At 33.2% G+C, this 69,218-nt stretch overlaps 3 protein-coding genes and 1 non-coding gene across 6 annotated transcripts; 2 read left to right on the top strand and 2 right to left on the bottom strand.

The window, feature by feature from the left end:
* Positions 1-14,133: 14,133 nt before the first annotated feature.
* Positions 14,134-15,714, bottom strand: LOC131178427 (uncharacterized). Its single transcript, XM_058143382.1, has 3 exons — positions 15,350-15,714; positions 14,522-14,638; positions 14,134-14,374 (listed from the first exon to the last, which is right to left on the bottom strand). The coding sequence occupies exons 1-3, from the start codon at positions 15,712-15,714 to the stop codon at positions 14,134-14,136; spliced, it is 723 nt and encodes a 240-aa protein (XP_057999365.1).
* A 3,832-nt stretch (positions 15,715-19,546) lies between these two features.
* LOC131178816 (small nucleolar RNA R71) lies at positions 19,547-19,653 on the top strand. The gene has a single exon (XR_009147825.1). It is a non-coding gene; the product is annotated as a small nucleolar RNA R71 (small nucleolar RNA).
* Positions 19,654-30,535: 10,882 nt separating this feature from the next.
* On the bottom strand, positions 30,536-32,441 carry LOC110633745 (protein LURP-one-related 10). Its single transcript, XM_021782473.2, has 3 exons — positions 31,945-32,441; positions 31,031-31,258; positions 30,536-30,884 (listed from the first exon to the last, which is right to left on the bottom strand). Exons 1-3 carry the CDS (start codon positions 32,233-32,235, stop codon positions 30,738-30,740), a joined length of 666 nt encoding a protein of 221 aa, XP_021638165.2. The 5' UTR covers positions 32,236-32,441; the 3' UTR covers positions 30,536-30,737.
* Positions 32,442-47,813: 15,372 nt separating this feature from the next.
* LOC110633742 (pentatricopeptide repeat-containing protein At2g38420, mitochondrial) lies at positions 47,814-61,494 on the top strand. 3 transcript variants are annotated; one of them, XM_021782470.2, is made up of 2 exons: positions 47,814-49,766; positions 61,004-61,207. In XM_021782470.2, exon 1 carries the CDS (start codon positions 47,939-47,941, stop codon positions 49,457-49,459), a length of 1,521 nt encoding a protein of 506 aa, XP_021638162.2. In that variant the 5' UTR covers positions 47,814-47,938; the 3' UTR covers positions 49,460-49,766; positions 61,004-61,207. The 3 variants fall into 3 exon arrangements, 2 of the variants coding, with proteins under 2 accessions (XP_021638162.2, XP_058000177.1); XM_058144194.1 differs by lacking the exon at positions 61,004-61,207 and adding an exon at positions 49,938-49,953; XR_002490884.2 differs by lacking the exon at positions 47,814-49,766 and adding an exon at positions 60,191-60,331 and having other exon boundaries at positions 61,004-61,494.
* Positions 61,495-69,218: the final 7,724 nt, after the last annotated feature.

Here is a 69,218-nt window from a genome sequence, read left to right as displayed (position 1 = left end):
TAAATTATGCTAATGTAATTGGTAGTTTTATGTATGCTATGCATTGTACTAGATCAGATATTGCTTTTGCTGTTTGTAAACTTTCAAGATGTACTCATAATCCTAGTGCTAATCATTGGAGAACTATTGGAAGAGTTCTCGATTATCTTAAAAGGACAAAGTCTTTTGCCTTGTTTTACAATAAGTTTTCTTCAGTACTTGAGGGTTATAGTAATGCCAGTTGGATAACTAGTATTAATGATAATAAGTCTACAACTGCTTGGATATTCACTTTAGGTGGATGAGCTATCTCATGGGCTTCTAAGAAATAAATATGCATCACCCATTCCATAGTGGAATCTGTGTTTATTGCTTTAGCAATAGCAGGCAAAGAGGCAGAATGGTTGAGAAATTTATTGTTAGATATAAAGTTGTGGCCACAACCAATGCCAGCAATCTCTTTACACTGTGATAGTGAAGCTACTATGTCTAGAGCATTTAGCAAGATTTACAATGGCAAGTCTAGACATATTGCTTTAAGACATGAGTATGTTAGACAATTAATTTCTGATGGTATTATCACAGCTATATATATCAAATCAAAAAATAATATTGCTGACCCATTAACCAAAGGGCTCCCAACGAATATGATTAGTAGCACTACATGTGCGATGGGTTTAAAATTTTTCTAACTTGTCACTAGTAATGGGAATCTTACCTTTATTATAGAAGTTTAAATTCACCTATGTAAACATAAGAAGTGGTATCGCTTCTACCAAAGTTTAGATAATAATACTCAGTAAGTGTTTATAAATTTAGGAGGTAGCACAAGGCCATAATATGGTGCTAAAGCTCATGGTGAATGTATTAGAGAAGTTGATAAGATTTATGTGTATAATATTTCCGATCTTGTCAATATAGGAATTATGGTTTAATATTTAAATATAATCAATAATTTCGATAAGATTTTAAAATATTTATACTAATAGTAGGTTTAAGTCGAAAGGCACCTTTTGTATGCATAAATCTTAATTCATGTTGATTGTGTTTATTACTAAGTGAAGGATTGTTATAAATAGTTAGTGATATAAAAGTTGTTTCATATCAAAATAGTTATATTTGTTCATCAAAAGGCATTAAAAGAAGCTGTTCATTACCAACAATTGTATCTTTTATAAGAGGTATATATAAACTGATATAATTGTTCTATTTTAAGAGGTATAAGTGAACAGATATAATTTTTCAAAGAGATATGAAGTGAATCATTGTATCTATTATAAAAGTTGCAAGTAAACAGATATAATTATTTTAATAGATATAAGGTGAACTGTTACATTTGTTTAAAAGAGGTGTAAATACTTTATAAATAGCAATAGTTTTTTTGAACAAAAATAATTATTATCTCCTTCTCTTCTATCTCTTCTCGTCACTTTTATTAACAATCAACATTATTACACTCAACCCAGAGGTGGAGAGAAAGTAAACTCACACCTTGAGTTGGAGAAGAGTCTTCCCTTGCTTGGAGAGGGGCAGAGAAAGGCTTGGAGCGGTAGCAAATAAAATGGAGCCTAAGACCCCAAGGAAGAGAAAAACCTCTTTTCCGATATATTGCCTTTTCAGTGAATTTTATATTTTCTTGAAATAATTTTTTAATAATATTTTTGCATATTTCGAATCTAATAAATATTTAAATCGCGTTAATACTTTGTCTACAGGGAAGAGCATGGTTGAATTCAATTAGTAATATTTCAAAACTTTTAAAATCGTTTATTGAAATATTTCAATAAGTTGGTTTTTCTTTTAACGAAAAAAGATATAATTTATTGAAGAATAATATCAATATCAATATTTCAGTTAGTTTTCTATATTTGTTAATTGTAGTTTAAACTGTGAATTTCTATGTTATAATTATTAGCATGATTATAGAAGATTTATTTAGCATAATTATAGCAATTAGCATGATTATAGGAAAATCTATCTTTGCATGATTATAAGAGATTTGTTTAGCATAATTACAGCAATTATTATTCTTATCAAAATTAGCTCATATTCTCATATATAAATAGATGTAGTATCTCTGTAAATAAGATATATACATATACACAATCCTTTCCATCATTACTTGTATTCTTTCTGCTAACATGGTATTAGAGTCGTAAGGCTTTTATTCCTAGTTTCTGAGGTCTATCTTCTTTCTCTACAACCTATTCTGATTCATTCTTTCATTCCTGTTATTATACCACTTTTTCTCCTCATCTTTTTATCAATCTATACTCTGCTACAGATCAGGAAACCAATGGAGAAATCTGATATTTCAAAACCTATTGTAATGGTTCTAATTGGTTCCAACTATAATCTTTGGGTTCAAGGAATGAAAAGTTTTTTGATAGGTTGCAAGTTTTGGAGTATTGTTACCAGAGATATCACTACGCCGACAAGAGAGAACGATGAAACTGAAGCAAAATTTGCTGACCATCTTGAGGATTAGGATAGTAAAAATCATTAGATCATCATCTGGTTTCGCAATACCTTTGTCCCTTTCATTCACATCCAATTTGCTGATTATGACTCTACAAAAGAAATCTGAGATTTTTTGGCTAATCGATATCAGACCACTAAACTTGCTCACTATTATCAGTTGTGGACTACTCTTCATAATCTGAAACAAGAAGCAGGTCAATCTGTGAATGATTTTCTTGCCCAGGTCCAACCCATTTGGAATAAAATATCTCAGGCCAAAATCAGTGAAGATCATCTTCATCTCATTCAAGTTCTAATGGCTCTTAGATCAGAATATGAGGCCGTTTGAGCGTCCCTGCTACATTGAAATCCACTCCCATCATTGGATACTGCTGTTCAAGAGATTATTTTTTAAGAGACTAGTCTCAGCTTGGATAAAACTTTTCAATTTGAAACAGCTCTTGCAACTACTCGATCTTCACATCGGAAATCTGGCAATCAACTCTGTAAGAATTATAATCAAATTGATCATGCTTTTACTTATTATCCTACTATAGAATGAAAATATTGTCATGGTTACGGTCATATTCTTGAACATTATCTCACACGCCCTCCAAGACTAAAAGGAGGGCATTCTAAATTCAAGAATGTCTCAAAGCTTGGATCTTTCTCTATCACTGTTGTTGTTGCTACTGAGGGTTCTACTGCCATCACCATGAGTGATCTTGAGGCACTATTCAAACAAGTTATCTTTTTTAATTCCCCTGCTGCCATGTCTGCTGCTCTGGGTAATTCTTATTAGCTTTTTTACTCTGCATGTTGTAATCATATGATCGTTAATATTAAATTATTGTCTTCTGCAAAACCTATATCTTCCTTACCACCAATCCATACTGCAAATGGTACTAAAATGAACATCACACATACTGGTCATGTGTCTACCTCAAATCTTCATCTCCTTGAAGCCTATTATATCCCTAATTTGGCACTCAATCTTATTTCTGTTGGTCAGTTGTGTAAAAAATGACTAAATGTTATTTTTTCTCCCCATGGTGTCCAACTACAGGATCCACAAACGGGACAGATTCTTGGGATCGGTCGTAGAGTGGGTCGATTATTTGAGCTTGCATCTTTACATCTTCCTCAGAAACTTGTGTCTATAGCTACAATCCCCAATTCCTCCATTCACAAATGGCATCTTCGTCTTGGTCATGCCTCTGCTAGTAAAATTCAACCTTTAATTTCTCATGGATTATTAGGATCTGTTAAGTTTGAGTAATTCAATTGTTTAAATTGTCAGCTTACAAAACAACCTGCATTGTCTTTTTCTCATAATAATACTACTTCAAATACTCCTTTTGGCTTAATTTATTCTGACATTTAGGGTCCTTCTCCTATTTCTTTAATAAATAATTTTCGTTATTTTGTGATATTTATTGACGATTATTCTCGATTTACTTGGATATATTTTTTGAAACATCGATATGAGTTATCAAAAATTTACATCACATTTGCAAAAATGATTAAAACTCAGTTCTCTTGCGATATTAAAATTCTCCGAACAGACAATGCCATGGAATATCAAGATTCTTCTTTACTTCAGTTTCTTAGTCAACAAGGCACCGTTGTTCAACGTTCTTGTAGTCACACCTCTTAACAAATGGGCAAGCCGAATGCAAGCATCGCCATTTTCTTGATTCTGTCCGTACTCTTCTTCTTTCTGCCTCATGTCCAGAAAAATTTTAGGGAGAAGCAGCTCTTCATGCTATTTATATTATTAACCGTCTTCCTACCTTGGTTCTTCATAATTTATCTCGTTTTGAAAAGTTGTTTGGACAACCTCCTGACTATTCCATTCTTAAACCTTTTAGATGTGTTTCTTTTGTTCTTTTACAACCTCATGAACATACCAAATTAGAACCCCGTGCTCGTCTATGTTATTTTCTTGGTTATGGCATTGAACACAAAGGGTATCGTTGTTGAGATCCTGTTTCTAATAAGTTATGCATTTCTCGTCATATTACCTTTTAGGACAATACTATGTTCTCTTCTCTTTTCAAATTTCATCACTCTGTCAATACTGACTCTCTATTTTTCACTGACTCCTCTAAAGAGTTGTTTCTAAGTCCTGATCCAGGTGATTTTGATGTGCTCAATACTAGTCCAACTCCACCTGCCCCTGTTGAACCTGCACCAGTTGTTGATCCAGTACCTGCACCAGTTGTTGATCCAGTACCTATCCTCCTAACACTACTCTTTGTCATTCTACCCGTGTAAGAGAAACTCTTCATTAGCTTTGTGATTTTCACTGTTACTCTACTATTACAACCCTTCATGAGCCTCGTTCTTATCGTGAGGCAAGTACTGATGCTCTTTGGTAGTAAGCTATGACTAAAGAACTTTAGGCTTTAGAGAAAACTCATATTTGGGATTTAGTTGATCTTCCACCAAACTCCCCTATTGGTTGCAAATGGATTTACAAAATCAAGACCCGTTCTGATGGAACTATTGAAAGCTACAAAGCTCACTTAGTAGCTAAAGGGTACACTTAAGAGTATGGTATCGACTATGAAGAAACTTTTACTCCAGTGGCCTGATTAACATCTATTCATAATCTATTAGCTATTACTGCAGTTCATAAATGGAAACTTTTCCAGATGGATGTTAAAAATGCTTTTCTTCTTGGTGATTTAACATAAGAGGTTTATATGCATCATCCTCCTGGTTATCATTCTCCTCATAAGGTTTGCAAACTTCGGCGAGCCTTATATGGATTAAAACAAGCTCCCAGGGCCTGGTTTGCCAAATTTAGTTCCACTCTTGCTCAACTTGGTTTTCTCTCTAGTCCACATGATTCTGCATTATTCACTCACCGAACTGACAGTGGTATTGTTCTTCTGTTGCTTTATGTTGATGATATGATAATAACAAGAGATGATTCATCTGGTATTTCAGAGTTATAATATTATCTCAATCAGCATTTTGAAATTAAAGACCTGGGTTCTCTCAGTTATTTTTTAGGTCTTGAAGTTTCTCAAAATTCTGATGGCTATTATCTTTCTCAAGCCAAGTATGCATCGGACTTACTTTCTCGAGCAGGCATCACTGATAGCAAAACAATATCAACCCCGATGGAGCTTAATTGCAAACTTACACCTCTTGATGGCAGTCCTCTTGATGATCCTACTTTATATCAACAGCTTGTCGGGAGTCTTGTTTATCTCACAATTACTCGACTTGATATTTCATATGCTGTTCATCTGGTCAGCCAATTTATGTCTGCTCCTCGCTCAACTAATTTCTCTGCAGTACTTTGAATCCTTCATTATATCAAAGATATTCTTTTTCATGGTTTGCACTTTTCTACTACCTCCTCCCTAGTATTATCTGGCTACTTTGATGCTAACTGGGCTGGTGATCTGGCAGACCGTCGCTCTACAACTGGTTATTGTTTCTTCTTGGTTGATTCTCTTATTTCTTGACGTAGCAAAAAGCAAACTGCTGTTGCACGTTCTAGCATAGAATCTGAATATCGTGCTCTTGTTGATGCTACATCTGAATTACTTTGGTTACGATGGTTATTAAATGATTTGGGTGTCACTCATTCTTCTGCCACGATGCTTTATCGCTATAATAGAAATGCCATACAAATTTCTCATAATGATGTATTTCATAAGCATACCAAACACATTGAAATTGATTGTCATTTTGTACGTCATCATGTTGCTCATGGCACCATATGTTTGATTCCTGTCTCCTCTATCAGCAAAACCGCTGATATATTCACCAAAACGCATCCTCTCCCTCACTTTTAGGATCTCTTAAGCAAACTCAAGTTGGCACCCGTGCTACCACCTTGAGTTTGAGGGGGAGTGTTAGCATGATTATAGAAGATTTATTTAGCATAATTACAACAATTAACTTGATTATAGAAAAATTTGTCTTTGCATGATTATAAGAGATTTGTTTAGCATAATTACAGTAATTATTATTCTTGTCAAAATTAGTTCATATTCTTATGTATAAATAGATGTAGTATCTCTATAAATAAGATATATACATATACACAATCCTTTTTATCATTTCTTATATTCTTTCTGCTTACAATACTTTTGAAAATTAAGAAGTCATTTGTTAGCTAATATAGTTAATTTCAATCCAAAAGAATGCCAAAAAATAAAGTGCAAAAAATTGCTTCAAGATAGAACTATCAAAAATTGCAAAAGGAGCTGCACAATTTGGACAATTTGCATCCAGAAAAAAGAGAAAATTTCCATAAATTTGCCGAAATTTGCACAAGCAGTTTATAGCTTGTGCAACCATTGAAGTGAAATCAGAAGAACAACTCTAATTTCCTGAAAAATACGCAAAGAACAACTCCAATTTGCAGAAAATACACAAAGACCAGCACAGCTGTGCAGTTATGGGCTTCTCAATCTCTTACAATCCTTGCAGAATCGATGGCCAACTAAGGACAACACCTTCACTTCCGAGACACCAGCCAGCAGGGGAGACTCTAGGAACATGCATGGACCATCCACAAGCAAATTGAATCGCTTGTCTCACCATTTAGCACAGATCTGCAATCCAACAAATCAACACATTTGCCGAAATTTGCACAAGCAGTTTATAGCTTGTGCAACCATTGAAGTGAAATCAGAAGAACAACTCTAATTTCCTGAAAAATACACAAAGAACAACTCCAATTTGCAGAAAATACACAAAGACCAGCACAGCTGTGCAGTTATGGGCTTCTCAATCTCTTACAATCCTTGCAGAATCGATGGCCAACTAAGGACAACACCTTCACTTCCGAGACACCAGCCAGCAGGGGAGACTCTAGGAACATGCATGGAGCATCCACAAGCAGATTGAATCGCTTGTCTCACCATTTAGCACAGATCTGCAATCCAACAAATCAACACAAACTAGACATCACCCAGCAGAGAGGGGAGAGGGAAGATCAACCTTCGGTTGACGAGGGAGAGACCGAAACTGAGAAAGAACAAAAGAGGAAAGAAACAAAATACTCCCTCACTGAAGAGAAACATGCTCTCACTACGTAGAAAACTAACCAAAGAAATTAAAAGATAACAACTAAAACTAATGCAAAAATAAAGAAGCAGGGGAAGGAGTCGGCGGAGTCAAGCAGCCAGACCTCTCCCCACAAGACTAAAAAAACAGGAGAGGCGAGAAGTATTTTTATTGGGACGAGAGGTTTTTCAGTATGTTGATTCAATTCTAAGGACTTAAAACGAGAATATGTATATTTAAGAGTAACGATGTGGACACTTAATTAGATTTAACTAAAAAACATAAACAAAGTATATAATTTATAAAAATATTGAGAAAAAAAATTCTTAGCTATTACAATTAAATTATAAAAAGTTGCTTATCAAAATTTTTAAATAAACAATAGATATTCTATTCATAAGTCCAGTGATAAATTACTGTTGAATTAGTTAAGAGGCCCATGACAAAATAAATAAATTATTACAAAATTATGACTTTTTTTAATAAGAATTCATTTTTTAAATTAATTTATAATTGTTTAAAAAATAATTTTTTTAATTCAAAATTGATTCTTCTAAACATAATTTGCTTCGTTATTTTTATCATTATTTATTTTATTTTTATGAAGTTATAGATGGTACCAATAGCTTCGCCCATTTTGACGGCCCCTCTCGAAGTTTCATTCTTCGCAGTTGTCAAAGTCAAGCAGAGAAAGATTACTGTATCAGATGGCCAGTTCATTTGCAGTCTGTTGAATTAAGCTGGCATTCTCATGTATTGATCATATAATTGGAGCACACAATCCCAAATTAAGTTGTTAAGATGATTTATTGCCTTTGTTAACCATAATGTCCCGAGTAATACATCAACAATCGATAATTTTCTTATAATTAATGGTCACGTTATATTATTATCAAATTTTGCCTAATCTATTTTTCTTTTAAAAAAACCTTTTTTTTTCCAAAATAATGAATACAACTACAACATAATCACATGATCAAATTAATTTTAGAGAGTTGGCCGAAGTTAAAGCATATTTATAGGTGCAAAAATAAAGTATACTCTTTCTGTAATAGATAATTTAGAAAAAAAATTTTATTTTATTTTATTTATCATTTTAAAAAATTAAGAAAATATATATATATATATTTTTTAACTTTATACTTATTTATTATTATTGTCAATACATTTATCTTTTCTTAACACTTTTCTACATTTATCTTTTATGAAAAAATTATTATATAAAAAATATATCAAATTATTAAAAAAATTTACATTTTATTAAAGTTTAAAGATCTAGTATTTTTAAAAAATAATGCAATAAAATGTTATTTTTATTAATAATAATATTATATATTTTTATTATTATTAAAATTAAATAATTTAATTCATTATTAATAGTTTAATATATTTTTTATTATATTAATAATTAAAAAGTTATATTTATATATTTTTAAAATAATATTATTTTCTCATTAACCTAATCAATTTTTTGTAATTTATAAAAATTAAATATTAATTTACATATATTATTTTTTAAATAAGGTAATTTTATTACATTTTAAATAAAATAATCATAGAAACTGCTATTAAATATTTATAAAAAGAATTAAATATATATTTTAATTAATTAAATCATAAGTTAATTAAAATTTTATTATTATAATAGGTAAACATCTATTCAAATTAAATTAAATAATAAAAAAAGTTTAGTTGAAAATTAATTTAATAATAATAATTTATCTTATTTAGAATGTAATTAAAAATTAAATTAAAAATAAAAATTATAAATTATCCATACATGGCATGAACAATATGTCAGAGTGTGTGTGTATATATATATATATATATATCAGAATGGTATTTTCGAGAGTTTGATACGTAGTATTCTCTTTTATAATATTATCACATAACTAATACATAGGATATACTTATATATATATTGCTAAAGATGTGAATTCATTAAAGAGTAAAACGAGTATATGCTATGTATTAGTTATATATATATATATATTATATTGTTGTTCAATAATTATGAGTATTAAATTGTAAATTTGAAAGTGTTAATAGTAATAATAAAATTGAATCTGTGTATGGTCGTAAACTGAAAAATAAAGTTGAAATAAAAATAAGGCATTTGAATTTTTAAAAAACTGCAACATGGCATATTAAAGGAATTAAATTAATATAATTTAAAAAAATAATAAAAATATTATTATTCAACTTATTTTAAAATTTAAAATTAAATGGTGTATATTTTTATATCATTTTTTAAATATAAAATTATATCAATTTTATGAAAAATATAAAATATTATATTATTATATTCTTATAAAAAATTTTAAAAAAATAATTAATAGCCATTTAGGAAAAGAAGTTTTAATTTGAATTTGATATGCATATAAATAAAAATTTAAATTGCATAGTTAATCAAAAATTATATAAAGATGCTGAACTATTTAACTTAATATAATTTAAAGAAAAATAAAAAAATCTGTTAACTAAGTTATTTTAAAATTTAAAATTAAATAGCATACAAACTTATATCATTTATTAAATATAAATTATATCGTTGCTAGTAAAAATATGAGATATTATATTATTACATTCTTATAAATTTTTTTTTTTTAAAATAACTAATACTCTTTAAAAATTAATGAAAATCTAATTTGAGTTTGATAAGCATGTAATTATTTGCAATTTTAATATAAATTTATATTATATTTAACATAATTAATTAAAATATGACACATAAAAATAAGTCACTTGACTTTTTAAAAATTATTGAAAGGCATTTAAAAATTTTAACTTAATATAATTTAAAAAATAAAAATAAAATGTTAATCAATATATTTCAAAATTTAAAATTAAATGGTATACATATTTTTATTATTTATCAAATAAAAAATTATATAAATTGTTAGCTGATGTGGCCCAACCGCAAGTGCACGGGTCGTACAAGTAATATAGAAAAAATATCGTTTCCCACGAGGAGTTGTGTTAATGATTGAATTTTTGATATAAAAAATTAACTAATTTAAACTATTTTTGAAATTAAAGCAATAAATTGATGGATATTGAAGTATGAATTATATATGTGTAAAATTAATGATCTATTCAACAATGTGACGATTTAACTAAATTTGCATCAAATTAAAATAAGCAAATTGAAATATAGTAAGATTTAAAATGGCAAGTAATTAAATTCAATTGAAAATTAACAATGATAAAAAAAGGCGATTCTGGAATTCGGGAGTTCATATTCAAGCTATTTTGGGATTTTTTTAAATTGGTTATCCAATCTAGTGGAACCTATGGGTTTTAAGGAGATTAATTCTTAAATCCTTTGAATACCCTTTCGAGTGGGACAAAGAGTGCCTTAATCAATCTAATCCTACTTTCGTGGAGTTAAAATTAATCAAGACCCATTAAGTTCCTTAATTAATCTGAAAATCCTCTTAATCCTTAGTCTATTTCTAGATCTAAGTTAATTAAGTCCAATTTCTTGATTATCTATCACAAGGTTTTCTCCTTTCGGTGCCTCAACCATGGATTAAGAACAATACTTAATGGGATCCTACACTAAGCATGTCATTGAGCACACAAGAAATGAATAAAACTCATTAAGACCACAAAATATGGACTACCCAATCAAAATCCACAAAATATTTCAAATATTACATCCCTTACTCCAGAATCAAATGAAAACTACTCACTATCCATAATATTTATAAGATATTCTGAGTTAATATGGAAATAAAGCTTTAATCTAAGCTAAGAAACAAGAAACCTAATACTAGAAAGGTAGGAAAAATGCAACAAGGGAAAGAAAACTCCAAATCTGATTGGAAATGGTGTGGGAGACGTTTTTGACTCTTCAGTTGCTGCCCTCTCCTTTTCCTTTTTCTTTCCCTCTTTTCTCCTCTTTCTAAAATGGGATAAGGGTCTATTTATAACTTTTTTCTGACAAGGAACCCTAAAATGGTATGTTTGAGGTGTGATTTTCTGAGAGAATCTTCTGCCAGCTCATTATGAAGTCTTTGTGGGACTGCATGAGTGGACTGCATAAGTTACGCAGTCCCTTATACAGTTTTCGGCTGGTTTCTGGCTCTCTTATGCGAATCTGCATGAGCAAGGTGCAAGACTGCATAAGTTATGCACAATTCTGTGAGGTTGCATAAGGGAGGCATGAATCTGCATAAGTTATGTGGCAACTTATGCAGATTTCGGCAAGTAGTGGGGACAGCTTCTTCTCCTTATGCAGAACTACATAACTTATGCGGCAAGTTATGCGCAATTTGGCCAATGCATATTTCAACTTTGAAACTTATTTTTGACATCTTTGGCTGTAGAAATTACTCCTCAATGGCAAAATTTCTTTTTACTCCTTCAAAAACACCATTTTTCCTACAAAACAAAGTAAAATTACAAATTAATCAAAAAATTAGTAATTATGAAAAACTATCTAAATAACTAATGAAATTAGCTAAAAGTGACTAATAATCAAATAAAATGGTTATGAAATTAAACCTAAATGACTATGCAAAATGTATGCATCAAATACGCCCAAACTCAAGCTTTTGCTTGTCCTCAAGCAAACTTTAAAATGTGATGCAATTTTTAGGGGTGCCTTATCCAAAGAGCTATGAAAATCACCCATTAAAGTAACTTAACACACCTTTAGCCATACCAACAATCCATATACCCATCCTTCAAAATGCAAAGAATCTAATGCTTATCCAAGCTTTCACCGCTTAGCCATCAAGTCAATTATCATTCAAAATTCCCAAACCAACCAATCAAAAGAGAGAGTCATGCTCAAAAGGAATACTAGGACAATCAATAGTCAAAGTGTCTCTATATAGAATGATGAAATTAAATGAATGAATGGATAATTTTCCAATCCCATAGGCAAATTCCCTACTCCTATCTCCACTAATGTAGCAAGTACTATCAAGAGATTAAAGGTCTTTTAGGGATGTAATGGGGCCATGGGGTTCCAAATGAGGCTAAGAAGAAAAATGGGTAAAAAGGATTCAAAGCATGAGAATATTTTCAATCTTGACAACATAAGGTACACTTCCTATTTTATTATTTTTTTCTCTTTTTTTTTTTTATATATATGGACGAGAGAAATACACAATGAGAATTGTCAAGTGCTAGCATAATTTACAAAACACATAAAAATGGAGGGACATTTTGATACTTTAAACTTGTATCTTGCATTTTCTTTTGATGATTGTCCCTAAAAATGCCACCCCCAAACTCATTTCCTTTAATTACTTTGGGTAGATTTCTTTCAATTTGAATGACAATAATGAAAAGCACATATACTAGCACTTCTACAAGATGATAAGCATTTCTTCTCCTTTTTATTGTATATATTTTTTTTCTTTTTTTTTTATGTACCTAATATTATAAATAATTATTCTCATGAAAAGGGTTGGAGTGTTTAGTTCATTGGCTGGGTAGCAATAAGGGTTTCAAGAAAAATTAGGAATAAAAAGGCTCAAAGGGGTTTGCAAGGGTCAATTATAATTAGGAAAAAGGGCTAAAGGTTTAAAATGAGAAGATTTAAATCAAAGAATGCCTAATCATCTCTCTTTTCAAGTACAAGCTGGTATTTCGCCTTGAAAGGTTTAAAAAATTTGTTCTAGGATTGGTGAGACATCATTTGACTACCTTATATCCAATAACTCTCTCTAAACACTCCAATCTCTAAAGGACTAGTTGGTTGGCTTTTTAGCTAAGAAGATATAGGCAAGGGATAAACACTTCAAAACTTTGCACTTCTTGGGAAACTTTCAATCCACAAACCCAACTAAAGGTAAGTCAAATTACTCTCATAGGCAACTTTTCAATACTCAAGGGATTTGGCAAAAGATTTTAATGCATGATGCATGATTCCTAAAAATGAGCAATGCATCAACTAAATGGAGGAAATCTATTTGTATGCAATGTGTACAATTTCTAAGTGATGTATAATGTGTGTGTAAATGTATTATGTATATGTATGTATGGATGTATATGTAAAATATTTACAATATATGTAAATGGAATGGGATGAGATGTTTCTATACTCAAAATGTGAAAAAAATATAGCAAAAATCAAAATGCACACCCCCAAACTCAAAATTAGACATTGTCCTCAATGTCTCAAGCAGTGCATTATCAAAACTCAAAGCAAAGAGGAATAACCAGGAATAGTTAAATTTAAGAGCAAAAGGAAAGAGTTACCTGGTATAGAGCAGATGAGAATTCAAGAGATGATGGTGATGCATAAGAAATGGCACAGGTTATGCAGAATAAAATGTTGTACAGAACAGGTGCATAAGGAGGGTGCATATGCTGTGCAGTTCTGCATGAGTTGCATAAGGAACTGCACAGGCTATGCAGAACATTTGCATAAGGAGTTTTACAGCCTATGCAGTATATTCAAAAGCTGCTGCATAATGGTATAGCAAGGAAAAATGTGCAAACACCAGCAGAGGCATGGAAATATATACAGTGTATGGACAAGTATGCACAAAAGGGCAGTAAAGGCAATGAGAATCAATGAAAAACTAATGGAATAGCCATCCAATAGAACTTCAAGAAAACATAATTCAAGGCAAACTAAAATTGTTTCAACACATCCAAAAAGAAAAACTCCTAGAAGTTTGAACAAAAGCAAAATAAAGACTAATATAATTCTATGGTTTTGCCCTTGTCCAAAGATGCTGCTAAAGGACTGGATGGAGTTGGTTGCTGCCGAAGGGGTGGTTCTGGAGGAGGTGATGGAGGTGGAGGTGGCATTCCCAGAAAAGCCATGAGTTGCTTCATCATCTCTTTTAACTCTTGCTGTTTATCTCTGGTTTCCATAACAAAATCAAAGAGTTGATCATGACAATCCTTGAGGGTAGCAAGACCAGTTTCAAGCTTCCTATCCATAGAGTATACATCATCACTAAGCCTCTCAAGATAGGTGAATAAGGCTTTAGTGTTGAAGGGAAGAGGTGCTGTGGATGAAGAGGGTTCAGCTGCAGAAGGTGTAGGCTGTGCAGAATCTGCTCGGATATCCTATGCAGACTGAGTGGGTGGTGTAGGTTCAGTAGAATGCTGTTGGACTGGTGGTATAGATTGTGCCTCTGGTTGTGCAGTGGGTCCTGTATTTGCTGCTGGTTGTGCAGTGTCAGAAGGTGGCAAACTGAATCCAGTTTTGTATAGGTGAGTAGCATCAAAATATAGAGTGTCTGAAAGTGCTGGTAGAGGATGCTCTTCCGGATTAAAACCAAAATGCTTAGCTATAACAGTTATGAGTCCACCCATGATTATATCACCTATAGATTTGGTAGCAATATGTAACACATGCTCACAAAAGAAATAACTAGGAGAAACTTTGACTTTGTGAAAAGTACACCATAGCATGAACAATTTAGATTTTCCAACAACACCAGAACTAGTCCCTCTGCCCAAGATAGTACTAGCAATAAATCTATAGATAAATCTAAGTGCAGGGTCTAGTATTTGAGAGGTCTTGGATCTGCCAGCATAAAAACTCTGAGATTGGTTTGTGATACTCCTCCAAAACTGAACAGCATTCCAAACACCTTTATTTGCTACCTCTATGCCTATATATGGCACCCTAAATAGTCCATCAATTGCAAACCCAAAAATACTTTGAAATTGGTCTAATAATAGCTCTCTATTTTGCCCCAAACACCTAAACTTCATAGTTGGCTTGTAATCTATCTCATGTAATTTCAGAGTAGCAGAAAATGAGGAAATAAATTCCAAAACTAGAGCTGGATAAACTAGTTCTTGTTTATGCACAAATTCCATCCAACCTAAACCATCAAGGTATGCAACCACATTATCAAATAAACCAATTAATTGGAGGGCATCTGCAGAAATGTACCTAGTGGGTTGCACTTTCCTATCCTTGAGTCTCTTAAAAGTTGCCTTGTGAGTTGCATCAGGGAGGGGCCAAGGTAGTTTAGATACCTGTGTTGCTGCTGAAGTTTGCTTTTTGTTAGAAGAGGGTGATTTGGCTTGTGGGGTAAAGATAGAAACGCCAACCCCATGGCATGTGGAGGCTGAAGTTTTGGGGTTTTTTGGTGGAGGCTCTAAAAGTGGAGTGGTAGGTGGGCCTTTGCATTTTGTGAGAGGAGGTGCAGAAGCCATGGGTCGGGTGGATTTCGACCGGATTTTCCTCCTATAGGTGGCTGTGGGAGGTGGTGGAGGGGTTTGTTGTGGAGACGAATCGGGGTTGGGGGGCCGCATTGCCAAGGGCGAGACTTGGAGAGGGGAGGTTTGAGGGGAATGAAGAGGCTATTCCATGGCGTTGTCGATGGTGAGAATGGAGGAGGTGATGGAGAAAGTAAAAGAGGCAGAGTGGAGTTAGGGCATAGGGCGGTGAAAAGGGGAGTGGGAAAGAGGAGTGATGCCAAGAAAAATGGTCATGGGGGAAAGGCGTGAACAGGAATGACGGGAAGTAGAGGTGGGAAAGTGGGTGCCGAAAAATTTTTTTTGATTTGAACAGGACATGTGTAAAACTGCATAAGGGGAGAATGGGTGTGCATAAGTTATGCACTCTCTTATGCAGGTTTCGGTGGAAGATAAAGAGTGTGAAAAATTAGTTATGCAAAAGTGCATAACTTATGCGCTGACTTATGCAAGTTTTGGCTAATAATGGAAGTGTAGGAATTGTAGTCATGCAGAAGTGCATAAGCCGTGCACTCTCCATATGCAAGTCTCGGCAAATTTTGGAATTTCAGAAAATGTGGTCATGCAAAAGTGCATAACTTATGCGCTCCCTTATGCAAGTCTCGGCAGAAAGTGGAATTCCAGAAAAGTTGGTCATGCGGAAGTGCATAACTTATGCAAGTTTCGGCAGATTTTTGATTTCCAGAAAGTGTGGTTATGCGGAAGTGCATAACTTATGCACTCCCTTATGCAGATTTCGACAGAAAGAGATAATGCAGGATTTGAAGTCATGCAAAAGTGCATAAGTCATGCACACACTTATGCAAGTTTCGGCAGAAATGAAATTTGACAAAAATGTGGCTATGCAGAATTGCATAAGCTATGCACATCCTTATGCAGATTGCAGCAAGGATGAAAAATGACAAAAATTGTGGTTATGCAGAACTGCATAAGTTATGCAATGGCTTATGCAGGTTTTAGCAAAGATGAGAAATGGCAAAATTTGTGGTCTAAAAGCTACATAAGCTATGCAGTTACCTATGCAATTCAACAAGATTGAGATTACAATTGAAAATGATTTGCAAGTTTGAAAAATACACTAGAATGAAGAAATATAATTCTATGAAGCATAAATCATGAGAAATTATCACCAAAAACACATCAATGTATACAAAATCTAACACAATTACATCATACAAGCTTGTAGAAGTGAGTTCTGCATAAGAGGCATTTGTGAATTATGCCATTTCAACTCAAATTCTGCAAATTAGCATTTAGCGCATTAAAGACTCAATAAAATCTGCATAAAGTTGCATTGATCCACAAATGAGAATGGACTCTCCAAGTTATGCCAAGAAAATGTAGTATATCCACCTTGAATCTCACAACCCAAATAAGCTCAAAACTACAAAAATGACCCACTTACTATCATATTAACATTAAAAACATAGATATATGAAAATAATACACCCAACCTCAGCCAATAAGAAATAGTTGACAACATATGCTGTAGAATTAGCTCACAAAAACTTTTTTTGCACAAGCCAAAAGAATCTGCAACGAAGGCAACTAAAACAAATCAGTTTTGGGGAAATAGACAATTAAAATATCAAGTAAGAATAACTTTCCAACAGTGCAATAGCCTCTTGTCCTTCAAAATGCATCTACAAAAGGAAGAATTCAACAATGTCAAAATTGAATTTGAGGGATATTTAAAACAAAAATAATGCAAATAGAATAAACTTAATAAAAACAGAATAAAGAAACTTGGGGTGCCTCCCAAGAGCTCTAATTTATGGTCCTTAGCTTGACCCTTGTCATGCTTCATGGTGGCTGGAATTGGAATTTATTGCCTCTATTTCCAATAGGTGCTTCAATGAATCTATACTTCATTTTCTTTCCATCACATAAGAAGATCCTTGTTACTTTGTCTAAAAATCCAACCATTTCTTTTTTGATGACCTTTGGTGCATCTTTTTCTTTGAGAGATGGTTGCTTGACCTCATTTTTCTCCACTTGCTCAAGTTGAAAGATTGGTGCCATATGACAAGGTAGATTACTCTTCAAATATTGAGCAAATACAGCCTCTTTTGGATTTTTATCATTGATAGTCCCTTCATGGACAAGACAACTTTCAAGAGAAGCCTTTGGATAGCTCTTTCTAAAGTGCTCTTTTGCTAACTCATCAACTATATCAATTCTCAAACAAGAGTCTACATTTTCATGTTGCTTCTTCTTGTCATTGCCAATATTGAAGACTAACTAATCCTCTCTGACTCTAAGAGTAAGCTTTTCACCTTTCACGTCAATCAAAGCACCAGCTGTAGCCAGGAAAGGTCTCCCCAAAATGATTGGCATATGAGAATCCTCTTCCATGTCCAAAATGACAAAGTCAACTGGAATGTAAAATTTTCCAACCTTTAGTGGTATATTTTCTAAGATCCCTTTTGGATATTTAATTGATCTTTCTGCCAATTGAAGAGAAATGTGAGTTGGCTTAAGATCTCCCATGTTAAGCTTCTCATAAATGGAGAGGGGCATAAGGCTTACACTTGCCCCTAAATCACATAAAGCTTTTGTAGAACATGATTCCCCAATGTGGCATGGAATTGAAAAACTCCCTAGATCCTTGAGCTTTGGAGGAAGTTTCCTTTGGAGGATAGCACTGCATTCTTCTGTCAAAGCTACAGTTTCATGGTCTTCAAGTTTCCTCTTGTTTAAGAGAATTTCTTTTAAGAATTTTGCATAAGAGGGCACTTGTGAAAGAGCATCAATAAAAGGCACATTTATGTATAGCTTCTTCAAAACCTCTAAGAACTTCCCAAATTGCTTATCAAGCTTGGCTTTTTGAAATCTTTGCGGAAAGGGAAGTTGTGGCTTGTAAGGCTCTGGAGGTATATATTTCTCTTCCTTCTCTTCAATTTCCTTTTTACATTTTTCTGCACTTTTTTTCTCACTTTCTTGTTTTGCACCCTCATAAGTTTCTTTCTCATTTTCTCTCTTCTCACTATTTTCACTTTTCTCATTTTTTTCACTCTTCTCATTATTTACAACTTTCCCACTTCTTAAAGTAATAGCTTGACACTGCTCTCTTGGGTTCTCTGGTTGACTTGGAAGTTTTCCAAAAGACTTGGTATTTAAGGAAGATGCTTGTTGTGCAATCTGATTTTCCAACATTCTGTTATGTGTTTGCATCTGTTCTAGCCTTGCTTTCATCTCTCTCATCTCCTCATCATGCTTAGTTTGGTTAGCAAGAATCTGTTGTAATAAAGCTTCTGTGGTGGAACTTTGTTCTTGCTGTTTTGGTGGAGGTGCAGGATTCATGTTTCTCTGCTGAAAATTAGGCAATGGTTGCCTATTTTGCTGATATGGAATTCCTTGTTGCTGTTGTGGTTGAAGATTCTGATTTGGAACTTGATTTTGCTGATTTCCCCATGAAAAGTTGGGATGATTCCTCCAAGTTGGATTATAAGTTTGAGAGTAAGGATTCCCCATTTGTTTGTTTCCATAATTACCAACATATGCAGCTTGCTCTCCATAGTCTACTCCACAGCTGGTAGTTCCTTCTGCATAAGCAACTTGTTGTGAACTTCCAGATGATGATGATGAACTAACCAACATACTTAAATCTTCCATCTTCTTAGCCAAAAGATTTGTAAGTGCATCAAACTTTGCATTAATCATGTTGAATGGATCAAGGTCATACATTCCAGCAGCTTGCCTCTTTTGAGTTGGAGCTGGTCCTCTTGGACTACTCCAAAGATGAGTATTCTTTGCAATTTTCTCCAATAGCTCATAAGCTTCATCTTCATGCTTCATAATAAATTCTCCTCCTGTTTGAGCATCAATAATCCCTCTGATCGCAGGAGTAACATTGGTGTAAAAATTCTGATTTATCATCCATTTCGGAATGGCATGATGTGGGCATTGTCTCTCTAATTCCTTCCATCTCATCCATGATTCATAGAGAGTTTCATCTTCTCTTGGTCTAAAAGCTGTCATTTGATTCCTCAATTCTTGAGTTTTTCCAGGTGGAAAATATTATGCAAGAAATGCATCAGTGAGTTGCTCCCAATTTGTAATGGAGTTGTGAGGTAAAGAATCAAGCCAATCCAATGCTCTATCTTTCAAAGAGAATGAGAATAGCTTCAATCTTGCTGCATCATCAGATACTCCAGGTTGTTTTTGCATATCACAAATCATAGCAAACTTCTTTAGATGTGTGTGTGGATTTTCAGAAGGATGTCCCCCAAATTGGGAATTTTGAATCATTTGAAGAACTCCAAAATTCATCTTGTAACTATTTGCTTCAATTCTTGGTCTTGCTATACTTTCTCTCAAATCATCAAAATGAGGAAAAGCATGATCCATCATACTTCCCCTAGGCACATTAGCATTTACAACCTCTTCACCTTGGGCTACATTTTCATTATTTCGACCATTTCCAGCGTTACCGCCATCAATTCTAATTCTTTCATCAGCCATGTCTGCTTCAATTTCAGTTTCTCTCAAGGCTTCTTTCCTTTTTCTGGTTTCTTTCTTGTTGGCTTTACAAAATTTCTCAATTTCAGGATCAAACAATAAGGATGTGTCACTTGTGCTTCTAGCTCTTTTCATAAAAGATTAAGAGTACCTAAAAAGAACAAACAAATACAAAATGAAAAGATAACAAAGATAAAACTATAAACAACTAAAATAATCAAGAATTCAATCTTAAACAAACAACTCCCCGGCAACAGCGCCAAAAACTTGATGTGGCCCAATCGCAAGTGCACGGGTCGTACAAGTAATATAGAAAAGATATCGTTCCCACGAGGAGTTGTGTTAATGATTGAATTTTTGATATAAAAAGTTGACTAATTTAAACTATTTTTAAAATTAAAGCAATAAATTGATGGATATTGAAGTATGAATTCTATATGTGTAAAATTAATGATCTATTTAACAATGTAATGATTTAACTAAATTTGCATCAAATTAAAATAAGCAAATTGAAATATAGCAAGATTTAAAATGGCAAGTAATTAAATTCAATTGAAAATTAACAATGATAAACAAATGCGATTCCGGAGTTCGGGAGTTCATATTCAAGCTATTTTGGGATTTTTTTAAATTAGTTATCCAATCTAGTGGAACCTATGGGTTTTAAGGAGATTAATTCTTAAATCCTTTGAATACCCTTTCGAGTGGGACAAAGAGTGCCTTAATCAATCTAATCCTACTTTCGTGGAGTTAAAATTAATCAAGACCCACTAAGTTCCTTAATTAATATGTAAATCCTCTTAATCCTTAGTCTATTTCTAGATCTAAGTTAATTAAGTCCAATTTCTTGATTATCTATCACAAGGTTTTCTCCTTTCGGTGCCTCAACCATGGATTAAGAACAATACTTAATGGGATCCTACACTAAGCATGTCATTGAGCACACAAGAAATGAATAAAACTCATTAAGACCACAAAATATGGATTACCCAATCAAAATCCACAAAATATCTCAAATATTACATCCCTTACTCCAGAATCAAATGAAAACTACTCACTATCCATAATATTTACAAGATATTCTGAGTTAATATGGAAATAAAGCTTTAATCTAAGCTAAGAAACAAGAAACCCAATACTAGAAAGGTAGGAAAAATGCAATAGGGGAAAGAAAACTCCAAATCTGATTGGAAATGGTGTGGGAGATGTTTTTGACTCTTCAGCTGTTGCCCTCTCATTTTCCTTTTTCTTCCCCTCTTTTCTCCTCTTTCTAAAATGGGATAAGGGTTTATTTATAACTTTTTTCTGACAAGAAGCCCTAAAATGGTGTGTTTGAGGTGTGATTTTCTGAGGGAATCTTCTGCCAGCTCATTATGAAGTCTTTGTGGGACTGCATGAGTGGACTGCATAAGTTATGCAGTCCCTTATGCAGTTTTTAGCTGGTTTCTGGCTCTCTTATGCGAAACTGCATGAGCAAGGTGCAAGACTGCATAAGTTATGCACAATTCTGTGAGGTTGCATAAGGGAGGCACGAATCTGCATAAGTTATGTGGCAACTTATGCAGATTTCGGCAAGTAGTGGGGACAGTTTCTTCTCCTTATGCAGAACTGCATAACTTATGCGGCAAGTTATGCGTGTCACACCTTATCCCTCCGTAAGGCATAACATGCTCCCGTAGAATACTTAATGAACTACCGAACTTCACCTACCGATAACTCATTAAGTACCCTACAAGGGATTTTAAAACAATTTTCTTACATTTTGGAAGTGGTGAGCATTTTGGTAAGAATTAAAAACCATTTATTCAAAGTTTAAATACTAGTAAAAAATTTTGTCCATTCAAATTTTGTCGCAAATTTTATAAAAATTTTGACAGAGTTCCCTCTGTATTTTGAGAAACTAGTTCTTCAAATACCTGTAAAAAGCACTTCCAAAAATATTTCACAACTCCCAACCACCAATAATTCTCAAATCAACTCAATCAAGGCACTTCAAATAATTTCACAATACAAATCAAGATTTCTCATCTCAAAGTATTTAATATCTTCATTTACAAAACATAAAGTAGAAAATTCATGTTTACAAATATTAAATTCTGAAACAAACCCAAAATAATATTATTACAATTTATTTACAATGCTCAATTTACATTGATACTTATAACATTACTGATATTTACATCAAAATAACCATAAGGGTATAAAACAATACCGTACAAAAAGGGATCAAAAGATCTTGTCAATTCCATGACTCTCTCTGCTGCTTTCTCCTTGCTTTGATCTGCGACAGTAAATTAAACTATCGCTGAGTATAAACATACTCAGTGGTGCACAATAAAGATTTAAAATGTGATACATAAATCATTTATTGATGAAACATAATTTGAATACTTCACAATCACATTTCACAAATATCAAGCTCATAACAACTCATTTTGTCAAATAATATATTAAACAACAGTTTAGTCAAACAATTGCGTAAACACAGTGTTGCCAAAGTCGTACACAACTTAAGCCATGACACAAAATTTCCGATCAATGCCGTGTTGTACACCACGACAAAGCAATCTCAACCCCATTAATCGAAACCAATGAGGGAGGTGGCTAGCTAGCTAATGAGTACTCATCCGATCTACAACCTCAACTGGCAAGCCAGAGAGGGAGGAAAATAAACGATCTCAACCCCATAAATGGAGGAGGCATGATAAGTAACTGTCATGCTAAGTGTGAATCAAAAATTCGTTTCAAACATTTCATTCAAATATTGCATACAAAAATCAAATCAATTTTCCAAAGTTACAATGTGATCACAAGGTGGCAACACAAAAATTCATGAATTCATAATGAGTAATAAATCAATTTTTTCAAGGATAAAATGCTTAAATAGGGTTTATTGTGCACAAACCTCAAGCGAGTCGTCCCTTAACCTCGACTCGTTTCCTCGGGTTCCTTCCCGATATTCTTTTCAACTGAAACACAAAATTTTACAATGTTTCAGTACTAGAACTTAACATAAATCCCAAAATAAATTTTAACTTCGCATTTACCTATTTCTAACGTGTTAAATTCGACGTTCTCAAAATTTTGTGTTTCGGGTTACTATTCACTGCACTATTTAAGTCAAATAATTGACTTTCTAAGGATTAATAGGTATGGGAACTCCAACTTCACCCACATACCACATTTTGTTCATGAAACTTGTTGGTTTTGGTCACTTTTTCAAAGCATAGGTCATTTTGGCAAAATTGCCAATTTTCGGTTTTGTGCTCCGAAGTTGCACTATTCCATTGGTCGATCTACTGTTGGAATTTGACAAAACTTCCTTCATAGAAAATGTTCCTTATTGTCTTAAGTGTATTCTCATTTTTGGATCACCTCAATCGGAGTTTTGTAGCTCAAGTTATGGCCAAAATAAGTTTACGGTTCACATGTACTGTTCATGCTGCAATTTTGGGTTTTAGCAGATTTTGATCTAACTTTGGTCAGTAATTTGATCAAGTTAAGTTCATAATTTGGTCTCACTTTCTTCATATGAAATGTTCTACTATGTCTCAGGTTTCCATCGGTTCAAGAATCGCCTAAATCCGAGTTTTCTAGAGAGAGTTATAGCCATCCAAACATTGCTGCTCAACTGATAATTCTGCAGAGTTTCAGTACAGTAATTTTAACTTTGCTCAATGATTTGAATGAGTTAATGGCCTAATTTGGGTTGGTGTTCTTCATGAAAGTTTTAGGTCTATATCATATCTAATTTCTGGTAAAATTTCAGGTCAATTTGACCTACCTAGCTCGAGTTATGACCAAATGAACAGTTACTGTTCATTTGGTCAGTTTTGGTGCAGGGCAGCCTGCAATCAATTCACTTTGGTCAATTGTTTCACCAAGTTTTGGTCAGTTTTTGGTCATGGTTCCTTAATGAAAATTGTGCTCTTTTATGTCTATTTTCATCTCCAATTGGTGGCATATCAATTGGACTTGTAAAATTTGAGTTTTGGTCCTTCAAAGTGGGTTTGGTCATGCTGCCAGCAACATGACCTTTAAACCTACGAATTTGGTTTAATTTCCTACCATTCCCACACAACTTATTTGGTCATAATTGACCATTATTTCATTTTACAATAGGTTAAACATGCCATTTATGCATTTCTCCTAAATTTTGCCTCAAAACCCTAACATTCAAACCCTAGCTCTTCCATCTCATGCATTAAATCACAACTAGTGCACTTAACCTTAACCATTCACTAATCAAAGCTTTTAAACTTATTCTAATGCATCAAATTCATGTAAATCATACTCCTCTCAAGCTGCCCAAATTTCAGTTTGTCCTTCACAATTTTTTTTTTATTTCATTTCTTTAGTTTCTAGTTAATTAGACTAATAACACAACTAATTCAACAAAAAAAATCAAATTTAATCTACTAACCTTAGTGCAGAATTTCTTTCCTTCAAACTTCTTCCTTTCTTCTTTTTTTTTTTTTTTTTTTTTTTGTTGTCAAGTCCTCTATCAAGGCTTGAAATCAAGGTTTAATATTGGAGGTTTAACTTTCTATGGTGGAGTTAGGGATTTAATCAAGCTCAAAATGAGCTTTAATGAAGGTTTTGGGTGAGGGAGAGGGAGAATGAAAGTGAGCTACGGGAAGAAGAGCTTTCTAAACTTTTTTTTTCTTTTATTTTCTTTTATAAATTTTAGTTATGGAAGACCACAAGAAAAATCCCAATTAATTAATTCAATTTATGAATTTAGTTATGACATCATGCATGATGTCATAACTTTTGACTTTTCCAAACTCTTTCCTTTTCTCTTTTTTTTTTATTTTTTTATTAGTTCTTTAATTCTATTGTCAATTCCGAAATTTTCTTTTCTCCGATTTTATTTGACAGTTAGGTCAGGAGTCAGCTCTCGGGGTCAATTGACCAAATTGCCCCTCGCCGGTTCATCCCGGTTTGCAAATAATCCAATATTTCTTCCGGCTCCCTGACCTAATTATTTGACCGACTTAACAGTTCTTTTTCATGATTTTCTCTTTTCCACTGTGTTCATAAGGGTCCTAAGGACCGCAGCGTCACTTTTTACGGTTCGAAATTTGAGTTTAAAATGACTTCGCAGTCGTTCCCGAGGAGGTCACTCATCGCTGTGACTCTCAGCTCGTTTAACCTCTTATGTTCTGTTTTTCTTATTTATAGTTAACTAATTAAACATTACTAATTTTTTGTGTTTATGGCTTCTCAAATTGTCTTAAATGTGGCCCTAATCCCATTAATTGTCCGGACCGACACCGGTCTCCGGAACAGTGAAATATACCAGGCTATACAACGGGGGTGTTACAATGCGTAATTTGGCCAATGCATATTTCAACTTTGAAACTTGTTTTTGATATCTTTGGCTGTAGAAATCACTCCTCAATGGCAAAATTTCTTTTTACTCCTTCAAAAACATCATTTTTCCTACAAAATAAAATAAAATTACAAATTAATCCAAAAATTGGCAATTATAAAAAACTATCTAAATAACTAATGAAATTAGCTAAAAGTGACTAATAATCAAATAAAATGGCTATGAAATTAAACCTAAATTACTATGCAAAATGTATGCATCATTAGCAAAAATATGAGATAATATATTTTGCATTCTTGTAAAAACTTTTTAGTGAAAATAATTAATAATCATTTAAGAACAAAAATTTTAATTTGAGTTTGTTAAGCATATAATTATTCTAAAATTTAACGTAAATTTAAATTGTATTTAATATAATTAATTAATAATCATTTAGGACGTCAAAGCATAATTAGATTTTGATGACTCTATAATTATTTTAAATTTAATATAAATTTAAAATAAATAATTAAAATTTTTAACATTAATAAAAATTTAGTATGATTTTAATATTATAAGATATAAAAATAAATATTAGACTATATTATTAAAATAAAATAAAAAATAATTCGTGTGGGTAAAACAACTCGTTTATAATATATATACAAAAGGATTTAAAAGTATTATTGTGTTTTAAAATATAAAATTAGGATAATCCTTTTATTATATTTTAATCGCTTTTTTACATGAAATCATTTTTATTCTTTAACCATAACATTTTATACTTTTTACATATTTTTAAGTATAAAAAAATAATTTATTATTTGATAACTCAAAAATTAAAAGTTATTGAAAATAAAAAAGTTAAGGATATAAATATATATATATATATATATATATATATATATATATATATATATATATATATATATATTTATATTCAATTGAGGTAATTTAAAAAAAATTAAGAAAAGTAAAAAACAAAATTTTTTATTCGCAGCATTGTTTTTTTCTAAAAAAAAAAAAATAAAACTTTATGTAGTTTTTTTTAAAAAAAATAAAGTTTTCGATTTTCTGAAATTTAGTAAGATTTGAAAAATAAATTTAAAATGTTTTAACTATTTTTATTATAACAAAAGTCTTGTAATAGCCTTTTTATCACTAAAATTAAATTATAAATTTTTATAATTAAAATTAAATAATTATTTAAAAAAATTTTACAATAATAAATATTAATCTTATTATTATAAAATAAATAAATAAACAATATATATAAAAAAATTTAATAAAATAAGTTTTTAAATAAATTTTATAATAATTTATTTATAAAAAATATATTTTTTTAATTAAAAAAATTGTTTTCCATTATTATAAGTGAACGCGTTTTCTATGTTAACTTTTTTTTTTTTTTAATTTTTTCCGTGTGGTTTTTGTTTTATTGATTAATGTGGTCTCCATCTAGCTGTGAAGTGTTGGTTTCTGGTTTGTTAGATGAATGTGTAACATGCAAAACTTATTTTTGTAAAGTTTGATTGATAGTGCGGCACATTTCACCAGTATAATACGTGATTCATGCTCTTTATTTTCTTTTTAAGTAGCCATTTTCTACATTTTCAAGCCATGTACAGACACAATTTAGTTGTTCATCTCATGCAAAAATTAATAAATTTTGTTATATATGTTTTAAAATCTAGTCTTCAGAAGAGGAGTCTTATCCTCTCTAAATTATTTATATTAGTTGAATTTGTTAAATAACATAATTTAATCAGTTTATTCTGTATATTATTAATCATAAATAAAGTATTATTGTTTTTATGCATTATTTTTATCAAAAAATAAGGAAAATACAAGTGTTTAGGATGGCTTAATTTACTTAACTAATAAAGCTTTGTTGTTGTGAGACGTGAAACATGTGAAAATGGTTTTATCAAAATCAAAATGGGCATTGTGTTTGAAGGGAACCCCTCCAATTAGAGGAATCTGTTCTGTACTCTTCTGCCAAACAGAATTGATTTTGGATTAGAGATCCTGATTTTTTCTTTTTAAATTTAAAAATTATTAAGATAATTTAGGAATATAGTTATCGGTTAATTAGATATTATAATTTTTATTAGAAATAATGATGTGGTGTTACCATTAAGTTTAATAACTAATAGGATATAATTAAATCAGATGTCAAACGTTAGGATAAAATTATTTAAAAAAAATAAGGTAAAATTGTAAAAATTATCAAAGAGTGAGAGGTTTTTTTTTTGTGATTTTTCCTAAATTATTAAAATAACATTATATAATTTTTTTTTTAATTTTTAGTTAAGTAAATGTCATGATATGTGAAAAATTAAATTTTCATATTATAAAATAATAAATAAAATTATCACTAAAAAAATAGCAATGAAAAATGACTATATTTTATTGGTAATTAGAATTACGCCAAAATTCATTCATAAATTCTAGCATAAGTGATTTTTACCGATGAAAAAAAATTTGTTGTCAAATTTGCCGAAGAACTATTTTACAGATAAATTATATTTTTTAAGGTAATTTTATGGGAGTTCGTTGTCTTAAAAATTATCGCTATTTACCAATGACATTTTTTATTGATAATTATCGAAAATAAAAAATTATCGCATGCTTTTATTATTATCAATAATTACCGATGACAACTCTTATTGGTAATTTTTTTATATATTTTTAATTTAATTTTTTATTTTTAATTCAATTTAATTTATTATTTTAAATTTATTTTTATTGATTTCTTAAATTAAATTTAAATTTAAATTTCATTTAATTTAATTTTTTCTTTTAAATTTTTTATTATTTTTTAAACTAATTGTTAATTATTAATAATTTTAATTTAATTTAAAATTAATTTTAAATTTTAACATTCAAGTAAATTTTAAAAGTTAACTAGCCCAAAGTAAGCCCCATACAGTGGATATGTCACAATTATTTTAAGTTGGAGAGTGGTTTCTCTTTGTTGGGAACCAACTCCTTTTTAATGTATCAAAAAATGATGTAAAAATTTCACTTTTTTTATAATTTATTGATGAATTACTGACAAAATAAGTTACCAAAGACAGATAATTTATTTTGAAATTTTATTTTTTATTTTCTTATTAATATTATTAACGAAACCAAAGTTCATTTGTAATTACCGATCATATTTGTAGTAGGTAAAATTTTTTAATCCTCTTAAAATTCTTTTCTATTTTATAATATTACTGATCAAATATAAATTCATTGATAATTATCGATGAAATATTTTCATAGATAATTTTTTTAAAAATTTTATTTTTTATTTTCTTCTTAAAATTACCAATGAAATATGAGTTCATTAGTAATTATCGACAATATTTATGGTAGATAAATTTTTTTTTAATCCTTAAAAATATTTTTAATATTACCGACCAAATGTAAATTAATTCGTTAGTAACTATTGACGAAATATTTTTATAGGTAATTTATTTAAAATTTTATTTTTTATTTTTAATATTACCATTTACATATGAACTCTTTGATAATTAACGAGGAACAATTTTTATAGATAAAATTTTTTTAAAAGTTTTTGCTATTTTCTTCTTAATATTATCGATCAAATACTAATCCATTGATAATTACTAATGAAATATATTCATAAGTAATTTATTTTAATTTTTTTATTTTCTTTTTAGTACTACAGATCAAATACGAGTTTGCTAATAATTATCAATGAAAAATTTTCATAAGTAAAATTTTCTTTTTAATATTACTAATCAAATATGAGTTGGTCAGTAATTATTAATAAATATTTTTTCGATAAAAATTTTATTGGTAATTTCATCGATATAAATTTATTTAAATTTTAATTTTTAACTTCTCCTTTTAGTCGATAAATTATTTATAATTATCAATATTTTTTTTATAATTTTCATAGTTATTATTAAAATTTCTTATTGTTTATAGAACATGTAGTGTGAAGATTATATAAGAAAAATACTAAACTAAGAAAAAAGTTTATTTTAATTTAAAATAAGATAATTAAAAACTTAACGCCTTTAGGTGACACATAGGCCTAGCGAAGCACATCCACTTATCTCATGACCAATATATATCCATACACCCTCCAAAGAAAAATTACTTATTTTACACTTCTTGCTATGTCATTTTGAATTAAAAAAAAAAAAAAAACCCATCACCTTCAAATTCTATTTGAAAATTAGATCGGTAAAATTATTTATCTTTATTTAAATATAATTAAATTTTAATTATTATTTTATAATAAATAAAGATGAAATTTATTTAATATTACAAAATAATTATAGTGTTGATGCAATGTAGTATGATTAATTATAAGATAAAAATTATAATTCAAAATAAAATCATGAATAAGCTGATGGAAAAATTAAAAGCTTTTATATTTTAAAAATAATATTTGAAATTCAACATAATCCTAATGTTTAAAAAATTTTCCATATAAAATATATTTATTCTAACTATATTTGTTGGGTTTATATTTATTAATTTACAGGTTCTTAAAAATAAAAAAATAGATTGATTGAATGTTCACCAATATTAGCTAAAATAAGCAGTTCACCCCAAATTTAAATTTATATTAATTACTCTCATTTAATTAAGTTTATATATATATATATACACGTATTTATATAATCAATGATTGCACCGGGATAAGGCTGTTTGACATGTAACCTACAAGAGTGCTTTTTAATACGCCAAAAACAAAAATAAAGCACATGCGTTCAAGCCCCCAGCTTCACTCAAAACCCTAGCCAATTCATTTGCCACAAGGCATGGGACAGGGACTTGATTCTTCTGTATTTTGGTCCAAGAATTCCTTTCTTTTTGTATTTAATATACAGGAATGATAAAAATAAAATAAAATAAAATAAAGATTTTAGTAAAAATTGTAATAAATTAAATTATTGTTCTTATATTAATTTTTTAATTTAAGAAATTAATTCAACTATTTTTCAAATATGAAAATTAATCAAACATAATTCACTTCATTATGTTTTTTTAATTTTTAAACTTTTTTAAACACATCCTGCTGAATATGTATGAGAAGAACATAGAAAAAATTAAAAAAAGAAAAGAAAAGAAAAAAGAACAATCATAAATTCTCCCCAGCAGTTCATTTCAGCATCAAATATATGTTTTCATGAGGAAAGAAACACAAAACTTGGTCACTCCACTCCAACTCCATCTAAATACATACATGTATTCCATAGAGAACGCAACAAAGAAAATGCAATCCACTCTCTTTAATTATTAGTTTTTTAAAATTTCTATTATTAACATTAATTGCTATCTAATTATCACCATGGCGATCCTCATTGATCTCATCAAGAATCACCACAAGTGCCACTATGAAGGCATAATCCACATTGGGATACACAGTCACTCCAAATTTGTCCGCATCCAACACAACAGTTGAAAGTGAACGTTTCTTATGCATCTGCATTACGTACCATTAACATATATATGTCACCTTAACTGAGTATATATCATAATTTGGTAAAATAATGATAATGTGATTTATAAGTTCTTCATATGAATGGAAAAAAATAAAATAAAATTAGAATTGGTTTAGAGCTTAATTACTTGTGCGATGATCGCATTGGATTGCCCAAGATATATGGTGCAAGACCTCTCAGACCAGCTTCCCTTGACCTTGAAATCAGGGACAGTTTCTGCTGTGTTAGTAGCTAAGAATACATCTAATTCTGTTTTGATTTGGATGATAGACGATTTCTTCACGCTGAAAATTAAATTTTTGGGGTTTGCGCTGTCTCCTCTGAAAACAAGCCATCTCCTATGGGCAGTGAATATCTGAAAGGAATCAATACTCCATGGTTAGAGGGAGACTTTTTGAATTCGATCCAATTCGCTTAAATTCGATCAATTTTCTCTAATTTCGTCTCAGTTTTAATTTATGCGGGATTAAAATTGGAAATACCTTTTTCCTACATCGAATCTCCGTAATTCACTGAACATTAATATATTATTTTTTTATTAAAAAATAATTTATATATATATATTTAAATATTATAATTTTAATAAAAAAATATAAATTATTATTATGTCTAAAATTTATATTTTTAATTATATTTTATTTGTTAATAAATAAATTTATATTATATATTAATAAATTAAAATAAAAAAAAATAAAAAAAACTCTCCTCGGAAAATCCGCCCCTCCCCTACGACGAAGTTCCGCTCTAACCCTTAATTCCTATGGCCTATGGGTAGGAATGGAAGTCCCGCTTCAATCCCAAACTTATGAAACAAGGACGAAAGAGCGATCCCTCCTTCAACCTGATCTATTGTCATTCCTAAAGATATCGAAGTCTTAAAAAACTACTTATTCACTCTAGTTGATTTCGAGCCAAGATTTCGATTCCAGCCCTTTTTATTTTTAAAAACCAAACGGCCCCTAAAAAATATTAAAATCTAAAACGGTATCAAAAGTAGAAATCAGATAGAGAGGAGAAAAAAAAAATTGATAGAAAACGTACCTTCTGTAGGAAAGTGGCAATGACATTGCCAGAGGGGTCAAGCAAATAACGCCGATCATGGATGCTTAAGAGTTTACTTTTCACCCTTAAAATCAGGTTGCCCATAGTGTCGGTGACGCCTAAATTACATTCTCCAAGAGCCAAAAGCTTGGTGGACACTTGCAGGTCCATCGGATACTGTGCCAAGAACTGTGGTCCGATCACCACCACTGGAGACTGCAATGGAGACTGCAACGGAGACTGTTGACAAGTTTTAAATATCGGAATCGGGTTACTTGGAAAACGGGCCATAATAAATCGCAGAAAAGAAAAATAACAAGCTGAAATTAGAAAGAGAAACAGAAAGCTAAAGCTAGCGATGGAGAGAATTCGATTTGCGACTTGGATGATATGGATTCTATTGGCTATATATAGGATTCAGTTGACAAATAAACAAAACATCGCACGGCATGAAGCAGGACCAACAAGTGGCCACGTGTTAAGAATTTGGCGGTGGCTGATTAAAGATTTGGTGGCGTGGAAGATAGCATTAAAAATAATTACATACTTTTTATCCATGATACATAATTGTTACATTTATTATCTTCTTACAACATAATAATAAAATAAAAATATTTAACAAATAATTTTTTTAAATTTAATAAATTCTGAGTATTAATTTTCTTACTTTTAATTTTTAATTTATGAAAATAAATTTAAAATAAAAAATTTTTTATTTAACAAAATAATTTTTAAATAATTCAAATAATTAATTAAAACGTACTTAAAAATAATATAATTCATCAACAATGATAACTTTTAGGCAGTACAATTACTTTAAAGTCAAAAGTAAGTTTTAAATAGTTGCTTTAAAGTGGTTGGTTAAAATATATTTTTAATTTTTTACATAAAAAGTAATTTTTAATTTTAAAAGTAATTTTTAATTTATATAAATTAATTTAAAAATAAATAATTATTTGTTTAAAAAATTATTTTAAAAAACTTTTAAGCAATTCTAGTAATTAGTTAAGATGTATTTCAAAGTAATTTAATTTATTGATATGATTATAATTAATATATAAAAAATAAAAATATTATTGATAATTTTAAAATTATATAATCTTTTATTTCATTAAGGAATATTTATTATTTTTTATTTATTTTAAATAATTTATTTAATTTATAAATAAAATTAAATATTAATTCATTTATAATTTAAATTTGACAGACTTTTAAAACAAATCAAATATGTGTAAATCAACCACCAATATTAATAAAATAAAATCAACTTTATTAATCTCAATGACCAGTGAAGATTGATCCAAGGCCGGATTCAATGTGAAGCAAAAGGATTTAATGGTATTATTGTGTTTAAAACAAAAACTTAGGATATTTCATTTATTATATTTTAATCGTTTTTTTAAATGAAATCATTTTTATTCTCTCATCATAACATTTTATTTTTTTTACACATTTTTAGGTATGAAAAAATAATTTATTTTGAAAACTCAAAATTAAAAGACAAGCTTATGAATTAACGAAAATTCTTTATAAATTTATATTATTTATAAAAAAAATTAATATAATTTAAAATTTTAATTTCATTATAAGTTATGGAAAAATATTTGTACATATTTTAATCTATTTACAAGTGGCAATTTGTGTTACGTCTTGTCTTGTTTTGACTTGACACGACACGATTATACTTGATCCGAACATGAAATAATTATTAGTTGTGTTATAAACTCTTAATCCAAACATGATCTATTTATTAAATAGGTCAGTCGATACAATTCATATAATCTATTTAATAAATAGATTATTTAAACAGATAAGAAAGACACGACCCGTGTAACTTATTTAATGACCTATTTATCAAATAAGTCATCTAAACAAATTATATAATATAACCCATATAATCTATTTAATGACCCGTATTACTTGTTTACTTAAAAAATTTGAGATGGCTGTAAGGGAGGGGATAGAATTTGAACTTAGGTCTATCTAGTAAATATGATCTTCTTTATATATAAATTAAATTAAAGTTATATTAAAATAAATAAATAAATAATAATATCACTAATTTATTTTATCCGTTTATTCGTAGAAATTATTTTTTAATCAATACTAAAATTTTATTAAATTTAATCCTTTATTTTTATTCTTCAAATAAATAAAATTTTTATTTTTAAATATTAACAATCTTCAAAAGAAATTTATAGTCATTATGTAGTTTTATTTTCTTAACCTCATATAATTTATTTATGTATAAAATGAAATCAATTATAATATTTGACTTTAATTTTTTTTCACTATATAATTTGTTTAATATAGATGATATTATTCAAGAATTCAAACTTTCTCTTAATATCAAATGTTTCATAAAAATAACAAAAAAAATATAAATTATAATATACTAAGAGTAAAATTATATTTTTAATTATAAATAAAAATATCAAAATAAATTTAAATGGATCAAAATAAAACAGGTTAACCTGTTAACGTGATTGAATAAACGGATTACTCCATATCTTATTGAATTAAGCAGGTCATTTCGATTAAATTCTTATTTTTAGTATGTTATCATTTTGTGGTCCAAACTTATTTATACTAAACTTAAATCTGTTTAACTATGCATCGAGTCATGTCGTGTAATCGGATCATGTCAAAAATTCTCAACTCTAAATTTATTATACATATCTTAATCGATAAGTAATTTAATTAATGAAAAATATATAATTATAATTAAATATATATTATTATAAATAAAATTATATACAGGTTGCCTCTTTTTCTCCCTTTTCGTTTTCCTTGCACTTGGTTGCACCTGCGGGACTTTTGGCCACCCCTTCGGAATTTGATCCTTGCGCAGCTTTTTATTATGAAAAAAATGATTTAGCCTTTATATTTTAATAAAATTAATTATTTAAATTTTATATTTAAAAAATATAATATTAATTTTTTTTATTTTACTTCTATTTAGTCTATTCATTAAATTTTCTATTATTCATATTATTCAAACTATTATTTAGTCCTTTTATTTAAAAAAAATTAATTAATTGATTCTTATTTTTTAAAGAATACTATTATTTAATCTCTCTATTTTAGTGAAATTAATTAGTTGGACCATATATTTTGATAAAATATCATATTTTGAAAAATATATTATTGAATAAAATAGAAATTTTATTATGCGTAGACTAAATCTAAATTTATATTTTTTTTTAATTTTTATCATTTTTATATTTTCTTTATAGAAAAATAATTTTCATTGATTACTTAAAAATTTAAGGAAACTGATTGACTTTTATATAAATAACTTGTATCGTTTTTATCAACAAATAAAAATAAGAAGAGAATGAATGATAGAAAAATGCGGGCATTGAGGAGAATAAAAAATATGAAGAGAAAGAAATAAGAGAACGTAAGCGAAAAATAAGGGGAAATGATTATAATAATTTAGGTATAAAAAATACTTATTGTAACAATAAAAAAAAAAAACCAAGAAAATTTTCGCAGCACAACCCTCCCCCCCCCCCCCCCGCCCTAATTTCTCTCCTCTCCTCTCCTCTCCTCTCCTCCCCTCTCTTCTTCTTCTTTCCTTCTCCAGTGACTAGCTAACGACCTCCCAAGCGGCTCCCCACCCGGCCGGTGACCTCCCAAGCGGCAGCAGCAGCCCGGAATCCGACAAACAGTGGAGAGAGAGAGAGAGAGAAAAAAAAAGGTCCCAAACTTTGAATGCTCGTATCCGGCGATCCCGACGTTCGATTGGAGTGATTCCAACGGCTATGGACTACTAAGAGCCCTTTCAGATGAAACCAGCCTTGCCGAATTTGGTGGCCGTTTTCGATGCCCGCAAGGAGAGAGAAAATCGATTTTTTTTTTTTACTTTTCAACGAGATTTCCGACAATTCGACTGATGGATCGATGATCCAAGACCACCTATGGACTTAGGAGGAGGAGAGAAACATTTTGGTGTAACCATTTCCTCGCAGATGTCGTTGACGACCGGTGGCCGGCCACCGTGCGCGATGGTTCCGATGAGCTTTGGAGATGATTCAACTTTCAGAGGCTTCCTCATAAATTTTTGAAAATTTTGAGACACAGATAAGCTTCGGGTAAGATTATTTTCATTATTTCTCTGTCTGTGGAGCATAAATGCAATGTTCCTTAAACAGGAAAAATTTGAGAAAAATTTTAAGAAAAATATATGATAAAAGTAAAATTATTTGGAGATATTCTATGGTGTTTGTTGAATTTTTGAGTGATTGTAGAATATTTTTGAAAAATATAGATGGATTTTAGTTAGATTTTTAGCATAAGCATATAAGATTATTTGAAATTATGATATTTAAATTTTATATGATTGGTTGAAACTTAAGGATGGAGGTTTAAATATGTGAATATTGAATTGGGTTGAATTGAGAATATGTTAGCTGTTGGAAACTTATGGAATTGAGTAATATTCTTGAATAAAATATTCATGAGTGATTAGAAAATTACCATTACTTTTGCGATAGCTTTATAACTTTATTAAGGACCACGGGGCTAGATTTTAGAATTTTTAGAGCTTCTTTGAGTGGATTTTTGCAAAATGTCAATTATATGAACTAAAACGTAATTTTTAAGATTTTGAGTATTGTTTAGTTTGGAGGGCCCAGGAGGGGCCATATAATGATGATGAGATATGGGTTGAGTTTAGAAGTGCTATTTGAATCATTTTTGGCAGGTTGGGTAGGTCCTAGGTATAGAAAAAACTCTACCGAATTTTTGGCATGAATTAGGTTGTCTGTTGCATCTTTAAAGTTTTATTTTGACTTTGTACTAATAAATTTATAATTTAATTATCAGGTGATTGATGTCAGCTATTTTCCTCCATCCAGCAACCACAATAGTCTTCGGTGTATTGTGAATAAAATATTAATTTTAATTATAATTTCGATATTATTATATATTTCAGCATGCCCATGCATCACTTATAAATATGTATTTATGTAGTTAAACACTAGGCACATTTTATGTTGCATTCATAATTGTTAAAGTGCCATGAATGTTGTCATGGTAATTTGGAGCAGTGTACGTGAGTTGGCGTGCGTGTGGTATAGTGTTGGCTATGGACAGGACGGGTAGACACTGCTTGAGATCTTCGCTGGGACCCGGTCCTTCGAGGTAGACACGGCTTGAGTTCTTCACTGGGACCCCGATTTGGTTTATTAAGCGAAAGTTCGGCTTGAGTTTTTTGCTGGCACAGGTTGGATTAAGAGGGCTGTATAGGAGATCAGCTCTCATATATGTATTGTTTGACCTTATCGAGTGTGTGAGTGCTCCAAATTACCTTTTTGATGTGATTTATATGAAATTTGTGACGATGTTGCATTTCACTCCACAGGATACATTAGCTTTAGATAGCTATAGAGATTATGATTAAAATTGATATTTTACTCTCTGAGTCGAACGCTCACTCTTGTTCACCTATTTTTCTAGGCTACAGGAGGAGACCTTTTTCAGAATAACCTATTCTTTTCCTCGCAGGTTATGGAGAAAATTACTTAACGGTATTATTATTGTCTAAATTATAATTTAGAACTTTGCATGTACTAGTAGTAGTATTAATCCTGTCAGGGACTATATGAATTTAAGTTTTTGTATTAATAAATGAAATTTTTTTATGAGTTTTAAATAGTTTGTAAATGATGTAATAGGGTTGAGCTGGGCTCCCTTAATTTTAGTTTCTGATAATTACTGGGTTAAGTTGGCTCGAAATAAAATTATAACACTTTAATTTAAATTATTTTATATGCATATTGGGCCTAAATTATGGGCCTAGTCATGGGATGAGGAATAGTTAGGCTTACTACAGGCCTCAGGGGCTTTAGGCTGGCCCAGGTCCTAGTGCCGATCCGGCCCATAGGTTGGGTCGTGACAAAGTTGGTATTAAAGCTTAGGCTCCAGATTCATGGGAAGTACATGTCTAAAGCTTTAGGAAAGAGTCTAATTAGGAGTTCACATGCGGAGTATAGGATTCTGTTTTGTCTTTTCTGTAATTCTTTATTTCTAGATTCTGCATTATACCTTGGGAAATATAAAAGTGCTTCAATTAGTGTCTTGATTTTTGTAGAGTACATAGAAATGTAAAATAGAGTTAGCAGACATGTTGAGGTCTGTCATGAGGATACGTACTCCAAGAAATGCTATGTTTCTGTCTGTATGGCTTTAAATGGTGTGCCCATTTCGTGCAAGGAACGAGTACATAAAGGTGAGTCTTGAAAGTACAGTTGCCCTAGATAAGGATGAGGATACCACTGCTGGCAGTCATCAGTGGATGACCCAATCAGAATAAGTTTATGATAATAGAAGATTCAAGAGAGATAGGAAATTGGGAGGCCTAGTCTGTCAGGATGTATCGTAGTAACTATACAATGTTCTCGATGTCTGCTCTGTAAGCTGCAGATTACAGTACCGACATGGGATTATTGTGTAGAGCTGCATATTTCCCTGTAGTGCTTATGATGAGGATGTTTGCAGGCAGTCTCTGTTTTGGTACAGTTATGCCAGAATAGGGTTCTATTACTGCAAAAGAGTTTGAAAATCCTAGGTAGAGATTTAAAACCTTATAGCTAGAATATTAAAGGGTCACAGTTGCAAGGTAGCTAGAGTCAGTGACTCAGTTACCCTAACATGAGCTACAGTTACATCAGGAATTGCTGAAAGACTAGCGGTTTCAGTATAGTCATAAATTAAAGGTAAAACCTATAGGGTGAGGCCATTTGGTCTTTGATATGGGGTCTTAGAGAGTTTTGGCATTGTAATGGGCCTTTTGCCCAAAGTTTAGTGAAAAATAGTATCTTCCTTGTGTAGCAGCGGGGCGCAGGGTACTATTTTTCTCCCCTAAGGGAGATAGGATGCTATGGATGATGTTCATAGCCTGTGAAACGACGCTTTAAGGGGTTTGCAGTATGATAAGAGAGTATATAGCCAGACATGGTTGTGGGAAGGTGGAAGATGTAGTACCTTTTTTGCAGTCAATTATGATGTAAAGTGGTCTTATTCTTTCAAGAGGGATAGGGGTTTATTACTAATAATGGTGACCAACAAAATAGTGCCCCAGATGGGACTGTAGAGTGTGGTAGAGAGTAGTCGGCTCTGGTATTCTGGAGATTGATACAAGTTCCATTATAGGAATCATATATAATCAGATCATGATGGATGTAAATCCTTTGAATTGGATGACGGATTTGGGTGCCCGGTATCTTAAGTTTTGACCAATTGAGTAAACATGGAAAAAAAAATAAAATAAATAATAATAATAATAATAATAATAATAAATAAATAAATAAATAAATAAATAAATAAATAAAATTACTGCAGACTCAGTTCTCGAGGTAGTAAGGGTATTATGTAATCTAAAGGATAAGAATAGAGATTATACAATAAAAGTATAACTGCAATTTCCTGAGTTCCTTTCTAACTTCATATTGTTCAAAAAAATAGTATAATCTAATTATAACAGTATTAAGAGTAATAAATTAGCGAAGATAAATCACAGAAAGCCAATGGATAGAGAAAGTACAGAATGAAAGTTTAGACAATTTATTGCAGATGCAATATAATCTAAATGCTAGTGGAAGTACTAGCTAGAGTGGTCAAAGAACCAAAACTGAGTAGCACAGATATGTGACAATGAGGTAGAGACTCTGAAAGATATAGTTAGCAAGTATAGCTGTCATGTTAGGAAGAAGAATGGAACCAGGGATAGAATAGTCAAGTTCTATTTTGGATAAGACAAAGGAAATAAATGAAAGGACAACCTGAATGGCGCATAATAAAAGGAACAAAGTTAAGATATAGGGTAGGCTAAGTATTATTCTTGGCAAGGTAAATGACAAGGATAGAGAACCCAAAATGGGACCACATTAGTGAGAATAGTGATGGAGGTATGGAATTCAGTAATGTGATGCTCATAGCATGATGTAGTTGAGGTAGTGCCAGGGGCTAAAATATAGAGCTTGGAGTTGCATGATTGGATCATACTCTATCTATTCCCTATTCCTAAAGTGAAGTGGATAGCAATGGGGCAAGATTCTTTTAACTTGTTTACAGTATCAAGAAGATTAGGTAGAGAAAAAGAAGTTAGTAAGTAATAAGTTGAATAAAAGTCAATCTAAGGGATCAAATAGGTATGATGAGAGGAAAAGAATGATAGATAATGACACAGAGGCTTTAGGTTAGACTTTTGAGATAGTGAGAAGGTAGTTAGAGGTTCATTATGAATGTCAGGCAAACATTTTTAGTGTGACCAACAGAATCACTTTGCAGTGAAGCAATAACGATTGAACAACAGTAGAGGTAGAACGAAAAGTGATAAGTATGGGTGGTTATAAATCACTAGAAAGTTCAATGATCAAATTAATGATCATAGATAAGAGTGGAATTAGTGCTGGAAGAATCTATTAGTGAGAGAAATCTTTCAGGATTCAATAAAAGTTAAGGGCACAATATAAACATTGATAGATATGAATCATAGGTCAAGTATAAGTAAAGTTAATAAATTATAAAATATTATTTCAGGAAGGACAATGGTACGATAAAGGGTTCATGCAGATGATACGTTATAGGTAGAGCACAACTGTGCTAGGAGATGATGAAATTTGAAGAGAAAGACCAAGAAACATAGGTTAAACATTATTATATGGACAATCGGGCGTAGTTGAATATAAGAGGATATATTTTTCTTTCTTTTCAAGTTTAGCTTGTGCTTTTAGTTCTAGAAGGTTATATAAGGAATAGAGACTGAGTCAAGGAGACCTAGTTATTTGAGAGTTTGGTAGGCACCAATTCATATATAATTTCTTGATATGAGAATGACAGTAAGTGCATACCTAGTATTAAGTATGAAAGGACAATCAGAGTAATGACAGGAGTTAAATTGAGTTAGCTACTAAGGCTTGCAATTGTTTTAAACTATGTGCTGGAGGGAATACTAATTGTGGATGAGTTTCAATAGATAAAATTGTTGCTAATGGGAAAAGTTGAGGCTAAAGTTTGGAAAGCTATAGGCAGTATATGTGATTATATTAAGGAGAATGAACACATGAAGTATTTTGTTTAGAATTAAGGCATGGCACACATTTCCCACAGCTGTGTTAGTTCAGATGGAACTTATAGTTTCAGGGGCTCCTATCCATCCAGGATGAGCAATTTCCTACTGAGGTTGGTGGGAAATGATAATGTTCTGATAGTTAAGTTGGAAAAAGGGGATACAAAAAGAATTTTCTATGGGTAATTATAAGTATTACATAAGGTGAAGAATGTGCTAGTAGGAGTAAATCGTAAGGTTAAAATTCCTGAAGTAATGGAACTAGTAATCAAGATAGGACTAAGGAACGAAAGGAAGGCAAAAATTGATGATGGGATGGACATCCTTGAAGGAAAAAGTATAAGAATGAGACAGGACAAAGGTTAAAGAATAAGTACAGTAGGTTAAAAGGATATCAACAATAAAAAAAAAAAAAGTAGATAAGATCCAAAGGACAAGAAAAGAGCTTAATAGATTTAGTTACAGTGGTGAGAATAAGAAGGAATAAGCCTGCTAGTGACACACCAAGAGATGTTTGAAATAAGTTATTATGAGATGATAGATTAAAGGAGTAATGGAGCCTCGACCTAAGTGCCAATGTGTCAGAAGTAGGCCACATACTAAGAAGTTTTAGGAAGAAGTCTAGATATTTCCATTTCAGAGAAGGAGTGGGAAACGATAAAGTTGCATTAACTGGGTTGTCAGGGAATACAAATACATTTGTCCTATAAGAGAAGAGACCCAATTCACTTTCCAATGTTGATAAATGATACACTTGGCCCTTGGAGGGGACTCTACCTGACTGGTTACATAAGATGGACAGAGGTTAGTCTAAGTACCTTAGTAATGACACAAATAGATTGGAAATTTAAAGTATTATGAAAGTGAGAAGATGCATTGGTACTAACCGTTAAGGTCAAAGAATAAGTAAAGGTTTCGAACGAGATGTATATGATAGGTGCTACAGGAAAGCATTTCATAGGATACTATAGGGTAAGGAACATAAGTTATGTTTTGGGGAAACATAGAATATTGAAACAAAGGAATGAGGACTGAAGTCACCAAGAGACACGTTAGGGCGTAATAAAAGTGAGGTAAGCGCCAAAGTTGATTAAAGTTATCAGATATCAAGTCGAGAGTAGTGGAGTTATAATGAATACTTGAGATGTCAGAAAAATAGTCAATAAATAGCCAAGAGATAAGAGCATCTCTAGGAAGAGATGATGACAGTTAGGACACTATAGTAGAATAAGAGAGCAGTAGAATGTCATATAAAATATACGAGGAGTTTGAAGAATAAATGTTTTACCAATCTCTGCACAGCTGGAGGAGTAATGATTGCACTTGTTCTAATAATCTTCTTTTCCTTATCTCTTGTTTATTCAAAAATTCGAGGAAGAATTTTTCTTAAGGGGGGATGACTGTAATAAAAAAAAAAAAACCCAGAAAATTTTCGCAGCACAACCCCCCCCCCCCCCCCAAAAAAAAAATTATCTCCTCTCCTCTCCTCTCCTCCCCTCTCTTCTTCTTCTTTCCTTCTTCGGTGACCGGCCGACGACCTCCCAAGCGGCTCCCCACTCGGCTGATGACCTCTCAAGTGGAGGCAGCAGCCCGGAATTCGGCCAACAGTGGAGAGAGAGAGAGAGAGAGAGAAAAAAAAAGGTCCCAAACTTTGAATGCTCATATTCAGCGATCCCAATGTCTGATTGGAGTGATTCCAGCGGCTATGGACTCCTAAGAGCGAGCCCTTTCAGATGAGACCAGCCTCGCCAGATTTGGTGGCCATTTCCAGCGCCGACGAGGAGAGAGAAAATCAATTTTTTTTTTTTTTCATGAGATTTCCGACAATCCGACTGATGGATCGACGATCCAAGACCACCTATAGACTCAGGAGGAGGAGAAGAACATTTTGGTGTAACCAGTTCCCACAGATGTCACCGGCGACCTGTGGCCGGCCACCGTGCGCGGTGGTTCCGGCGGTGGCTCCGGTGAGCTTTGGAGATGATTCAACTTTCAGAGGCTTCCTTATAAATTTTTGGAATTTTTGAGACACAGATAAGTTTCGGGTAAGATTATTTTCATTATTTCTCTGTCTGTGGAGCATAAATGCAGTGTTCTTTAAACAGGGAAAATTTGAGAAAAATTCTAAGAAAAATCTATGATGAAAGTAAAATTATTTGGAGATATTCTATGGTATTTGTTGAATTTTTGAGCGATTATAGAATATTTTTGAAAAATATAGATGAATTTTAGTTAGATTTTTAGCATATGGGCATATAAGATTATTTGAAATTATGATATTTAAATTTTATATGATTGGTTAAAACTTGAGGATGGAGGTTTAAATATGTGATATTGAATTGGATTGAATTAAGAATATGTTAGCTATTGGAAACTTATGGAATTGAGTAATATTCTTAAATAAAATATTCATGAGTAATTAGAAAATTACCATTACTTTTGCGATAGCTTTATAACTTTATTAAGGACCGCGAGGTGAGATTTGAGAATTTTTAGAGCTTCTTTGAGTGGATTTTGCAAAATGTCAATTATAGGAACTAAAACGTAATTTTTAAGATTTTAAGTATTGTTTGGTTTGGAGGGCCTAGGAGCAGCCATATAATGATGATGAGATATGGATTGAGTTTAGAAGTGCTATTTGAACCATTTTTGGCAGGTTGGGTAGGTCCTAAGTATAGGGAAAACTCTGCCGGATTTTTGGCATGAATTAGGTTGTCTGTTGCCTCTTTAGAGTTTTATTTTGATTTAGTACTAATAAATTTATAATTTAATTCTTAGTTGATCGATGTCAACTATTTTCCTCCATCCAGCAGCCACAATAGTCTTCGGTGTACTGTGAGTAAAATATTAATTTTAATTGTAATTTCGATATTATTATATGTTCTAGCATGCCCATGCATCACTTATAAATATGTATTTATGTAGTTAAACACTAGGCACGTTTTATGTTATATTCATAATTGTTAAAGTGCCATGGATGTTGTTGTGGTAATTTGGAGCAATGTGCGTGAGTTGGCATGCGTGCGGTATGGTGTTGGCTATGGACAGGACGGGTAGACACGGCTTGAGATCTTCGCTAGGACCCGGTCCTTCGAGGTATACACGGCTTGAGTTCTTCCATTGGACCCCGATTTGGTTTATTAAGCGAAAGCCTGGCTTGAGTTATTCGCTGGCACAGGTTGGATTAAGAGGGCTGTGCAGGGGATCAGCTCCTATATATGTATTGTTTGACCTTATCGGGTGTGTGAGTGCTCCAAATTGCCTTTTTGATGTGATTTATATGAAATTTGTGACGATGTTGCATTTCACTCCACATAGTGCATTAGCTTTAGATAGCTATAGAGATTATAATTAAAATTGATATTTTACTCTCTGAGTTGAACACTCACTCCTGTTCACCTATTTTTTCAAGCTACAGGAGGAGACCTTTTTCAGAGTAACCTGTTCCTTTTCTTACAGGTTATAGAGAAAATTACTTAACGGTATTATTATTGTCTAAATTATAATTTAGAACTCTGCATGTACTAGTAGTAGCATTAATTCTGTCAGGGACTGCATGAATTTAAGATTTTATATTAATAAATGAAAATTTTTTTATGAGTTTTAAATAGTTTGTAAATGATGTAACAGGGTTGAGCTGGGCTCCCCTAATTTTAGTTTCTGATAATTACTGAGCTAAGTTGGCCCGAAATGAAATTATAACAGTTTAATTTAAATTATTTTATATGCATATTGGGCCTAAATTATGGGCCTAGTCATGGGTTGAGGAATAGTTAGGCTTACTACGGGCCTCGGAAGCTTTAGGCTGGCCCAGCTCCTAGTACCGATCCGGCCCATAGATTGGGTCGTGACACTTGTGGAACTAAATAATTAATAGAGTCAAATTACATGGATTAATTAATATATTTTTTATAAAATATAGACTAATTAATTAGTTTTACTAAACAGATGGACTAAATAGTAATTTAATTAATATTAACTAATGAAAAAATTAAGATAAAATTAAATAATTTAATAGAAGTAAAATATAGAGATTAAATAATATATTTTTTAAAATATAAAATAAATAATTAATTTCGTTAAAATATATAAATTAAATAATAATTTACTTTTTCTTTAATCTCATTTTTTTATTTTTTTTCTCGTATTTTATATTTTTTAACTATTAAAGAATTACATATTATATATATAATTAAGTATGGTTAAGAATTCAAATATATATATATATATATATATATACAAAAAGAAAAAAGTACAGTCAATTATATGTATAGATCAAAAGTTAAAATTGCCCTAAAATAACCATTTACTTTAATTAGAAGTAACCACGTTTTATTTAAGTTATTAATTTAATTTGAATCATACTTTAAATTTAAAGTAATTTATAATTGGAGTAACACTACAATAAATATAAGCTTCAATAATATTTATTTAAATAATTTTATACATGTTTATAATAATAAATAATATTAAGTAATGCATTTAGATAATAAGATAGTATATAAAAGTAATAAATGATATATATAATATTATGTATAGTAGTGCTATAAATTAATGTGAAAGTGTTGTTAAAAATTTTACGTTATGAAATCTATGTATATCATTGTGTGTTTACTCATAATTTTTATTAATAATATATTTTAAATTTTTAATGACATATAAAATGTGTTATTAAAACATAAATTATTATAGCGTAAACTCACATTTATTTTGAATATAATCTATTCATTTTATTCTTCACTTTTTGTTTTTATATTGATGCTTCATTGCTGGTATTGATTTTTCATATTTTAAATTTTTAACGGCATATAAAATATATTATTAAAGTACGAATTATTATAGTATAAATTCACATTTATTTTGAATATCATCTACTCAATTTGTTCTTCACTTTTTGTTTTTATATTGATGTTTCAATACTCCTACTGATTCTCAACATAAATTTAAATTACAAAATTTATGTTATAATTTACTTTTAGTTAAAAGTTTAAATTATTATTATTATTATTATATTAAATATTAAATTTTATTATATAACTTTGTTATAATAGCAAAATATTAAAAATATAGAATTACACTTTTATTTATAAAAAAAAATATAATATAGCTTAAAATTTTAAAATACTAGCATGACTATAATATAAAGTTTATTTAAATTGGAAATTATTTTTTAGTAAGATTTATAACTCTTAAACATTGACAAAGTTTCTCAAATAATTAATAAAAAAATTTTGTTAATTAAAAATAATATTACTAAAATTCAACCTTTGCTTATATGAAATTTCTTAAAATTTGAAAGAATCACAATTATTACATGTAATTTTTATTTTTTTTTAAACAGCTATATGCATAAAGTCAAATAAATTTAATGACACATGATTTATTATTTACTTCATACATTTATATATATTATAGATTATAAATAATATTATTAAAAATAAATTCAATTTCCAATCCTATTAATTTCTATTCTAAAACTTATTTTAATTTCTATCCTACTCCAATTCCTATAATGTATTATAACTTTTATATATTATTTTATTTAGAATTGTTTTTAATTGTTCAAAATCTAATTTATTTATTTCTTTATATATCTATATTATTACAATTATTTTGTAATAATAATTTCTTAAAATTGCTATTATGGAGTTAAGTCTTATACCATTTATCAAATATTATCTATTGTACTAATAAAAGAGAAATATTAATATATTAATTAATTAAATGAATATATATAATATTATAATTATTAGTATTATTGATATTCAACCTTCCACCTAATCTCAATCTCTAGTCGCATGAAATGTAATCCCAATTAAAGAAACCACAATTCCTCATATAATAATAATAAAAAAATTAATTTCAAAAATTAATATGTAAGGCAAATCAATGTTATTTTATTTTTGCAACATTAAAAACAAAAAAAACTATCGGTTAATAGACCCTATTCCCATCTGATTGCTCTATTTTCCGTGGTCGGATTAAATTAATTTAATAATTCAATTTAAGTTTTGTAAAAATTTAATTTGGTTTGATTTTTATTTTTATATGTTTAATTTGGCTTAATTTTGAAGGAAGAAATTTCAATAAAATTAAACTGAATCGAAATATGTTAATTTTAAAGATGCAAATAACATATTACACTTTGTAGCTCAATTGTTAAGGGAAGGATTTTTTTCTTAACTATGTTAAATATGTGAAATTCTGAAAACAAGACTCAAAAGACATCCCATGAACTGTTGCTGTTGATTATATCCAAACTGAATTAGCTCAGTTTAGTATTATTCAATTTTTTTCTTAATTTGGTTTGATTCGATTTAAATTTCTAATAAATTTGATTTATTTAGTGTTTTAGTTTTTCAAATCGAATCGAATTACATTGTTTGGTACACATTTTTAGGAATTGACTATTATTAAGAAAATAAAATTTTAAGGACTAAATTATTAAGAATATAAAATTTTAGAGATTAAATTATTTTTATATTAAAATTAAAAATAAGAGTATTTTAGTTATTATATTAAAATTAACACTAACTTAATGAAAATTTAATAATAATTTAACGAAAGTTTAATAACATAGACTAATTTGTAACTTTTATGAAATATTAAAAATTAAATTACTTAATTTTTAAAATATATAGACTAAATTATACATTTTATTTAATCTTAAATTGTAATTTACTTTTAACAAATTGAAAAAGGTAAAATCATTAACAAAATGTAAGGTGAAAATTGTTAATTTTGAAAAGTGTAGGCTATTAAAAAATCTTAAAGGATTTATATAATTATTTTTTATAAATTTAATTTTATATATTATAGGATTGTCTTATTTGATTGAAGCATTTTAACAAACATGTTGCGGTACTTATTTAGTTGGGGTACTGGTATAGCGGCTCGTCTGAGACGCTCCAGCAAAATATGGTTAGATCGTCTTCTCTGAGAACTGGTCGGCTTTTCTTGAGGAAACACAGGAAATGGCCACACTTGCCCTTCAACATCAAATGGCAACTGACTTCCAAGCAACGGGAAGCTTTTCAAAACCTTAAAGAAGCAGCCAGGGCACCATCTTCCTCTCTACAGCACCGCCAAGAAACTCCTAACAAGCCTTATCTTCTCTCCTCTCTTATCCACTCCTTTAGCATCTATGATTGTGAACCCACCCCTCGAGCTTATCACTTTATCCTCAAAACTCTGAGCAAAACGTCCCAACTCCACCAAATTCCCCCAGTTCTTGATCACCTTGAAAAGGTCGAAAAATTCGACACACCTGAATTCATTTTGGCCCATCTTATTGAAGTTTATGGCAATGCAAAAGAAATACAAAAAGCTGTTGAGCTGTTCTATAGACTACCCAAGTTTAGGTGTGTCCCTTCTGTTTACTCCCTCAATACTCTGCTCTCAGTTCTTTGTAGAACCAGTGAAGGTCTCAAAATGGTTCCTGAAATTTTATTGAAGAGTCGGGCAGTGAATGTTCGAGTTGAAGAATCGAGCTTTCGCTTGCTGATTTCTGCCCTTTGTAGAATTAAAAAGGTCGGTTTTGCTGTTGAGATATTTAAATGCATGATAAATGATGGGTTTAATGTTGACACAGACATATGCTCTATGCTATTATCTTCACTTTGTGAACAGGCAGATATATGTGGGGTTGAGGTTATGAGATTTTTAGGAGAATTGAGGAAATTGGGATTTTGTCCTGGAATGGTAGACTATACTAATGTAATTAGATTCCTAGTCAGAGAAGGAAAGGGTGCAGATGCTTTGGGTGTTTTGAATCAGATGAAATCAGATGGAATCAAACCTGACATTGTTTGCTATAATATGGTTTTGAATGGTGTTATTGCAAGTGGTTTTTATTCCAAGGCAGATGAGCTGTTTGACGAATTGCTTGTATTTGGTTTGGTCCCTGATGTTTATATTTACAATGTTTATATAGACGCCTTGTGTAAGCAAAACAAAGTAGAGGAAGGGATTAAAATAGCAGCTAGTATGGAGGAGTTGGGATGCAAACCTAATTTGAATACTTATAATATGTTATTGGAGGCGTTATGTAACAGTGGAGAACTTAGCAAAGCAAGGGACCTTGTGAGGGAGATGAGTTCAAAAGGCATTGGATTGAGTATGCAAACATACAAGGTTATGATTGATGGTTTGATTAATGGTGGAAAACTTATTGAAGCTTGTGCTTTGTTGGAGGAAGAACTGGATAAGGGTTTATGTCCTCAGAGTTTGACGTTTGATGAGATAATTTGTGGATTGTGCCAACTTGGCTGGATATGTAAAGCACTGGAATTACTTGAGAAAATGGTTAATAAGAATGTTTCTCCGGGTGTTAGAGTTTGGGAAGCCCTTCTTCTTGGCTCTCATATCAATATTAGTTTTATAGGGGATATTGGATTGTTGGACAGCAAATTAAACTCATCCACATTGCCAGAACCTTAAGCAACATACCTACAGAGCTATTCTTTTCTTGCATAAAGGGTTGAAAGGCTATTACATATGGCAATGGTGCTCTGCTTGACTGTCTAAACTGTTAATTTTATGGAGACCACATCGACTTGTGTGGTGGATGCAAAACAAACTCATCCAACTTGACAAGTTTGAACACTAAAAATATTTGAAACTACAAATCAACCTGATTAAGAGCTGAAGCATAAATTGATATAGTAAAGGGTTGCATATTCAGATTAAGTTGGCAACTACTGCTGTTTTCATGATCTATCCAACCAGTCAAGGAAGCATTCTGATGGTACGCCTCCAGAAATCTGTAGTGCTTTCAACTTTGTAATTGTATTCCAAACTAGACACAACGTCCTTTATGCACAATTGCGTACACTTCAAATTTTAAGCATAGCTAGAGGATTTGGTATCTCCTATTTAATGCTGTGTTTGGCTCCTTGGTAGCCTCTAGTTTTATCAGGGAAGGTGCAGAAAATAAAACTGCTGAGTGCAGGTAACGTAACACTCAAAATTTTAAATTTTATTATTTTATGAGCATTTTTGGTATTTTAATTTTATTTAAATTTTAGGAATTTTTTTGAGATTTTTTCGGATTTTAAAAATCGGGTTCGATTTTCCGAAAATATAAACTTTGATGATTTTTAAAAATTTATTTAAAGACCACGTGGCAAAACTAAAAATATATTTGGAGTCTACGTATTTTTCTGAGTTTTTTGGAATTTTTTCGGAATTTTTGGACCTCGTTTTCGGTCCCGAGACAGAGTAAAAATTTAAAATTTTGTATCCTGAATCGGACCGGCCGAATCGAACCGGACCGGATCGGACCGGTCGAATCGGACCGGCCTTTTCTTTTTCTTCCTTCTTCCTCCCGCGCGCGTCTGACCCCTCTCCCTTCTCTCTCTCTTCTCTCTCTCCTCCCTCCTCCCCTTGCCGCGCCGCCTCCCCTGCCTTCCCACCTCGCCGGCGCCCCGCCTCGGTCCTCCCCCACGGCCGGCCGCCGCCTGGAACTCCGGAAAACGGCCTCAGAAAGGACGCGCAGCGCGTGCGCGACGCTTGGACTTCCCGGCCAAAATCCGGCCGATCCGGCCACCAATTGGACCGGGTCTTATGTCTAAAATCATCCACTCGGCGAGAGCTTTCCATAGACACCAAGAACACCGAAATCCATCGAGCGGTTTGTCCAATTTTTGTCCGGGAAGTTTTAGCCCATTTTGACTTTCGGGCTAGATTTCTCACAAACCGTGAATCCCACGAGAAAATCGAGAGTACCAGAGCGCTCCACTCGTCGAGAGCTTCGCGGCGACATAAATTTCGAATTTTTTCGACACCGTTTTTCGGTGGGTCCCACAGAACTTCGCAGTGTTTTTCCGAGCATTAAATGAGCATAGAAAATTCTGAAAAATTTATGTACTAACCCCCGTGTTGTGGGCTTCGTGTAGGTATCCTCAATTCGCGGAAATTCAACAGTTGACCGGGTCTGCAAATCTCCAGCCAGACAGACCCATTACCGGAAAAGTCTCTGAATTGGACCAAGGTTTTGGCTACCCCCCCATTGTCAGACATCCCGAGCGCGTTCCCGAAGTCGGAATCGGCAAAGGTAAACCCGAACCTTACTTTTTCGTAATTTTCTAGTGCTTAAATAGGATTAAAAATCCATAAAATATTCGTGGTAGCTTAGAAAATTATGATTCTTTTTGCAATAGCCTAGTAATATTGCTAAGGACCGCGGGGCAAAGTTTTAGAATTTTTATAGCTTATTTGGGCAGTTTTTGCAAAAATGATCAATTATAATGACTAAATTGCAATTTTACATACTGTGATGAATGACTGATTTGATGGGCCCAGGAGGGGCTGTGTGATGTGATTGAACTGTGGATATATGAGTTGCGAATATAGAAGTGTGATTTGAGCCTTTTTGCAGGTTGGGTAGGTCCTAGGTAGAGGGGAGACTCTGCCGGATTTTCGGCACGACTTAGGACGTACTTGGTCTTTTATTGATTTGTATTGAGTCATTTGTATTACATAATTGTAATGTAATTGTCAGGTGAGCCGGGACAGCCTTCTTCCTCCGCCCAGCCGCCACAGTAACCGTTGTCAAGTCTGTGAGTAAAATATTAATTTTAATTGTAATTTCACTATTATTATATATTCAAGCATGCCCATGCATCACTTATATGCATATATCTATGTAGATAAACTTTAGGCACGATTTATGTTGCATTTATAACTGTGAAAGTGCCATGTATGTTGTTGTGGTAATTTGGAGCAGTGTGTGTGCATTGGCGTGCGTGTGATGTGGTGTGGACTATGGATAGGACGGGTAGACACGGCTTGAGATATTCGCTGGGACCCGGTCCTTCGGGGTAGACACGGCTTGAGTTCTTATTGGGACCGATTTGGTTATTAAGTGGAAGTCCGAGCTGAGTTCTTCGCTGGCACAGTTGGAATTAAGAGAGCTGTATAGGGGATCAGCTTCCATATATATATGATTGATATTGCTGGGTGCGTGAGTGCTCCAAATTACCTTTTTGCTTTTATGATGTGAATTTATTGTTGATGTTGCATTTCACTCTACAGGGTGCATTAGTTTTAGATAGTTATAGAGATTATGGTTAAAATTGATATTTTACTCTCTAAGTCAAACGCTCACTCCTGTTCAATATTTTTTCAGGCTACACGAGGATTTTATTGTGGTTAACCTGCTTTTCTCCTTTGCAGGTTGTTTGTCAATATTTGTGTAATTTTATTTACTCATAGAATTTCCGCATGTGTTAGAAGTATTTATTTGATTTTGGTCTGTAATATTATTACCATGTTGGACCTGTAAACGTATGATGATATGCATGTTTGATGGACTGGATGAGGGAGCCGAGCTCCCATATGTTTTTATGATGATATGAGTATGTGGAGGGTGAGCTGAGCTCCCCAATTGAGTATTTACTGTGTTTACAGGTCGAGTGAGTCAAAAACTCCCCGTTGGTAGGTCCATTTTATGGTCGGACTCTGTCTGGTTGATTTCTTGAAATTGGGTCCAAATGGGCCTTAGAGTTGGATTAAGTGAATAGTTAGGCTTACTACGGGCCTCGGGGGCTTTAGGCTGGTCCAGGTCCTAGTGCCTGTCCGGCCCATAGGTTGGGTTGTGACAAATGTGGTATCAGAGCTTAGGCTCCAGATTCTTAGGGAATGTTTGTCGAAAGTGTTGGGAAGAGTCTACTAGGAGTCAAATGCAGAAAAATAGGGTCCACATTCGTCTTGCATTGTCATCTTTGCTTTTAGTTTCTGCTTCATATATTGTGTGTAAATATGAATCTATAGAGCTATGTAACGTGCAGTTTTGAATTTTGTGAGCTAATGCTGCTGAATTTCAGGAAAATGCGTAGAAGCAGGAGAGCTGCCACTGCGCCAGAACTAAATGTGCCTGACGAGGTGTCAGCACAGGATGAGGCGCCTGCCCCGAGGAGGCGGGGTAGGAGGCCTAGAGCTGCTTAAGTAGAAGAGCAGCTGCCAACAGTTCAGGATCAGTCTTTCATGGCACAGGGTCCCATGGACCCCATGGCAGCTACTCTAGCTAGGTTGTAGAGAACCATCGCTATGATGGCACAATATATGGTCCACCCACCACAGCAGCAGCAGTCCACCGCACCAAGAGGGGAACCTTATAAACAGATCATCAATTTCAAGAAGTTAGTGCCTGGTACTTATGATGTGTCAGACGATGCATATTGATTTTTGGATTCAGCAGTGCGATTGACTGATAGAAGACTTATAGAGTGTATGCAGCATGTCATGGGGCCTATGCCTAGACAATGGATGAATGACTACATATTACCTCGGATGGAGGTTTTGTCGTGGACTCAGTTTGTGGAACTGTTTATCAACCGGTTTGTCCAGAAAGCTTCAGGGATCAAAAGCAGTGGGCCTTTGAGGCCTTCAGACAGAATGGCAGGTCTGTAGATGAGTATGCTCTGCAATGCGGTATGCCCCACAGTATCTCTGAGAGACTATGAAGGTGAAAAGATTCCTAAAGGGGCTTGACAGGAGGTATGCAAACCTGGCCATGATGTCTGATCAGTCTTTTGATGTGGTAGTTGATCGAGCCAAACAGATAGAGATTAGCTATGCTGTGGATGACAGCGGAAGGGCAAAGAAAAACAGAGCAGAGGGTTCTTCAGGTGTCCCACACATAGGTACTACGGATAGTGGTGGTCAAACTAATTACAGAGGAAGAAGCAGAAATAAGAGGAGTGGATTTAGACACAAATCACGAGGGTTGAACAGTGCGGATCGGGCGGTGGTCACGGAGATTCAGCCTGGTGCAGTTCAGATCCTCCTTGGCACCTTGTGCACAGTGTGGAAGAGGACATTCAAGACCTTGTATGATGGGTTCAGGAGTATGCTTCAGGTGTGGCCAACAGTCACTTTGCTAGGGAATGCCGTGTTCAATGAGCCACGAGATGGGTCACGAGGTTACATTGCGAATGTTCCTAGTCGATTGTATCCTGCTTCCGGCATGGCGGCGATCGATTCAGGCGAGGACAAGGGGGCGTGGATTTGGAGGCGGTCGGTAGGGAGAAGTCGAGAGGTTACGCCACTCGGGTAGGGGTCAAGCTCGGGTTTTCACCACGACCCACCAGGATGCTCAAGCTTCAAATGCAGTTGTGGCAGGTATTCTTCTGGTCTGTTCCTATGAGGCTCGTGTTTTGATAGATCCGGGTGCTACGCACTCATTTGTCTCCCCTGTGTTTGCCATGAGATTGGGTAGAAACCCTACAACTCTAGAATGCCCTTTGTCGGTAGCTACCCCACTTAGTGACAACATAGATGTAGATATGGTTTTTCCGGGTAGCCCAGTAGTGGTGGATGGAAAGATCCTCCCAGCAGACTTGGTTCCTCTACCAGTGATTGATTTTGATGTAATTTTGGGGATGGATTGGTTGGCAACTCATTATGCCACTTTAGACTGCAGGAACAAAAAGGTGTATTTCCACATACCTGGTATGGAAGAGTTTAGCTTTGATGGTGACAGGAGCGTAGCTCCATATAACTTGGTGTCAGCAATTAGTGCTAGAAAAATGTTGAGGCGTGGATGCCAAGGGTATTTGGCATTGGTGAGAGATACATCTGTAGAAGGTGTCAGCATGGAAAATGTTCCTGTTGTCAGAGAATTCATGGATGTCTTCTCTGAAGAGCTTCCAGGGTTGCCACCAGAAAGGGGAATAGAGTTCTGCATTGATGTTGTTCTTGGTACAAACCCCATATCCATGCCACCTTACAGGATGGCCCCAGCAGAATTAAAAGAGTTAAAGGAGCAACTACAGGAGCTGTTGGACAAAGGTTTCATACGTCCGAGCACTTCATCCTGGGGTGCTCCTGTTCTATTTGTGAGAAAGAAGGATGGGTCATTGAGGTTGTGTATTGACTACAGACAGCTGAACAAGGTGATTGTGAAGAACAAGTATCCACTTCCTCGGATCGACGATCTGTTTGATCAGCTTCAAGGGGCTAGATTCTTTTCCAAGATAGACCTGCGATCAGGCTACCATCAGTTGAGAATCAGGAATGAGGACGTGTCCAAAACGGCATTCGTGAGACAAGATATGGTCATTATGAGTTCTTGGTGATGTCTTTTGGACTCACTAATGCACCAGCAGCCTTCATGGACTTGATGAACAGGGTGTTCAAGCCATTTTTGGACCGTTTTGTCATCGTATTCATAGATGACATTTTGGTATACTCTCAGACCGAGGAAGAACACGTGTGGCACTTAAGGATGGTGTTGCAGACTTTGAGGGAGCACCAGCTGTATGCTAAATTTTCGAAATGCGAATTTTGGCTAGAAAGCATCTCATTCTTGGGACACGTGGTTTCTAGTGAAGGTATTCAAGTGGATCCCAAGAAAATTGAAGCTGTAACTGATTGGCTTAGGCCTACAACAATCACTGAGGTGCGAAGTTTTCTGGGTCTAGCTGGCTACTATAGGTGTTTTGTGCAAAGATTTTTCCAGGATAGCGGCTCCCCTAACTAAGTTAACTCGGAAGAATGTTCCATTCATTTGGACAGATGACTGTGAGAAGAGCTTCCAGAAGCTTAAGGAGTGTCTAACCACCGCCCCTGTGTTGACACTACTCGTGAGTGGTGAAGGATACACCGTGTACTGTGACGCCTCCAGAGTTGGCTTAGGGTGTGTTTTGATGCAGAATGGAAAAGTAGTGGCTTATGCTTCATGACAGCTGAAGAGGCATGAGCAGAACTACCCAACCCATGATTTGGAAATGGCGGCTGTAATCTTTGCACTAAAAATCTGGAGACACTACCTGTATGGTGAAGTGTGCGAGATATACACCGACCACAAGAGTTTGAAGTACATCTTCCAACAGAGGGATTTAAACTTGAGACAGAGGAGATGGATGGAGCTTCTGAAAGACTATGATTGCACCATCCAGTACCACCCTGGGAAAGCCAATGTAGTAGCGGATGCTTTGAGCAGAAAATCTTCTGACAGTTTGGCGCACATTTCAGCAGAGAAAAGATCGTTGATTCGGGAAGTATATGAGTTAATGGATCAAGGTTTAATCCTAGATCTTCTAGATGAGGGGGTATTGTTGGCTCATTTTTCAGTGAGACCAGACTTGAAAGACAGAGTTAGAGTTTCCCAGCACAGAGACCAACAATTGATGAAGATCATAGAAAGAGTACAGCAAGGTGAAGGTGGTGAGTTCGGGTTTGCCAATGATGGCGCCCTTATGCAAGGTTCTAGGATATGTGTGCCCGATGTGGACAATCTCAGAAATGAAATCATGCAAGAGGCACACCATACACTGTACAGTGTCCACCCAGGTTCCACCAAGATGTACCATGATGTGAAAGATAGCTACTGGTGGAATGGCATGAAGAGAGACATAGCAGACTTTGTGTCCAAGTGCTTGACTTGTCAGAAGGTGAAGTTTGATCATCAGAGACCGTCAGGGAAGTTGCAAGAGCTCCCTATCCCAGAATGGAAGTGGGAAATGATCACTATGGATTTTGTGACTGGGTTGCCTCGTACCACGCGAGGATATGATTCCATATGGGTAATTGTAGACCGTCTAACCAAATCAGCTCACTTTTTGCTGTGAAGATTACGTATTCAGTGGCACAATACGCCTGACTCTACATTCGAGAAATAGTCAGATTGCATGGAGTTCCGGCTTCCATAATATCTGACAGAGGGCCCCAGTTAACTTCTCGATTTTGGAGAAAGTTGCAGGAGGCACTTGGCACACAGTTGAACTTTAGTACAGCTTTCCACCCTCAAACAGACGGACAGTCCGAAAGGACAATCCAAACACTGGAAGACATGCTTCGCATGAGTGTTTTGGATTTTGGAGGTCAATGGGATGAGCAGCTAGCTTTGGTGGAATTTGCCTATAACAACAGTTACCATTCCAGCATAGGGATGGCACCCTATGAGGCATTATATGGAAGAAAGTGTAGGTCTCCTCTGTGTTGGACAGAAATGGGGGAAGCGAAGGTGCATGATGTAGACCTAGTGCAGTACACATCAGAGATGGTTCCCTTAATCAGGGAACGATTGAAAACGACTTTGGCGAGAAGAGTTATGCAGACCCCAGACGAAGGGATGTGGAGTTTGCAGTAGGCGACTATGTATTTTTGAAGGTTTCTCCAATGAAGGGAGTCATGAGATTTGGAAAGAAGGGCAAGTTGGCACCTCGGTATATTGGACCTTTTGAGGTTACGGATAGAGTTGGAGCAGTTGCCTATCGGTTGGAGCTACCACCCAACCTTTCTAACGTTCATCCCGTATTTCACATCTCCATGCTCAGGAAATACATTCCAGATCTTTCTCATGTACTACAGCCGGATGTAATAGAGCTAAAAGAGAACTTGATGTTTGAGAAGCAACCTGTAGCCATAGTGGACTACCAAGTGAGACAGCTGAGATCAAAACAGATCCCTATGGTTAAGGTTTTGTGGAGAGTCGATCGGTGGAAGAGTGCACCTGGGAGTTAGAACGGGACATGTGTAGCAAGTACCCTTATCTGTTCAATGTATAATCATGTGCTTTATTCTGCCTTGTGTAAAATTCGAGGACGAATTTTCTATAAGGGGGGAAGAATGTAACACCTCAAAATTTTAAATTTTATTATTTTATGAGCATTTTTGGTATTTTAATTTTATTTAAATTTTAGGAATTTTTTTGAGATTTTTCGGATTTTAAAAATCGGGTTTGAATTTCAAAAAATATAAACTTTGATGATATTTAAAAAAATATTTAAAGACCACGAGACAATAATAAAATTATATTTGGAGTCTACGTATGTTTTCGAGTTTTGGAATTTTTGAATTTTGGACCTCGTTTTGGTCCCGAGGCAGTAAAAATTCAAAATTTTGTATCTGAATCGGATGGCGAATCAAACCGATCGATCGGACCGGTCGAATCGACGGCCTTTTCTTTCTTCCTTCTTCCTCCGCGCGTCGGCCCCTCTCCCTTCTCTCTCTCTTTTCTCTCTCCTCCCTCCTCCCTTGCCGCGCCGCGCCTCCCTGCCTTACCACCTCGCGGCGCCCGCCTCGGTCCTCCCCACGGCCGGCCATGGAATGCGAAACGGCCTCGAAAGGGCGCAGCTGGACTTTCCGGCCAAAATCCGGCCGATCCGGCTACCAATTGGACCGAGTATTGTGTCTAAAATCATCTACTCGGCGAGAGCTTTCCATAGACACCAAGAACACCGAAATTCATCGAGCGGTTTGTCCAATTTTTGCCCGGGAAGTTTTAGCCCATTTTGACTTTCGGGCTACATTTCTCACAAACCGTGAATCCCACGAGAAAACCGAGAGTACCAGAGCGCTCCACTCGTCGAGAGCTTCGCGGCGACATAAATTTCGAATTTTTCCGACACCGTTTTTTGGTGGGTCCCACGGAACTTCGCAGTGTTTTTCTGAGCATTAAATGAGCTTAGAAAATTCTGAAAAATTTATGTACTAACCCCCGTGTTGTGGGCTTCGTGTAGGTATCCTCAATTCGCGGAAATTCGACGATTGACGCAAATCTCGGCGCATGGACTGTTATCGGAAAAGTCTCTGAATTGGACCAAGGTTTTGGCTACGCCCCCCATTGTCAGACATCCCGAGCGCGTTCCTGAAGTCGGAATCGGCAAAGGTAAACCTGAACCTTGCTTTTTCGTAATTTTCTAGTGCTTAAATAAGATTAAAAATCCATAAAATATTCGTGGTAGCTTAGAAAATTATGATTCTTTTTGCAATAGCCTAGTAATATTGCTAAGGGCAGCGGGGCAAAGTTTTAGAATTTTTAGAGCTTATTTGGGCAGTTTTTGCAAAAATGATCAATTATAAGGACTAAATTGCAATTTTACATATTGTGATGAATGACTGATTTGATGGGCCCCGGAGGGGCTGTGTGATGTGATTGAACTGTGGATATATGAGTTGCGAATATAGAAGTGTGATTTGAGCCTTTTTGCAGGTTAGGTAGGTCCTAGGTAGAGGGGAGACTCTGCCAGATTTTCTGCACGACTTAGGACGTACTTGGTCTTTTCTTGATTTGTATTGAGTCATTTGTATTAAATAATTGTAATGTAATTGTCAGGTGAGCCGGGACAGCCTTCTTCCTCCGCCAGCCGCCACAGTAACCGTTGTCAAGTCTGTGAGTAAAATATTAATTTTAATTGTAATTTCAATATTATTATATGTTCAAGCATGCCCATGCATCACTTATATGCATATATCTATGTAGATAAACTTTAGGCACGATTTATGTTGCATTCATAACTGTGAAAGTGCCATGTATGTTGTTGTGGTAATTTGGAGCAGTGTGTGTGCGTTGGCGTGCGTGTGATGTGGTGTGGACTATGGAAAGGACGGGTAGACACGGCTTGAGATCTTCGCTGGGACCCGGTCCTTCGGGGTAGACACGGCTTGAGTTCTTCGCTGGGACCCCGATTTGGTTATTAAGTGGAAGTCCGAGCTGAGTTCTTCGCTGGCACAGTTGGAATCAAGAGAGCTGTATAGGGGATCAGCTCCCATATATAGATGATTGATATTGCTGGGTGCGTGAGTGCTCCAAATTACTTTTTTGCTGTTATGATGTGAATTTATTGTTGATGTTGCATTTCACTCTACAGGGTGCATTAGTTTTAGATAGTTATAGAGATTATGGTTAAAATTGATATTTTACTCTCTGAGTCGAACGCTCACTCCTGTTCAATATTTTTTCAGGCTACAGGAGGATTTTATTGTGGTTAACCTGCTTTTCTCCTTCGCAGGTTGTTTGTCAATATTTGTGTAATTTTATTTACTCCTAGAATTTCCGCATATGTTAGAAGTATTTATTTGATTTTGGTTTGTAATATTATTACCATGTTGGACCTGTAAACGTATGATGATATGCATGTTTGATGGACTGGATGAGGGAGCCGAGCTCCCATATAAACTTATGATGATATGAGTATGTGGAGGGTGAGCTGAGCTCCCCAATTGAGTATTTACTGTGTTTACAGGTCGGGTGAGTCAAAAACTCCCCGTTGGTAGGTCCATTTTATGGCCGGACTCTGTCTGGTTGATTTCTTGAAATTGGGCCCAAATGGGCCTTAGAGTTGGGTTAAGTGAATAGTTAGGCTTACTACGGGCCTCAGGGGCTTTAGGCTGGCTCAGGTACTAGTGCCGGTCCGGCCCATAGGTTGGGTCATGACATTACAAATTTGATCGGGCAGAAGAAATATATCATAGGTGCAGTGGTGCACATCATTGCACCTCTTGTTCGATTTATAGTCTTCAATCTGATCACACAATTACACCAAATGTGAAGTTTGGGGCAATCATGGCTAGCATTTGTGCAGTGTAAGCTTTTTTGTAAAGACTATATTTCCTCCAACTTTTTTGGAGGACAAGATGTTAATTGAATAATTAATTAGAAACCAATCTTCTTTACCACATCCAATATTCCGTTCATCTTTGTGTCCACTTCCTAAGGATAAAATGGAACATATATACTGTTGTAGCATTTGTCTTTCTGTACTCTCTTTTAGCTGATCCTGTTTTGTTATTGAATTTTGCTGATATAAAGTTCCCTTTTCTGAATCTGAATGTAATTCATTTATTAACTTCTTTAACCAAATAATAACTTGCTTTTCTGCGTTGCCTTCAATTAATTATTTTTCTTGAAATTTATTAACTTTCAAATTAAATAGCGATGCCCTTTTTTTCTATTTTCTTTCCTTTTCAACACTTCAAATTTACCATTAACCGAGTGCTCTCATCTTTTACGTTGAAGGCAAACTGTGAGAAACAAGAAAGGATAAATGTTCGAACAGCTAAAATTTCAAAGCTTTGCACAGTAGTGGTTGGTGGTTAAGTGACATAAGACGGGCTTTCTAATTCTTTTTGTTTGTTGCATTCCATAATATATAGAGTCAAAATTCTGGAGATTGATTCTTGCAGCATTCCTAACAAGTATTTGATTATAGTTGCTAGAGCTGAATTGCATCTTTTATGAGTGCAATGGTTTTTCAGGCTTGTGTTCCTGGCTCAAAATTCCACCAAGTGCTTGTTTTATGGTAAACACTGTCCCAGATGTTACACTAAAAGCAGGTTATCTTCCACACCATAATGTTGATTGCAACATTTATTGAGCGAGTTATATTGCAGAAGCTTAAAAGGTTGGCCCACATTTCAATACAAACTTGTATATTTTAGTTTTTGTTGTGTTTCAAGACTATCTACTGTTACAAGGTTTAACTTTCATCTAATGTCAATTTTCTTTTAGATTATTCTCTCTCTCTCCAGTTGGTGTCATGATTGGGATAGTCCTCTCCATCCACTTTCATAATCTCGTATCTGTGAGTGATTGCTTGACCATGAGCTAGAGTGATGATAGCATTGCGGTCACGGTGTAATGGAAATGGGATTGTTGTGAACAGCCTATAACTACACAAAATTTTAAATAATATTTGCAAAATACAGAAAAAAAAAAAACCGTTAGTATAACAACTAAAATGATGAAATCCAACGAACTAACGAGGATAAATACATCTAATAAAGGTATTAAATTTATGATTTATATTCTTTAACAACAAATAACTCGAGTAACTAATTAAAAACACACTTCTTTCGAGCCCAAAATATGGGGAGGAAGCATTTCTTATAACTAATACAGTAGGTCCTTTGAAGGAAATAAGGGATGTAATACATTTTTTTTTTTTTTCTGAAGGGATGTAGCACTTATGATAATAGATCCAAAATTCTTGTAAATGTTGTACGGACTCAATATTGGGAGAAGAGATTCTTCAATCTTTACATCACTTGGAATATGAGAAATCTCTATCAAGTTATCTATTTTTGAAATTAAGGTCCTTTTTGCAAGAGTAAGAAAAGGGATAAAGAAAAAGTAAAAAAAAACAAAAAATTAATAAAATCAAAAGAAGCTGAAGTTAAAAAAGTCATTCTGCTATGATTTCTCCTTACCCTTTGCCTGAGACGAGATTCTTTAAAATAATGAGAAGTGTTTCAAAGTTTAAAAATTCTGAAAGAGAGACTGGTTTTCTTACCAAATTGAAGGATTCAGAAAATTTTTTTTTCTAAAATCTTTCAATACATAATAAAAAAAAATTATCTTTCTCTTAAAAATTAAAATATTATAAATGTTTAAAATTATAAAAAAATCTATTTAAAAAAAAACTCTTTAATCTTCCTCCTTCCAAAATTTTTCCCTGCTATATAGGCTTAACTTTTCAAATGCTTGCAGCTCCACCACCATTAGGCATATTGAATTGAGTATAGGGGCCAACTCATGTTCTACGAAATTAATTAAACCAACAACTTCCCTTTCTTCTTTTCCTCCTAAAAATTGAACCAATTATTCACCTCCATTTATGATATCCAAATCTTTTTAAGTATGTGGTGGCTCTAGTGACAAGTTTCTTTCACGTCAAGACCCTGGAAAAGAATATAAAATTCCAATAAAACAATATGATAGTAAAGTAACAATATATATGTCAATTTCAGTTTCAGATTGCTTTTCTTAAAGTAGTCTTAATTTTCTTGAATTAATTATTAAAATCAAAATATACATCAGTTGTTCAAATTAGGCATATACCCAGATGGATGAAGAATTGAATATACGTCCCAGAGTGGGGCGCCACCGCCCCATTTCTGTTTCACCGACCAAGGAAAGCTGGCTCCTTCCGCCATGTGTTTCACCGCCCAAATTAGATTCTTGATCTCAATTAAAGTCTCATTAACGACACAAAGAATACCATATTTGGTTCTTCTGGGTTTTGTATTTTAAAATAGGATTTGAGCAACGAAATAGGCATTATAACAATATAAGGTGAAGTTCAAATTTTAAGCTAATAATAATTTTTTTTTTTTTACACAATTGATCTTCATCAAATTTTGAATTCCAAACTTTATAATTTTAGGATGACTCTTATTATTAGATTAAGCTCATTAATTAATAAAAAAAAACTTTATTTTTTCAACTTAATGTTATTCTTGTAACTTTATCAGTTTAATTAGTTTAAACTATAATATTGATAATAGTTTATCTCTTCATATATATGTCAGCTAGAAATAGATCTTAAGTTTTTTATTCAATATTGGGTAATGTTTCCCTTTGGTGAGACTTTGTTTTATATTTGTTTTTTTTTTTTAGTATTTGATATATTTTTTTTGGCAATTCAAAATATGTTGTAAAACATTAATTTATTTTAATCGGAGATTTTGAATTTTTAAGTGCGATAACAATTTTCTACCAAAAGAGTATAACAGTGAGACTGGTATTAGTTCCCTTTGGTGAGACCTTGTTTTATTTTTGTTTTTGTAGTATTTGATATGTTTTTTTTAGCAATTCAAAATACATTTTTTTTGTTGAAGATTTTAGATCTTCAAATGTGATAAGGATTTTCTATCAATGAAACATGGTAATGTAGTTGAGTTGAGTTGGGATAAAAGCTTAGTTGAGTTGAGTTGAAACATGGTAATGTAGTCTCTTCCTCCATTAAAATTTGATAGTATAAACTATTTGTGGGTCACGGAGATTTTTTTTGCCATCCAAAATGAAAAAGACTGATTATTATCCGTAAAATTATTCTTTTTAATCTAAATCATCTTTAAATAAAAGTTTTCAATTATCTATAGTGCTTATTAACGAAAAAAAATCTCATAATAATTTATCTAGTTTAGTTGGTTAAAATGAAATGTACATATAAAATTTATAAAAAATACCTTAACAAAGAAAATAAAATTATTTTAATTACTTTTCAATAAATATAACAATAAATATTATATTCTTAAAATTTTCATTTATAAAAATTAATATCTTTTATTTATTAATTACTTAGAAAAGGTTAAATAATTATTTTTTTAAATAAAGTTAAAATTATTTTATACGTTTAGTTTTTTTTTTGTTAATAGGTAGAACGCACACACTCAATGCTTAGGGCAGAACTAGACATTTGATAAAATCATGACAATTTTATATATTTAGTTGAAAGAGTTTCAAATAAGTAAAAATATATAATTTATCAAAAAGATTGAACAGAAGTAATATATTATTAATTCACTTTTTTAATTATATATATATATATATATATATATATAAAAGAAGACCAAATGCGTAACTTTGGAAAAGCTGGAAATCCAGACAGACCCATTCGAAATAATTGTTATTATTTTGAAAATTTTAATTTTATTGGCTAAACTGGGTTATCTAATTCTCGAAAGTAAATTGTTGGTATCAGAAGGTTCTTCTTAGACCTATTAAATGTTGTTAAAATTTTTTATTATCATAAAATGCCAAAGAAAGGCTTAATTCATTTATGATCCAAATTTTAGTTTAATATGAGATTGTTTATGTGCATTTTTCTTGTTTATGGAAATTTATTGTTAAGGTTCCATTTGAATGTTTGTAATTTAAATTGAAACTTATTAATCAAGTGATTTTGATGATAACAAAATTAATGAAATGGATTTAAGAAATAAGTTTCAGGTTGCTCTTTATTTTCTATGCAAAAGGTGTTAAAAGATGATAAAAGATGAAGGATAATGACAATGAAGTAGTTGCATGACATGAAAATTAAATCAATGTGCGAAGGGGTGGCATGCTTTAAAAAAAATTTTACTTAAATTTAGATTATTATAAATTCAAAATATAAATATATGAAATCTGTTTATTTAATAGGTGGTTCTAACCATATATTTTGCATCTTATATTTATAATAGATTGAGTTTAAGGAGAAAAAAATTATTTTTTTTTTCAAAAGTAAAAAACACACACACGAGTCAAAGACAAGACTAAGCCGCTGTTAAATTTTTGAAAACATAAAGATTCAAGAAAAATCCACTCGAAACAAAAAAATAATGAGTGAAAACTGGACTCAAATTCTTGAAAGACTCAAAAGGTTCACTGGTAAGTTTTTTAGTGATAAATGCCATTTAAAATTAATTATTTTCAAAATACCATTTGTTTTGGAGTTTTGGAAATATTTTTGAGGTTTAAGTTTTGATGATCCAATGTGTTAAAAATAATTTTTAAAACACTATTCTATGTTTATAAGATAAAATAACTGCCAGTTTTTTACTCTGTTTCTTATACCCAACGACTCTATTTTAGAGCCCCATATATATAACATTACTCTGGCTACCTTCAAAGAAAATTTCTGCATATAATTAATGTCACAACCTAACCTATGGGCCGGACCGGTACTAGGATCTGGGCCAGCCTAAAGCCCTCGAAGCCCGTAGTAAGTCTAACTATTTATCAACCCAACTTTAAAGCCCATTTGGGCCCAATTTCAAGAATTCAACCGGACAGAATTCGACCATAAAATGGACCATTAAACGGAGAGTTTTTAACTCGCTCGACCTGCAAACACAATATATATAATTATTTGGGAAGCTCAACTCACCCTCCACATAATCAAAAGGTCATAATTTATATGGGAGCTCAGCTCCCTCATCCAATATCATCATATATGCATTTAATAAGTTTACAGGTCCAACATGACAATTATATTATAGACCCAATCAAATAAATATTTCTAACACATGCGAAATTTTAGGAGTTAACAGAATTATACAGACATTACAGACATTAATAGATGACCTGCGAAAAAGAAAAATAGGTTATCCACAACAATAATCCTCCTGTAGCCTGGAAAAATAATTAAACAGGAGTGAGCGTTCGACTCGGAGAGTAAAATATCAATTTTAACCATAATTTCTATAGCTATCTACAGCTAATGCACCTTGTGGAGTGAAATGCAACATCGTCATAATTTTTCCATCATAACAGCAAAAAGGCAATTTGGAGCACTCACACACTCGATAACATCAAGCAATACATATATGAGAGCTGATCCCCTATGCAGCTCTCTTAATCCAACCTCTACCAGCGAAGATCTCAAGTTGGACTTTCGCTTAATAAACCAGATACGAGATCCCAGCGAAGAATTCAAGCCGTGTCTGTCATGACCCAACATATGGGCCAGACCGGCACTAGGACCTGGGCCAGCCTAAAGCCCTCGAGGCCCGTAATAAGCCTAACTATTCTTTAACCCAATCTGAGGCCCATTTGGGCCCAATTTCAAGAATTTAACCGGACAGAGTCCGGCCATAAAATGGACATTTTAATGAAGAGTTTTTGACTCATCCGACCTGTAAACACAATATATAATCAATTGGGGAGCTCAGCTCACCCTCCACATACTCAATGTCATAAAAATAAATGGGAGCTCAGGTCCCTCATCCAGTCCATCAATCACACGATGTAAAATTACAGTTTAGTTCTTATAATTGACCCTTTTTGAAAAAACTATCCAAATAAACTCTAAAAATTCTAAAACTTTGCCCCGCGGTCCTTAGCAATATTACTAAGCTATTGCAAAAAGAATCATAATTTTCTGAGCTATCACGAATATTTTATGGATTTTTAATCCCATTTAAGAACTATAAAATTACGAAAAAGCAAGGTTCGGGTTTACCTATGCTGATTCTGACTCCGGGGATGAGCTCGGGACATCTGACAATGGTGGGGTAGCCAAAATCTCGATCCAATTCGGAGACTTTTTCAGTAGCCGATCTATCTAGCCGGAAATTCATAGACCCAAACAACTGTTGAATTTTCACAAATTGAGGTACCTACACGAAGCTCACAACATGGGGGTTAGTATAAAATTTTTACGGAATTTTCTAAGCTCATTTAATGCTCGGAAAAATACTATGAAGTTCCATGGGACCCAGTGAAAAATGGTGTCGGAAAATTTTGAAATTTATATTGCCGCGAAGCTCTAGACGAGTGGAGCACTCTGGTACTCTTGGTTTTCTCGTGGGGTTCACGGTTTGTGAGAAATCTAGCCTAAAAGTCAAAATGGGCTAAAACTTCTTGAACAAAAATTAGACAAACCGCTCGATGGATTTTGGTGTTCTTGGTGTCTATGGAAAGCTCTCGAGGTGTAGATATTGTTTGATACAAGATCAGGCTTAATCGGTGGCCGGATCGACCGGATTTTGACAGGAAAGTCGAAATGGCGCGCTCACATCGGGTGGTCTTCGCGCGCATTTTTCGGCCGCTTGGAGCGTCGGTCGGCCGTGGGGAGGTGGTGGGGCAGCGCGCCGGTGAGGTGGGGTGGCTAGGGAGGCGGCGGCTCGGCCTGGGAGTGAGGGAGGAGAGAGAACGGGAAGGGAAGGAGGGGAGGTCGGGCGTGCGAGGGAGAAGAAGGAAGAAAAAGAAAAGGGTCGGTCCGATTAGACCGGTCTGATCCGATCCGGTTCAATTTGGCTGGTTTGATTCAGGATACAAAATTTTAAATTTTTTACTCTGCCTTGGGACCGAAAACGAGGCCCAAAAATTTCGAAAAAATTCTAGAAAACTCAAAAAAATTTGTAGACTCCAAATATAGTTTTAGTTTTACCATGTGGTCTTTAAATTAATTTTTAAAAATCATCAAAGTTTTATATTTTCGAAAAATCAAACCCGATTTCTAAAATCCAAAAAATTTCAAATAATTTCCTAAAATTCAAATAAAATTAAAATACCAATATTTACCTAAAAATAATAAATTTAAAAATTAGGGGTGTTACATTCTTCCCCCCTTACAGAAAATTTGTCATCGAATTTTACACTAGGCAGAATAAAGTACAGAATTACACATTAAATAGATAAGTGTACTTGCTACGCATGTCCCGTTCTGACTCCCAAGTGCACTTTTTCACTGACTGGCTCCTCCACAAAACCTTAACCATAGGGATCTGTTTTGATCTTAACTGCCTCACTTGATTGTCCACTATGGCTACAGGTTGCTCCTCAGATGTCAAGTTTTCTTTCAGCTCTACTAAATCCGGCTGTAGCACATGAGAAGGATCATGAATGTATTTCCTAAGCATAGAGATGTGAAATACAGGATGAACATGAGAAAGGTTGGGTGGTAATTCTAACCAGTAGGCAACTGCTCCAACTCTATCCGTAACCTCAAAAGGTCCAATATACCGAGGTGCCAACTTGCCCTTCTTTCCAAATCTCATGACTCCCTTCATCGAAGAAACTTTCAGGAATACATAGTCACCTACTGCAAACTCTACATCCCTCATGCAGGGTGCATAACTCTTACGCCTCTGAAAAAGCTTTTCAATCGTTCTCTGATTAAAGAAACTATCTCTGAAGTGTACTGCGCTAGGTCTACATCATGCACCTTCGCTTCTCCCATTTCCGTCCAACACAGAGGAGACCTACACTTTCTTTCATATAGTGCCTCATAGGGTACCATCCTTATGCTGGAATGTAACTGTTGTTATAGGCAAACTTCACCAAAGGTAGCTGATCATCCCATTGGCCTCCAAAATCCAAAACACTCATGCGAAGCATGTCTTCCAGTGTTTGGATTGTCCTTTTGGACTGTTTGTCTGTCTGAGGGTGAAAAGCAGTACTAAAGTTCAACTGTGTGCCAAGTGCCTCCTATAACTTCCTCCAAAATCGAGAAGTGAACTGGGGCCCTCTGTCAGATATTATAGAAGCTGAAATTCCATGCAATCTGACTATTTCTCGAATGTAGAGCCGGGGCGTACTGTGCAATAGAATATGTGGTCTTCACAGGCAAGAAGTGAGCTGATTTAGTCAGGCGATCTACAATTACCCATATCAAATTATATCCTCGTGTGGTAGGAGGCAACTTAGTCACAAAATCCATAGTAATCATCTCCCACTTCCATTCTGGGATAGGGAGCTCTTATAGCTTCCCTGACGGTCTCTGGTGTTCAAACTTTACCTTTTAACAAGTCAAGCACTTGGACACAAAGTCTGCTATATCTCTCTTCATGCCATTCCACGAATAGCTATCTTTCACATCTTGGTGGAGCCTGGGTGGACATTGTACAGTGTATAGTGTGCCTCTTGTATAATTTCATTTCTGAGATTGTCCACATTAGGCACACATATCCTAGAACCTTGCACTAGGGCGCCATCATTGGCAAATCCAAACTCACCAACTTCACCCTGCTGTACTCTTTCTATGATCTTCATCAATTGTTAGTCTCTGTGTTGGAAAACTCTGACTCTATCTCGCAGGTCTGGTCTCACTGAAAAATGAGCCAACAATACCCCCTCATCTGAAAGATCTAGGATTAGACCTTGATCCATCAACTCATGTACTTCCTAAATCAACGGTATTTTCTCTGCTGATAGGTGCGCCAAGCTGCCAGGAGATTTTTTGCTCAAAGCATCTGCTACTACATT

The sequence above is a fragment of the Hevea brasiliensis genome, chromosome 3 (assembly GCF_030052815.1).
Source record: "Hevea brasiliensis isolate MT/VB/25A 57/8 chromosome 3, ASM3005281v1, whole genome shotgun sequence".
In the NCBI taxonomy this organism is placed as follows: Eukaryota; Viridiplantae; Streptophyta; class Magnoliopsida; order Malpighiales; family Euphorbiaceae; genus Hevea; species Hevea brasiliensis.
This window is presented reverse-complemented; position numbering and strand designations above follow the sequence as displayed.

Coding starts and splice junctions, on each gene's coding strand:
- LOC131178427 (XM_058143382.1), bottom strand. CDS start 15,714: ATGCGGCCCCCCAACCCCGATTCGTCTCCACAACAAACCCCTCCACCA. Junction 14,639..15,349: donor AGGAAAGTGCAACCCACTAG/GTACATTTCTGC, acceptor AACTGGATTCAG/TTTGCCACCTTCTGACACTG. Junction 14,375..14,521: donor GAACCTACACCACCCACTCA/GTCTGCATAGGA, acceptor CTCTATGGATAG/GAAGCTTGAAACTGGTCTTG.
- LOC110633745 (XM_021782473.2), bottom strand. CDS start 32,235: ATGGCCCGTTTTCCAAGTAACCCGATTCCGATATTTAAAACTTGTCAA. Junction 31,259..31,944: donor TTGCCACTTTCCTACAGAAG/GTACGTTTTCTA, acceptor GATTCCTTTCAG/ATATTCACTGCCCATAGGAG. Junction 30,885..31,030: donor CCAATGCGATCATCGCACAA/GTAATTAAGCTC, acceptor TACGTAATGCAG/ATGCATAAGAAACGTTCACT.
- LOC110633742 (XM_021782470.2), top strand. CDS start 47,939: ATGGTTAGATCGTCTTCTCTGAGAACTGGTCGGCTTTTCTTGAGGAAA.